The sequence below is a fragment of the Panulirus ornatus genome, chromosome 66 (assembly GCF_036320965.1).
Source record: "Panulirus ornatus isolate Po-2019 chromosome 66, ASM3632096v1, whole genome shotgun sequence".
Taxonomy (NCBI): domain Eukaryota; kingdom Metazoa; phylum Arthropoda; class Malacostraca; order Decapoda; family Palinuridae; genus Panulirus; species Panulirus ornatus.
The window spans coordinates 14,689,481-14,761,569 of record NC_092289.1 but is presented as its reverse complement, the minus strand read 5'-3'; the positions used below and the strand labels follow the sequence as shown (position 1 = coordinate 14,761,569).

The 72,089-nt window shown below is 39.8% G+C and overlaps 1 protein-coding gene across 1 annotated transcript; it reads right to left on the bottom strand.

Annotated features, from left to right (window-relative positions):
* Positions 1–32,485: 32,485 nt before the first annotated feature.
* LOC139746854 (uncharacterized) lies at positions 32,486–69,312 on the bottom strand. The gene is given in 6 exon segments (XM_071658470.1): positions 32,486–36,079; positions 36,082–36,472; positions 45,571–45,870; positions 50,609–50,752; positions 57,420–59,922; positions 69,193–69,312. Coding segments are annotated over 5 exon segments (4,647 nt in total). The 5' UTR covers positions 59,919–59,922; positions 69,193–69,312; the 3' UTR covers positions 32,486–34,766.
* Positions 69,313–72,089: the final 2,777 nt, after the last annotated feature.

Here is a 72,089-nt window from a genome sequence, read left to right as displayed (position 1 = left end):
CCCTACTGTACCTAATAACCTTGCTCTTATTCACATTTACTCTTAACTTTCTTCTTTCACACACTTTACCAAACTCAGTCACCAGCTTCTGCAGTTTCTCACATGAATCAGCCACCAGCGCTGTATCATCAGCGAACAACAACTGACTCACTTCCCAAGCTCTCTCATCCCTAACAGACTTCATACTTGCCCCTCTTTCCAAAACTCTTGCATTCACCTCCCTAACAACCCCATCCATAAACAAATTAAACAACCATGGAGACATCACACACCCCTGCCGCAAACCTACATTCACTGAGAACCAATCACTTTCCTCTCTTCCTACACGTACACATGCCTTACATCCTCGATAAAAACTTTTACTGCTTCTAACAACTTGCCTCCCAACCATATATTCTTAATACCTTCCACAGAGCATCTCTATCAACTCTATCATATGCCTTCTCCAGATCCATAAATGCTACATACAAATCCATTTGCTTTTCCAAGTATTTCTCACATACATTCTTCAAAGCAAACACCTGATCCACACATCCTCTACCACTTCTGAAACCACACTGCTCTTCCCCAATCTGATGCTCTGTACATGCCTTCACCCTCTCAATCAATACCCTCCCATATAATTTACCAGGAATACTCAACAAACTTATACCTCTGTAATTTGAGCACTCACTCTTATCCCCTTTGCCTTTGTACAATGGCACTATGCACGCATTCCGCCAATCCTCAGGCACTTCACCATGAGTCATACATACATTAAATAACCTTACCAACCACTCAATAATACAGTCACCCCCTTTTTTAATAAATTCTACTGCAATACCATCCAAACCTGCTGCCTTGCCGGCTTTCATCTTCCGCAAAGCTTTTACTACCTCTGTTTACCAAATCATTTTCCCTAACCCTCTCACTTTGCACACCACCTCAACCAAAACACCCTATATCTGCCACTCTATCATCAAACACATTCAACAAACCTTCAAAATACTCACTCCATCTCCTTCTCACATCACCACTACTTGTTATCACCTCCCCATATATATATATATATATATATATATATATATATATATATATATATATATATATATATATATATATATATATTCATATGAGTCCACGGGGAAAATGAAACACGATAAGTTCCCAGGTGCACTCTTGTGTAATAATCACATCATCAGGGGAGACACAAGAGATAAATATAACAGTCAGTTGATATGCAATGAAGAGATGTAGCTAGGACACCATTTGGTCATTTTTCCCCATGGACTCAATGGAATATACTTGATCACATGCAAAAAAGAAAAAAAAAATATTGTGATCCTTTCCAATAATATATATCATTCACTTGATAGTAACCTTTTCTGGGAATGTATCAAATGAGGTACGAACTTGGTCTTTAGAACCAAATTTGGAAGCTTTAAAGTGCCTGATGATGTCCTGCAATGTTGCAGCTACCATGAAGTATTCCTGTTTCAAATGAAGTTCTTTTCCCTTAAATAAGTTGTCATTTGGATACAGTACATGGGATATATTCTCTGCAAAGCTGTGACCCAGAACAGCCTGAATGTAGTCACCACCCCACACCACAGGAAACTCTCTACCCCCCTGCTTCAATGAGGTAGCCTCATGAAAACATACAAAAGAGGCCACATTTGTACACAGTCTCTTGCTATCATGTGTAATGCACCTATACCACAGATCCCTATCCCCATCCAGGCCCCTCTGACCTTTCCTTAGTTTACCCAAAACGTTTCACAGCAAGTTGAACCCAGTATACCACATTTCCAATTCATTCTATTCCTTGCATGCCTCTCACCCTTCTGTATGTTCAGGCCATTATTGCTCAAAATCTTTTTCACTCCATCCTTCCACCTCCAATTTAGTCTCCCGCTTCTCCTTGTTCCCTCCATCTCTGACATATATATCCTCTTTGTCAATCTTTCCTCACTCATTCTCTCCATATATTCAAACCATTTCAACACACCCTCTTCTGCTCTCTCAACCACACTCTTTTTATTTCCACACATTTCTCTTACCCTTTCATTACTTACTCAATCAAACCACCTCACATCCCATATTGTCCTCAAGCATTTCATTTCCAACACATCCACCCTCCTCCGCAAAACCCTTTTTATAGCCCATGCCTCACAACCATATAACATTGTCGGAACTACTATTCCTTCAAACATACCCATTTTTGCTCTCTGAGATAATGTTCTCTCCTTCCATACATTCTTCATCGCTCCCAGAACCTTGGTCCCCTCCCCCACCCTCTGGCTCATTTCTGTTTCCATGGTTCCATTCGTTGCTAAGTCTACTCCCAGATATCTGAAACACCTCATTTCCTCCAATTTCTCTCCATTCAGACTTACATCCCACATTCATACTTGCTTGCCTTCATCCATTCCTGGCGCCATCCTGACCCACAGAAGACAGCATCGCCACTCACTGCATAAGCAAAGTAGCACCAGAAAAACACACAAAAAAAAGGCTACACTCATTCACACTCAGTCTCTAGCTGTCACGTGTAATGTACCAAAACTACAATTGCCTATCTACATCCATAATATACAGGGTAAAACCGAACTGGAGGTGGAAGGTTGGGTTGAAAAGCTTTCCGCTAAGTTGCCCCGCACTCTCAGTATATATTAATGCATCATCACTACACTTTATGGCCTATAGATATCTTTTTTTTTTTTTTTTTTTTTTTGCTTTGTTGCTGTCTCCCGCATTTGGGAGTTAGCACAAGAAAACAGACGAAAGAAATGGCCCAACCCACCCCCATACACATGTATATACATACGTCCACACACGCAAATATACATACCTACACAGCTTTCCACGGTTTACCCCAGACGCTTCACATGCCCTGATTCAATCCACTGACAGCCTATAGATATATATTTATAAATTTATTATACTTTGTCGCTGTCTCCCACATCAGCGAGGTAGCGCAAGGAAACAGATGAAAGAATGGCCCAACCCACCCACATACACATGTAAATACATACACGTCCACACACGCACATATACAAACCTATACATTTCAACATATACATATATATACATACTCAGGCATATACATATATACACATGTACATAATTCATACTTGCTGCCTTTATTCAATCCTGTCGCTACCTCGCCACACATTAAATGACAACCCCCTCCTCCCGCATGCGCGCGCAGTAACGCTAGGAAATGACAACAAAGGCCACATTCGTTCACACTCAGTCTCTAGCTGTCATGTATAATGCACCAAAACCACAGCATATATATATATATATATATATATATATATATATATATATATATATATATATATATATATATATATATATTTTTTTTTTTCTTTTTTTTTGCTTTGTCGCTGTCTCTCGCGTTTGCGAGGTAGCGCAAGGAAACAGACGAAAGAAATGGCCCAACACACCCCCATACACATGTATATACATACGTCCACACACGCAAATATACATACCTACACAGCTTTCCATGGTTTACCCCAGACGCTTCACATGCCCTGATTCAATCCACTGACAGCACGTCAACCCCGGTATACCACATCGCTCCAATTCACTCTATTCCTTGCCCTCCTTTCACCCTCCTGCATGTTCAGGCCCTGATCACACAAAATCTTCTTCACTCCATCTTTCCACCTCCAATTTGGTCTCCCTCTTCTCCTCGTTCCCTCCACCTCCGACACATATATCCTCTTTGTCAATCTTTCCTCACTCATTCTCTCTATGTGCCCAAACCATTTCAAAACACCCTCTTCTGCTCTCTCAACCACGCTCTTTTTATTTTCACACCTCTCTCTTACCCTTACGTTACTTACTCGATCAAACCACCTCACACCACACATTGTCCTCAAACATCTCATTTCCAGCACATCCATCCTCCTGCGCACAACTCTATCCATAGCCCACGCCTCGCAACCATACAACATTGTTGGAACCACTATTCCTTCAAACATACCCATTTTTGCTTTCTGAGATAATGTTCTCGACTTCCACACATTCTTCAAGGCTCCCAGAATTTTCGCCCCCTCCCCCACCCTATGATCCACTTCCGCTTCCATGGTTCCATCCGCTGCCAGATCCACTCCCAGATATCTAAAACACTTCACTTCCTCCAGTTTTTCTCCATTCAAACTCACCTCCCAATTGACTTGACCCTCAACCCTACTGTACCTAATAACCTTGCTCTTATTCACATTTACTCTTAACTTTCTTCTTTCACACACTTTACCAAACTCAGTCACCAGCTTCTGCAGTTTCTCACATGAATCAGCCACCAGCGCTGTATCATCAGCGAACAACAACTGACTCACTTCCCAAGCTCTCTCATCCCCAACAGACTTCATACTTGCCCCTCTTTCCAAAACTCTTGCATTCACCTCCCTAACAACCCCATCCATAAACAAATTAAACAACCATGGAGACATCACACACCCCTGCCGCAAACCTACATTCACTGAGAACCAATCACTTACATTTTTCATATGTATATATATATGTATGTGTGTGTGTGTGTATATGTGCATATGTGTGTGTATGTGTGTGTATGTGTATATATATATATATATATATATATATATATATATATATATATATTATCCCTGGGGATAGGGGTGAAAGAATACTTCCCACGCATTCCTTGCGTGTCGTAGAGAGCGACTAGAGGGGACGGGAGCGGGGGGCCAGAAATCCTCCCCTCCTTGTACTTTTTTAACTTTCTAAAATGGGATATATATATATATATATATATATATATATATATTATCCCTGGGGATAGGGAATTAAGAATACTTCCCACGTATTCCCTGCGTGTTGTAGAAGGCGACTAAAAGGGGAGGGAGCTGGGGGCTGGAAATCCTCCCCTCTCGTTTTTTTTTTAATTTTCCAAAAGAAGGAACAGAGGGGGCCAGGTGAGGATATTCCAAAAAAGGCCCAGTCCTCTGTTCCTAATGCTACCTCGCTAACGCGGGAAATGGCGAATAGTTTAAAAGAAAGAAAGAAAGAAAAAAAAAATATATATATATATATATATATATATATATACATATATATTATCCCTGGGGATAGGGGAGAATGAATACTTCCCACGTGTTCCTGCGTGTCGTAGAAGGCGACTAAAAGGGGAGGGAGCGGGGGGCTGGAAATCCTCCCCTCTCATTTTTTTTTCAAAAGAAGGAACAGAGAAGGGGGGGCCAGGTGAGGATATTCCCTCAAAGGCCCAGTCCTCTGTTCTTAACGCTACCTCGCTAACGCGGGAAATGGCGAATAGTTTGAAAGAAAAGAAAGAAAAATATATATATATATATATTTTTTCATACATACTCGCCATTTCCCACGTTAGCGATAGCATTAAGAGCAAAGGACTGAGCCATAGAGGGAATATCCTCATTTGGCCCCCTTCTCTGTTCCTTCTTTTGGAAAAGTAAAAATGATAGGGGAGGATTTCCAGCCCTCTGCTCCATCCCTTTCTACGACATGCAGGGAGTACATGGGAAGTATTCTTTCTCCCCTATCCCCAGGGATATATATATTTGTATACTTGATCGCCATTTCCCGCATCAGCAAGGTAGAGGCAGGAAACAGACGAAGAATGGCCCATACATACACACATACATACACACACACACAATGTATATATATACACATACATGCAAGTGAATGTGTGTGTACCATGAGTCCCCAATTAGCAACAGGGTTATGTTCCTGGAAAGCCTAATGCTAAGCTATCCGTCATCAAATAAGCAGTTGGAAATCCTGATATGTGGGGGTTACATCCTTGAAGAAAAAATTTCATATCTACTTCTTAAGCACATTTTATACATTAAATAATTTACCTTACGAACAGCCTATCACACTTGTGCATAAAAATTTGCCGAAATATGTGATGATGCAGGATTGAAGTGGTGGTGGAGTGGGATAGGTTGGAGCATGGTTTAATTGGAGAGAAAAGGAGCGTCTGTTTTACCCCTGAATTATCTGAAGAAGAAACTGAATCAAATGGAGTGGGAAAAGTTTTACTGGGCCTTGACAAGGATATTCAGTGTTACTGCATGGTACATCTCATTCTCCCTCTATAACCTCTCTGGAGGTACATGAATCATCTGTATTCCTATTTTTCATGACATAACTACTATGTACTACCTTAATTGTTAATATAGTGCCAAACAAAGAGAATGATTTTATCTAACATTTATTTTTCTATGCAGTGGACATGCTTGAGTGAGCAAGACCCATGGACTTGTTTAGAGCCATAAGCTTCTGATCATCATCAAATCACCTAAGCACCTTAATTTCGTATCTAGTGTAACAGTCCTTGGTCCTGTACTTCCCTTAGTGCCTTTTTTCAGTCATGCCAGTCATACTGATATGGTTATATCTACTTTAGCGGCAGACAAACCAATGACAAACTGAAGCGAGAATGAGCAAGATGCAACGTGTTTTTACTTTCAAACCGATCGCCACAGGGAACACGAATCAATTTGTATTTAGCCAGTTATATTGCTCTGATCTTACCACAAAATGCATGATGAGTAAAAAAAACACTTTAAAATATCCTTAAGTATTTTATTATTAAAGGATAAGCATATTTTATACATTAAAAATATGAAGGAGTCTATTCTTTTTTTTAATCTTGTAATTATGAGGCCTTAGATGTTGTTAACTGAGCAAGGACCTTTATTTTCAAATGTTGCAAGAGGAAAACTTCACCATGCGGACCTATCAATAAGTGGGCTTGTAGGTATGTATATCAATTATATCATTAATCCCTACCCTGCTAAAATGAGAAATGGCAAAGAAGTATGAAAAAAATGTGTGTGTATATATTTTGTCCTGCTTGGTAGACATGGCTAGCTCCTGAGCTCTGAAGGAGCTCCATCAAGATAAAAGGACCCTATCCTGGGGCTGGAAGTTATTTATACTTATTTTATTTATCTATTTTGCTTTGTCGCTGTCTCCCGTGTTAGCGAGGTAGTGCAAGGAAACAGACGAAAGAATGGCCCAACCCACCCACATACACATGTATATATATACATGTCCACACACGCAAATATACATACCTATATATCGTAACGTATACATACATATACACACACAGACATATACATACATATATACACATGTACATAATTCATAGTCTGCCTTCATTCATTCCCATCGCCACCCCGCCACACATGAAATAACAACCCCCTCCCCCCTCATGTGCGCGAGGTAGCAGTAGGAAAAGATAACAAAGGCCACTTTCGTTCATATTCAGTCTCTAGCTGTCGTGTAATAATGCACCAAAACCACAGCTCCCTTTCCACATCCAGGCCCCACACAACTTTCCATGGTTTACACCAGATGCTTCACATGCTCTGGTTCAATCCACTGACAGCACATCGACCCCGGTATACCACATCATTCCAATCCACTCTATTCCTTACACGCCTTTCCCCCTCCTCCATGTTAAGGCGCCGATCACTCAAAATCTTTTTCACTCCATCTTTCCACCTCCAATTTGGTCTCCCACTTCTCCTCGTTCCCTCCACCTCTGACACATATATCCTCTTGGTCAATCTTTCCTCACTCATTCTCTCCATGTGACCAAACCATTTCAAAACACCCTCTTCTGCTCTCTCAACCATACTCTTTTTATTACCACACATCCCTCACACCCTATCATTACTTACTTGATCAAACCACCTCACACCACATATTGTCCTCAAACATCTCATTTCCAGCACATCCACCCTCCTCAGCACAGCTCTATCCAGAGCGACTAAAAAGGGGGGGGGGGGGAGAGAGAGAGAGAGAGAGAGAGAGAGAGAGAGAGAGAGAGAGAGAGAGAGAGAGAGAGAGAGAGAGAGAGAGAGAGGGGGGGGGGGATGGATATCCTCCACTACAGTTTTCACTTTTCCAAAAGAGGGACAGAGAAGGGGGCCAAGTGAGAATTTCCCTCAAAGTCTCAGTCCTTTGTTTTTAACACCACCTCGCTAACGTGGGAAATAGCGAATATATATATAATATATATATATATATATATATATATATATATATATATATATATATATATATATATATATATATATATATATATATATATTCCTATGAGTCCACGGGGAAAATGAAACACGAAAAGTTTCCAAGTGCACTTTCGTGTAATAATCACATCATCAGTGGAGACGCAAGAGAGAAATATAACAGTCAGTTGATATACATCGAAGAGACGAAGCTAGGATGCCATTTGGTAAACATGTGATTGTCCAAAGCATGTTTGATGTTTTGGACAATCACATGTTTACCAAATGGCATCCTAGCTTCGTCTCTTTGATGTATATCAACTGACTGTTATATTTCTCTTGTCTCTCCCCTGATGATGTGATTATTACAAGAAAGTGCACTTGGGAACTTTTCGTGTTTCATTTTCCCCGTGGACTCATAGGAATATCTTGATCACGCGCAAAATTGTGATTCTTTCCAATATATATATATATATATATATATATATATATATATATATATATATATATATATATCCCTGGGGATGGAGGAGAAAGAATACTTCCCACCCATTCCTCACGTGTTGTAGAAGGTGACTAAAGGGGACAGGAGCGGGGGTCTGGAAACCCTCCCCTCCTTGTATTTTAACTTTCTAAAAGGGGAAACAGAAGGAGTCAAGCGGGGAGTACTCATCCTCATCGAAATTGGGGTGTCTAAATGTGTGTGGATGTAACCAAGATGAGAAAAAAGGAGAGATAGGTAATATGTTTGAGGAAAGGTACCTGGATGTTTTGGCTCTGAGTGAAACAAAGCTCAAGGGTAAAGGGGAAGGATGGTTTGGGAGTAAAGTCATGGGTTAGAGAGAGGACAAGAACAAGGGAAGGAGTAGCACTATTCCTGAAACAGGAGTTGTGGGAGTATGTGATAGAGTGTAAGAAAGTAAACTCGAGATTGATATGGGTAAAACTGAAAGTGGGCATGAGAAGAAAGACCATGAGAGGCAAATGTTTTGGGAGCAGCTGAGTGAGTGTGTTGGTAGTTTTGATGCACGAGACCGGGTCAAAGTGATGGGTGATTTGAATGCAAAGGTGAGTAATGTGGCAGTTGAGGGAATAATTGGTGTACATGGGGTATTCAGTGTTGTAAATGGAAATGGTGAAGAGCTTGTAGATGTATGTGCTGAAAAAGGACTGGTGATTGGGAATACCTGGTTTAAAAGAGAGATATACATAAGTATACATATGTAATTAGGAGAGATGGCCAGAGAGCGTTATTGGATTACGTGTTGATAGGCACGCGAAAGTGAGACTTTTGGATGCTTTGCGCTGAGGGTGCAACTGGAGGGATGTGGAGGCGAAGGTGAAGATTTGTAGAGGTTTTCAAAAAAGAAGAGAGAATGTTGGGGTGAAGAGAGTGGTGAGAGTGAGCGAGCTTGGGAAGGAGACTTGTGTGAGGAAGTACCAGGAGAGACTGAGAACAGAATGGAAAAAGGTGAGAACAAAGGACGTAAGGGGAGTGGGGGAGGAATAGGATGTATTTAGGGAAGCAGTGATGGCTTGCGCAAAAGATGCTTGTGGCATGAGAAGCGTGGGAGGTGGGCAGATTAGAAAGGGTAGTGAGTGATGGGATGAAGAAGTAAGATTATTAGTGAAAGAGAAGAGAGAGGCATTTGGATGATTATTGCAGGGAAATAATGCAAATGAGTGGGAGATGTATAAAAGAAAGAGGCAGGAGGTCAAGAGAAAGGTGTAAGAGGTGAAAAAGAGGGCAAATGAGAGTTGTGGTGAGAGAGTATCATTAAACCTTAAGGAGAATAAAGGTGGTGTGCAAAGTGAGAGGGTTAGGGAGAATGATTTGGTAAACAGAGAAGAGGTAGTAAAAGATTTGCGAAAGATGAAAGTCAGCAAGTCAGCGGGTTTGGATGGTATTGCAGTGGAATTTATTAAGAAAAGGGGATGACTATATAGCTGACTGGTTGGTAAGGTTATTTAATGTATGTATGACTCATGGTAAGGTTCCTGAAGATTGGCGGAATGCTTGCACAGTGCCATTGTACAAAGGCAAAGGGGATAAAAGCGAGTGCTCAAATTACAGAGGTATAAGTTTGTTGAGTATTCCTGGGAAATTATATGGGAGGGTATTGACTGAGAGGGTGAAGGCATGTACAGAACATCAGATTGGGGAAGACCAGTGTGGTTTCAAAAGTGGTAGAGGACGTGTAGATCAGGTGTTTGCTTTGAAGAATGTATGTGAGAAATACTTAGAAAAGCAAATGGATTTGTATGTAGCATTTATGAATCTGGAGAAGGCATATGATAAAGGTGATAGAGATGCTCTGTGGAAGGTATTAAGAATATATGGTGTGGGAAGCAAGTTGTTAGGAGAAGTGAAAAGTTTTCACTGAGGATGTAGGGCATGTATACGTGTAGGAAGAGAGGAAAGTGATTGGTTCTCAGTGAATGTTGGTTTGCGGCAGGGGTGTGTGATGTTTCCATGGTTGTTTAATTTGTTCATGGATGGGGTTGTTAGGGAGGTAAATGGAAGAGTTTTGGAAAGAAGGGCAAGTATGCAGTCTGTTTTGGATGAGAGAGCTTGGGAAGTGTCAGTTGTTGTTCGCTGATGATACAGCGCTGGTCTGATTCGTGTGAGGAACTGCAGAAGCTGGTGACTGAGTTTGGTAAAGTGTGCGAAAGAAGAAAGTTAAGAGTAAATGTGAATAAGAGCAAGGTTATTAGGTACAGTTGGGTTGAGGGTCAAGTCAATTGGGAGGTAAGTTTGAATGGAGAAAAACTGGAGGAAGTAAAGTGTTATATAGGATATATGTGTCGGAGGTGGAGGGAACGAGGAGAAGTGGGAGACCAAATTGGAGGTGGAAAGATGGAGTGAAAAAGATTTTGAGTGATCGGGGCCTGAACATGCAGGAGGGTGAAAGGAGGGCAAGGAATAGAGTGAATTGGAGCGATGTGGTATACCGGGGTTGACGTGCTGTCAGTGGATTGAATCGGGGCATGTGAAGCGTCTGGGGTAAACCATGGAAAGCTGTGTAGGTATGTATATTTGCGTGTGTGGACGTATGTATATACATGTGTATGGGGGTGGGTTGGGCCATTTCTTTCGTCTGTTTCCTTGCGCTACCTCGCAAACGCGGGAGACAGCGACAAAGCAAAAAAAAAAAAAAAAAAAAAAAAAAATATATATATATATATATATATATATATATATATATATATATATATATATATATATATATATATATTTTTCAAACCATTTGCCATTTCCTGCATCATATAAAGGTCTGTGGGGCCTGGATGTGGATAGGAAGCTGTGCGTGAGCGAATGTAGTCTTTTTGTCTGCTTTCCTGACGCTACCTCACTGAAGCTGGGGGTAACGACACTGTTTCCTGTGGGGCGGGGTAGCACCAGGAATGGATGAAGGCAAGCAAATATGAATATCTACATGTGTATATATGTATATGTCTGTGTATGTACATGTGTATATGTTGACATGTATATTATATATGTATATGTCTGTGTATGTATATGTGTATATGTTGACATGTGTATATGTGTGTATGGGCGTTTATGCATATATGTGTTTATACGAGTGGATGGCCCATTCTTTGTCTGTTTCTTGGAGCTACCTCGGTGACGCAGGAAACAACAATTAAGTATAATAATAATATGCACATATATTTCATTTATTATACTTTGTTGCTGTCTCCCATGTTAGTGAAGTAGCACAAAGAAAACAGATGAAAGAATGGCCCAACACACCCACATACACATGTATATACATAAACACCCACACACGCACATATACATACTTATACATTTCAACGTATACATACATATACAAACATAGACATATCCACATATACACATGTACATATTCATACATGCTGCCTTCATCTGTTCCCACCGCCACCCCACCACAAATGAAAATGGCACCCCACCCTCCCCCCGTGTGCACACGAGGTAGCACTAGGAAAAGACGACAAAGGCCACATTCGTTCACAATATGTGTAACACACTGAAACCACAGCTCCCTTTCCACATCCAGGCCCCACAGATGTTTCCATGGTTTACCCCAGACACTTCACATGCCCTGGTTCAATCCACTGACAGCACGTAGATCCCGGTATACCACATCGTTTCAATTCACTCCATTCCTTGCACACCTTTCACCCTCCTGTATGTTCATGCCCCGATCGCTCAAAATCTTTTTCACTCCATCCTTCCACCTCCAATTTGGTCTCCCACTTCTCGTTCCCTCCACCTCTGATACATGTATCCTCTTTGCCAACCTTTCCTCACTCATTCTTTCCATGTGACCAAACCATTTCAATACACCCTCTTCTGCTCTCTCAACGACACTCTTTTTTATTACCACACATCTCTCTTACCCTTTCATTACTTGATGAAATCACCTCACACCACATATTGTCCTTAAATATCTCATTTCCAACACATCCACCCACCTCCGCACAACTCTATCTATAGCCCATGCCTCACAACCATATAGCATTGTTGGAACCAATATTCCTTCAAACATACCCATTTTTGCTCTCTGAGATAACGTTATTGCCTTCCACACATTCTTCAAAGCTCCCAGAACCTTTGCCCCCTCCCCTACCTTGTGACTCACTTCTGTTTCCATGGTTCCATCCGCTGCCAAATCCACTCCCAGATATCTAAAACACTTCACTTCCTCCAGTTTGTCTCCATTTAAACATACTTACCAATTCATTTGTCCCTCAACCCTACTGAACCTAATAACCTTGCTCTTATTCACATTTTCTCTCAGCTTTCTTCTTTCACATACTTTACCAAACTCAGTCACCAACTTCTGCAGTTTCTCACCCGAATCAGTCACTAGTGCTGTATCATCAGCGAACAACAACTGACTCACTTCCCAAGCCCTCTCATCCACAACAGACTGCATACTTGCCTCTCTCTCTCTCCAAAACTCTTGCATTCACCTCCCTAACAACCCCATCCATAGACAAATTAAAGAACCATGGAGACATCATGCACCCCTGCAGCACACCGACATTCACTGGGATAAAAACTTTTTGCTGCACCTAGCAACTTAGCTCCCACACCATATACTCTTAATTCCTTCCACAGAGCATCTCTTTCAACTCTATCATATGCCTTCTCCAGATCCATAAATGCTACATACAAATCCACCTGTTTTTCTAAGTATTTCTCACACACATTCTTCAAAGCAAACACCTGATCCTCACATCTCTACCACTTCTCAAACCACACTGCTCTTCATCAATCTGATGCTCTACATACCTTGAGCCTCTCAATCAATACCCTCTCATATAATTTCCCAGGACTATTCAACAAACTTATACCTCTGTAATTTGAACACTCACATTTATCCCCTTTGCCTTTGTACAATGGCACTATGCACTTCACCATGAACCATACATACACTGAGTATCCTCACCAACCAGTCAACAACAAAGTCAACTCCTTTCTTAATAAATTCCACAGCAATACTATCCAAACCCGCCGTCTTGCTGTCTTTCATTTTCCGCAAAGCTTTCACTACCTCTTCTCTGTTTACCAAATCATTCTCCCTAAACCACTCACTTCGCATACCACCTCGACCAAAACACCCTATATCTGCCACTCTACCATCAAACACATTCAACAAACTAAAATACTCACTCCATCTCCCTCTCACTTCACCACTATTATTTATACATACATACATCTTTCAAACTATTCGCCATTTCCCGCATTAGTGAGGTAGTGTTAAGAACAGAGAACTGGCCCTTTGAGGGAATATCCTCACCTGGCCCCCTTCTCTGTTTCTTCTTTTGGAAAATTAAAAAAAAATAATGAGAGGGGAGGATTTCCAGCCCCCCGCTCCCTCCCCTTTCAGTCGTCTTCTACGACACCCAGGGTATACGTGGGAAGTATTCTTTCTCCCTTATCCCCAGGATAACATACTTACATATATATATATATATATATATATATATATATATATTTTATTTTGCTTTGTCGCTGTCTCCCGCGTTTGCGAGGTAGCACAAGGAAACAGACGAAAGAAATGGCCCAACCCACCCCCATACACATGTATACACGTCCACACATGCAAATATACATACCTATACATCTCGTGTTCCCGTCACCACCCCGCCACACATGGAATAACAACACCCTCCCCCCTCATGTGTGCGAGGTAGCGCTAGGAAAAGACAACAAAGGCCACATTCATTCACACTCAGTCTCTAGCTGTCATGTAATAATGCACCAAAACCACAGCTCTCTTTCCACATCCAGGCCCCACAGAACTTTCCATGGTTTACCCTAGATGCTTCACATGCCCTAGTTCAATCCACTGACAACATGTCCCCCCGGTATACCACATCATTCCAATTCACTCTATTCCTTGCACACCTTTCACCCTCCTGTATGTTCAGGCCCCGATCACTCAAAATCTTTTTCACTCCATCTTTCCACCTCCAATTTGGTCTCCCACTTCTCCTCGTTCCCTCCACCTCTGACACATATATCCTTTTGGTCAATCTTTCCTCACTCATTCTCTCCATGTGACCAAACCATTTCAAAACACCCTCTTCTGCACTCTCAACCACACTCTTTTTATTACCACACATCTCTCTTACCTTTACATTACTTACTCGATCAAACCACCTCACACCACATATTGTCCTCAAACATCTCATTTCCAGCACATCCACCCTCCTGCGCACAACTCTATTCATAGCCCACACCTCGCAACCATACAACATTGTTGGAACCACTATTCCTTCAAACATACCCATTTTCGCTTTCCGAGATGATGTTCTCAACTTCCACACATTCTTCAAGGATCCCAGAATTTTCGCCCCCTCCCCTACCCTATGATTCACTTACGCTTCCATGGTTCCATCCGCTGCCAAATCCACTCCCAGATATCTAAAACACTTCAGTTTCTCCATTCAAACTTACCTCCCAATTGACTTGGCCCTCAACCCTACTGTACCTAATAACCTTACTCTTATTCACATTTACTCTTAACTTTCTTCTTTCACACATTTTACCAAACTCGGTCACCAGCTTCTGCAGTTTCTCACATGAATCAGCCAACCAGCAAACAACAACTGACTCACTTCCCAAGCTCTCTCATCCACAACAGACTGCATACTTGCCCCTCTTTCCAAAACTCTTGCATTCACCTCCCTAACAACCCCATCCATAAACAAATTAAACAACCATGGAGACATCACACACCCCTGCCGCAAACCTACATTCACTGAAAACCAATCACTTTCCTCTCTTCCTACACGTACACATGCCTTACATCCCCAATGAAAACTTTTCACTGCTTCTAACAACTTGCCTCCCACACCATATATTCTTAATACCTTCCACAGAGCATCTCTATCAACTCTTATCATATGCCTGCTCCAGATCCATAAATGCTACATACAAATCCATTTGCTTTTCCAAGTATTTCTCACATATATTCTTCAAAGCAAACACCTGATCCACACATCTTCTACCACTTCTGAAGCCACACTGCTCTTCCCCAATCTGATGTTCTGTACATGCCTTCACCCTCTCAGTCAATACCCTCCCATATAATTTTCCAGGAATACTTAACAAACTTATACCTCTGTAATTTGAGCACTCACTCTTATCCCCTTTGCCTCTGTACAATGGCACTAAGCAAGCATTCCACCAATCCTCAGGCACCTCACCATGAGTCATACATACATTAAATAACCTTACCAACCAGTCAACAATACAGTCACCCCCTTTTTTTTAATAAATTCCACTGCAATACCATCCAAACCTGCTGCCTTGCAGGCTTTCATCTTCCGCAAAGCTTTTACTACCTCTTCTCTGTTTACCAAATCATTTTCCCTAACTCTCTCACTTTGCACACCACCTCGACCAAAACACCCTATATCTGCCACTCTATCATCAAACACATTCAACAAACCTTCAAAATACTCACTCCATCTCCTTCTCACATCACCACTACTTGTTATCACCTCCCCATTTGCCCCTTTCACTGAAGTTCCCATTTGTTCCCTTGTCTTACGCACTTTATTTACCCCCTTCCAAAACATCTTTTTATTCTCCCTAAAATTTGATGATACTCCCTCACCCCAACTCTCATTTGCCCTCTTTTTCACCTCTTGCACCTTTCTCTTGACCTCCTGCCTCTTTCTTTTATACATCTCCCACTCATTTGCATTATTTCCCTGCAAAAATCGTCCATGAGAAGCGTGGGAGGTGGGTCGATTAGAAAGGGTAGTGAGTGGAGGGATGAAGAAGAGAAGAGAGAGGCATTTGGACAATTTTTGCAGGGAAAAAATGCAAATGAGTGGGAGATGTATAAAAGAAAGAGGCAGGAGGTCAAGAGAAAGGTGCATGAGGTGAAAAAGAGGGCAACTGAGAGTTGGGGTGAGAGAGTATCATTAAATTTTAGGGAGAATAAAAAGATGTTTTGGAAGGAGGTAAATAAAGTGCGTAAGACAAGGGAGCAAATGGGAACTTCAGTGAAGGGGGCTAATGGGGAGGTGATAACAAGTAATGGTGATGTGAGAAGGAGATGGAGTGAGTATTTTGAAGTTTTGTTGAATGTGTTTGATGATAGAGTGGCAGATATAGGGTGTTTTGGTCGAGGTAGTGTGCAAAGTGAGAGGGTTAGGGAAAATGATTTGGTAAACAGAGAAGAGGTAGTAAAAGCTTTGTGGAAGATGAAACCCAGCAAGGCAGCAGGTTTGGATGGTATTGCAGTGGAATTTATTAAAAAAGGGGGTGACTGTATTGTTGACTGGTTGGTAAGGTTATTTAATGTATATATGATTCATGGTGAGGTGCCTGAGGATTGGCGGAATGCTTGCATAGTGCCATTGTACAAAGGCAAAAGGGATAAGAGTGAGTGCTCAAATTACAGAGGTATAAGTTTGTTGAGTATTCCTGGTAAATTATATGGGAGGGTATTGACTGAAAGGGTGAAGGCATGTACAGAGCATCAGATTGGGGAAGAGCAGTGTGGTTTCAGAAGTGGTAGAGGATGTGTGGATCAGGTGTTTGCTTTGAAGAATGTATGTGAGAAATACTTGGAAAAGCAAATGGATTTGTATGTAGCATTTATGGATCTGGAGAAGGCATATGATAGAGTTGATAGAGATGCTCTGTGGAAAGTACTAAGAATATATGGTGTGGGAGGCAAGTTGTTAGAAGCAATGAAAAGTTTTTATCATGGATGTAAGGCATGTGTATGTGTAAGAAGAGAGGAAAGTGATTGGTTCTCAGTGAATGTAGGTTTGCGGCAGGGGTGTGTGATGTCTCCATGGTTGTTTAATTTGTTTATGGATGGGGTTGTTAGGGAGGTGAATGCAAGAGTTTTGGAGAGAGGGGCAAGTATGCAGTCTGTTGTGGATGAGAGATCTTGGGAAGTGAGTCAGTTGTTGTTCGCTGATGATACAGCGCTGGTGGCTGATTCATGTGAGAAACTGCAGAAGCTGGTGACTGAGTTTGGTAAAGTGTGTGAAAGAAGAAAGTTAAGAGTAAATGTGAATAAGAGCAAGGTTATTAGGTACAGTAGGGTTGAGGGTCATGTCAATTGGGAGGTAAGTTTGAATGGAGAAAAACTGGAGGAAGTAAAGTGTTTTTAGATATCTGGGAGTGGATCTGGCAGCGGATGGAACCATGAAAGCAGAAGTGAATCATAGGGTGGAGGAGGAGGCGAAAATCCTGGGAGCCTTGAAGAATGTTTGGAAGTCGAGAACATTGTCTCAGAAAGCAAAAATGGCTATGTTTGAAGGAATAGTGGTTCCAACAAAGTTGTATGGTTGCGAGGTGTGGGCTACAGATAGAGTTGTGCGCAGGAGGGTGGATGTACTGGAAATGAGATGTTTGAGGACAATGTGTGGTGTGAGGTGGCTTGATCGAGTAAGTAATGTAAGGGTAAGAGAGATGTGTGGAAATAAAAAGAGCGTGGTTGAGAGAGCAGAAGAGGGTGTTTTGAAATGGTTTGGTCACATGGAGAGAATGAGTGAGGAAAGATTGACCAAGAGGATATATGTGTCGGAGGTGGAGGGAACGAGGAGAAGTGGGAGACCAAATTGGAGGTGGAAAGATGGAGTGAAAAAGATTTTGAGTGATTGGGGCCTGAACATGCAGGAGGGTGAAAAGCGGGCAAGGAATAGAGTGAAATGGATAGATGTGGTATACCGGGGTCGACGTGCTGTCAATGGATTGAATCAGGGCATGTGAAGCATCTGGGGTAAACCATGGAAAGTTCTGTGGGGCATGGATGTGGAAAGGGAGCTGTGGTTTCGGGCATTATTACATGACAGCTAGAGACTATGGGCCTGGCCCATGGCCTAGCAGTTAGCATTCCCGCCTCTTGCACAGGGGTCCCGGTTTCGATCCTGGCTGTTGGAGGTTTGTATGTTCTATGAAGGTGCGCGTTCCTATGCACTATTTTTGTGTATATATATATATATATATATATATATATATATATAATAATATATATATATATATATATTATTATTATTTTATTATACTTTGTCGCTGTCTCCCGCGTTTGCGAGGTAGCGCAAGGAGACAGACGAAAGAAATGGCCCAACCCCCCCCCCCATACACATGTAAATACATACGTCCACACACGCAAATATACATACCTACATAGCTTTCCATGGTTTACACCAGACGCTTCACATGCCTTGATTCAATCCACTGACAGCACATCAACCCCGGTATACCACATTGCTCCAATTCACTCTATTCCTTGCCCTCCTTTCACCCTCCTGCATGTTCAGGCCCCGATCACACAAAATCTTTTTCACTCCATCTTTCCACCTCCAATTTGGTCTCCCTCTTCTCCTCGTTCCCTCCACCTCCGACACATATATCCTCTTGGTCAATCTTTCCTCACTCATCCTCTCCATGTGCCCAAACCACTTCAAAACACCCTCTTCTGCTCTCTCAACCACGCTCTTTTTATTTCCACACATCTCTCTTACCCTTACGTTACTCACTCGATCAAACCACCTCACACCACACATTGTCCTCAAACATCTCATTTCCAGCACATCCATCCTCCTGCGCACAACTCTATCCATAGCCCACGCCTCGCAACCATACAACATTGTTGGAACCACTATTCCTTCAAACATACCCATTTTTGCTTTCCGAGATAATGTTCTCGACTTCCACACATTCTTCAAGGCCCCCAGAATTTTCGCCCCCTCCCCCACCCTATGATCCACTTCCGCTTCCATGGTTCCATCCGCTGCCAGATCCACTCCCAGATATCTAAAACACTTCACTTCCTCCAGTTTTTCTCCATTCAAACTCACCTCCCAATTGACTTGACCCTCAACCCTACTGTACCTAATAACCTTGCTCTTATTCACATTTACTCTTAACTTTCTTCTTCCACACACTTTACCAAACTCAGTCACCAGCTTCTGCAGTTTCTCACATGAATCAGCCACCAGCGCTGTATCATCAGCGAACAACAACTGACTCACTTCCCATGCTCTCTCATCCCCAACAGACTTCATACTTGCCCCTCTTTCCAAAACTCTTCCATTTACCTCCCTAACAACCCCATCCATAAACAAATTAAACAACCATGGAGACATCACACACCCCTGCCGCAAACCTACATTCACTGAGAACCAATCACTTTCCTCTCTTCCTACACGTACACATGCCTTACATCCTCGATAAAAACTTTTCACTGCTTCTAACAACTTTCCTCCCACACCATATATTCTTAATACCTTCCACAGAGCATCTCTATCAGCTCTATCATATGCCTTCTCCAGATCCATAAATGCTACATACAAATCCATTTGCTTTTCTAAATATTTCTCACATACATTCTTCAAAGCAAACACCTGATCCACACATCCTCTATATTTCTTTTCTTTCTTTTAAACTATTCGCCATTTCCCGTGTTAGCGAGGTTGCGTTAAGAACAGAGGACTGGGCCTTTGAGGGAATATCCTCACCTGGCCCCCTTCTCTGTTCCTTCTTTTGGAAAATTAAAAAAAAACAAGAGGGGAGGATTTCCAGCCCCCCCGCTCCCTTCCCTTTTAGTCGCCTTCTATGACACGCAGGGAATACGTGGGAAGTATTCTTTCTCCCCTATCCCCAGGTATATATATATATTATTATCTATTATCTATTTTGCTTTGTTGCTGTCTCCTGCGTTAGCGAGGTAGCACAAGGAAACAGACGAAAGAATGGCCCAACCCACCCACATACACATGTATATACACACATGCCCATATACATACCTATACATTTCAACATATACATATATATATACATACACAGAACATATACACATATGCATGTTCATACATGCTGCCTTCATCCATTCCCTCCGCCACCCCGCCACACATGAAATGGCACCACCCTCCCCCAGCAGGCGTGCGAGGCAGTGCCAGGAAAAGTCAACAAAGGCCACATTTGCTCACACCCAGTCTCCAGCTGTTGTGTGCAATGCACCAAAACCACAGCTCCCTCTCCACATCCAGGCCCCACAAAACCTTTCACAGCCCACCCCAAATGCCTCACATGCCCCGGCTCAATCCACTGACAGCACGTTGACCCCGGTATACCATATCATTCCAATTCACTCTACTCCTTGCATGCCCCTCACCCTCCCACATGTTCAGGCACTGATCACTCAAAATCTCCCCCACTCCATCCTTCCATCTCCAATTTGGTCTCCCACCTCTCCTTGCTCCCTCCACCTCTGACACGCACATCCTCTCTGTCAACCTTTCCTCACTCATTTTCTCCACGTGACCACACCATTTCAATACACCCTCTTCTGCTCCCTAAACCACACTCTCCCTACTACCACACATCTCTCTTACCCTTTCATCACTTACTCGATCAAACCACCTTACACCACACATTATCCTCAAACATCTCATTTCCAACACATCCACCCTCCTCCACACAACTCCATCTATAGCCCATGCCTCACAACCGTATAACATTGTTGGAACCACCACTCCCTCAAACACACACATTTTTGCTCTCCGAGATATGTTCTCGCCTTCCACACATTCTTCAATGCTCCAAGAACCTTCGCCCCCTCCCCCACCCTGTGACTCACCCCTGCTTCCATGGTTCCATCCACTGCCAAATCCACTCCCAGATATCCAAAACACTCCACCTCCTCCAGTTTTTCTCCATTCAAACTCACCTCCCAATATACTTGTCCCTCAACCCTACTGAACCTAACAACTCTGCTCTTATTCACATCAACTCTCAGCTTTCTATTTTCACACACTTTACCAAACTCAGTCACCAACTCCTGCAGTTTCTCACCCCAATCAGCCACTAGCTCTGTATTATCAGCGAACAGCAAATGACTCACTTCCCAAGTCCTCTCATCCACAACAGACTGCACATCTGCCCTTCTCTCCAAAACTCCTGGATTCACCTCCCTAACAACCCCATCCATAAACAAATCAAACAACCATGGAGACCACGCACCCCTGCCGCAAACCGACATTCACTGGAAACCAATCACTTTCCTCTCTTTCTACTCGTACACATGCCTTACATCCTCGATAAAAACTTTTCACTGCTTCTAGCAACTTACCTCCCACACCATATACTCTTAATACCTTCCACAGAGCATCTCTATCAACTCTATCATATGCCTTGCCTAGATCCACAAATGCCACACACAAATCCATTCACCCCTCTAAGTATTTCCCACACACATTCTTCAAAGCAAACACCTGATCCACACCTCTACCACTTCTGAAACCACACTGCTCTTTCCCAATCTGATGCTCTGTACATGCCTTCACCCTCTTAATCAATACCCTCCCATATAATTTCCCAAGAATACTCAACAAATTTATACCTCTGTAATTTGAACATGTAATTTGAACACTCACCTTTATCCCCCATACCTTTGTACAACGGAACTGTATATATATATATATATATATATATATATATAGGGTAAGAGAGATGTGTGGTAATAAAAAGAGTGTGACTGAGAGCAGAAGAGGGTGTTTTGAAATGGTTTGGTCACATGGAGAGAATGAGTGAGGAAAGACTGATCAAGAGGGTATATGTGTCAGATGTGGAGGGAATGAGGAGAAGTCTCCTGGCTGTTGGAGGTTTGTATGTTCTATGAAGGTGCGCGTTCATATGCACTTTATTCATATTCATATACCTCCGCGTTGTACAGTTAGGTTCGGTAAAACGCTATCAGCTGGCTATGTGCGCCTGTTGGGAAATAACTGGTATAGACCCTGTTGCTCACCATTGTGAGACGAAGGGTATTCGAGTACTTAGTATTCGAATAGTTGTTTCCTATTAACCAGGCCCATAGCCTAGCGGTTAGCATGCCTGCCTCTTGCACAGGGGTCCCGGGTTCGATCCTGGCTGTTGGAGGTTTGTATGTTCTATGAAGGTGTGGGTTCATATGCACTTTATTCGTATTCATATACCTCCGCGTTGTACAGTAAGGTTCGGTAAAACGCTATCAGCTGGCTATGTGCGCCTGTTGGGAAATAACCGGTATAGACCCCGTTGCTCACCACTGTGAGACGAAGGGTACTTGAGTACTTAGTATTTGAATAGTTGTTTCCTATTAGCCAGGCCCGTAGCCTAGCAGTTAGCATGCCTGCCTCTTCCACAGGGGTCCCGGGTTCGATCCTGGCTGTTGGAGGTTTGTATGATATATATATTCCTGGCTAATAGGAAACAACTATTCGAATACTAAGTACTCGAGTACAAGCATACGAGAATAAGAGTGAGTGCTCAAATTACAGAGGTATAAGTTTGTTGAGTATTCCTGGTAAATCATATGGGAGGGTATTGACTGAGAGGGTAAAGGCATGTACAGAGCATCAGATTGGGGAAGAGCAGTGTGGTTTCAGAAGTGGTAGAGGATGTGTGGATCAGGTGTTTGCTTTGAAGAATGTATGTGAGAAATACTTAGAAAAACAAATGGATTTGTATGTAGCATTTATGGATATGGACAGGGCATTTGATAAGAGTTGATAGAGATGCTCTATGGAAGGTTTTAAGAATATATGGTGTGGGAGGCAAGTTGTTCGAAGCAGTGAAAAGTTTTTATCGAGGATGTAAGGCATGTGTACATGTAGGAAGAGAGGAAAGTGATTGGTTCTCAGTGAATGTAGGTTTGCGGCAGGGGTGTGTGATGTCTCCATGGTTGTTTAATTTGTTTATGGATGGGGTTGTTAGGGAGGTGAATGCAAGAGTTTTGGAAAGAGGGGCAAGTATGCAGTCTGTTGTGGATGAGAGAGCTTGGGAAGTGAGTCAGTTGTTGTTCGCTGATGATACAGTGCTGGTGGCTGATTCATGTAAGAAACTGCAGAAGCTGGTGACTGAGTTTGGTAAAGTGTGTGAAAGTAGAAAGCTAAGAGTACATGTGAATAAGAGCAAGGTTATTAGGTACAGTAGGGTTGAGGGTCAAGTCAATTGGGAGGTAAGTTTGAATGGAGAAAAACTGGAGGAAGTAAAGTGTTTTAGATATCTGGGAGTGGATCTGGCAGCGGATGGAACCATGGAAGCGGAAGTGAATCATAGGGTAGGGGAGGGGGCGAAAATTCTTGGAGCCTTGAAGAATGTTTGGAAGTCGAGAACATTATCTCGGAAAGCAAAAATGGGTATGTTTGAAGGAATAGTAGTTCCAACAATGTTGTATGGTTGTGAGGCGTGGGCTATGGATAGAATTGTGCGCAGGAGGGTGGATGTGCTGGAAATGAGATGTTTGAGGACAATATGTGGTGTGAGGTGGTTTGATCGAGTAAGTAATGTACGGGTAAGAGAGAGGTGTGGAAATAAAAAGAGTGTGGTTGAGAGAGCAGAAGAGGGTGTTTTGAAATGGTTTGGTCACATGGAGAGAATGAGTGAGGAAAGATTGACAAAGAGGATATATGTGTCAGAGGTGGAGGGAACGAGGAGAAGTGTGAGACCAAATTGGAGGTGGAAAGATGGAGTGAAAAAGATTTTGAGTGATTGGGGCCTTGAACATGCAGGAGGGTGAAAGGCATGCAAGGAATAGAGTGAATTGGAACGATGTGGTATACCGGGGTCGACGTGCTGTCAATGGATTGAACCAGGGCATGTGAAGCGTCTGGGGTAAACCATGGAAAGTTCTGTGGGGCCTGGATGTGGAAAGGGAGCTGTGGTTTCGGTACATTATTACATGACAGCTAGAGACTGAGTGTGAACGAATGGGGCCTTTGGTGTCTTTTCCTAGCGCTACCTCGCACACATGAGGGGGGAGGGGGTTGTTATTCCATGTGTGGCGAGGTGGTGATGGGAACAAATAAAGGCAGACAGTATGAATTATGTACATGTGTATATATGTATATGTCTGTGTGTGTATATATATGTGTACATTGAGATGTATAGGTATGTATATTTGCGTGTGTGGACGTGTATGTATATACATGTGTATGTGGGCGGGTTGGGCCATTCTTTCGTCTGTTTCCTTGCGCTACCTCGCTAACGCGGGAGACAGCGACAAAGCAAATAAATAAATATATATATATATATATACATATATATATATATATATATATATATATATATATATATATATATATATTATTATACTTAACTACTGTCTCCCGCATTAGCGAGGTAGCGCAAGGAAACAGACAAGGAATGGCCCAACCCACCCATATACACATGTATGCAACTAAACGCCCACACACGCACATATACAAACCTATACATTTCAATGTATATATACCTATACATGCACAGATATATACATATATACACATGCACATATCCATACTTGCTGCCTTCATCCATTACCATTGCCATCCCGACCCACATGAAATAGCATCCCCTCCAGTGAGGCAGCGCCAGGAACAAACAAAAAGGGCCACATTCATTCACGCTCAGTCTCTAGCTGTCATGTGTAATGCACTGAAACCACAGCTCCCTTTCCACATCCTGACACCACAAACCTTTCCATGGTTTACCCCAGACACTTCACAAGCTCTGGTTCAATCCATTGACAGCACGTCGACCCCGGTATACCACATCATCCCAATTCACTCTATTCCTTGCACGCCTTTCGCCATCCTGTATGTTTAGGCCCTGATCACTCAAAATCTTTTTCACTCCATCCTTCCACTTCCAGTATGGTCTCCCATTTCTCCTTGTTCCTTCCACCTCTGACACATATATCCTCTTTGTCAATCTTTCCTCAATCATTCTCTCCATATGTCCAAACCATTTCAAAACACCCTCTTCTGCTCTCTCAACCACACACTTTTTATTTCAACACATCTCTCTTACTCTTTCTTTACTTAATCAAAGCACCTCACACCACATATTGTACTCAAACATTTCATTTCCAACACATCCACCCTCCTCTGTACAACCCTATCTATAGCCTATGCCTTGCAACTATATAATATTGTTGGAACTTTTATTATTCCTTCAATTATACCCACTTCTGCTCTCCGAGATAACATTCTCTCCTTCCACACATTCTTCATCACTCCCAAAAGCTTCGCCCTCTCCCCCATCCTGTGACTCACCTCCACTTCCATGGTTCCATTCGCTGCTAAGTCCACTCCTAGATAAATAAAACACTTCACTTCCTCCACTTCTTCTCCAGCCAAACTTACATCCCAATTAACTTGCCCCTTAACCCTACTGAACCTAATATCAACCTTGCTCTTATTCACATTTACTCTCAACTTTCTCCTTTCACACACTTTTCCATATTTAGTAACCAAGAGTTTTACCCACGAATCAGCCACCAGAGCTGTATCATCAGTGAACAACAAATGACTCACTTCCCAGACCCTCTCATCCCCAACAGACTGCATACTAGCCCCTCTCTCCAAAACTCTTGCATATACCTCCCTAACCACCCAATCCATAATCAAATTAAACAACCATAGGGACATCACACACCCATCACAAACCAACCTTCACTGGGAACCAATCACTCTCCTCTCTTCCTACTCATAACATGCCTTACATCCTTGGTAAAAACTTATAACTGCTTCTAGCAGCTTAACTCCCACACCATATATATTTTTCTTCATGTATATTCACCATTTCCCAAACCAATTCTCTACATATGTCCAAACCATTTCAGCACATCCTCTTCAGCTCTTTCAACTACACCTCTCTCTTACTGTTTCATTACTTACTTAATCAAACCAACTCACACCACACATTGTCCGCAGACTTTTAATTTTGAAGACTTCCACCCTCCTCCACACAGCCTTATCTATAGCTCATGCCCTGCATCCATATATTGCTGGGACTTCTATACCTTCAAACATATCCATTTCTGTCCTTCCAGATAATGGTCTCTCTTTCCATGCATTTTTCAGCTTCCAGAACCTTTGCATCCTCCCCAAGGCAATGAATCAATTCCACTTCCATGGTTCCATTCATTACCATGTTTACTTCCAGGTATATCTAAAACACTTCATTTTCTCAAATTTTTCTCCTTTCAAAGTCACACCCCACCTAACCTATCCCTCAACCCAGTCAAACCTAATAACCGTGCTTTTATTCATATTTACTCTCACTTTCTTCCTTTTACACACTCTTTTAAACTCAGTCACCAACTTTTGCAGTTTCTCACTTGATTCTGCCACTTGTGCTGCATCATCAGCAAACAACAAATGGCTCACTTCCCAGGCCCACTTATCCCCTACAGACTGCATCCTCTCCCCTTTCTCCAAGACTCTCATATTTATCTTCCTTGCCACCTAATCCATAAGCTATCTTCCTTACCACCTAATCCATAAACAAAATAAACAACCATGGTGACATGACACACCCCTGCTGCCAACCAACTGCATTAGCTTACACCATGAGTGAAAAGCAACCTTTGGTAAGGCTGTATCATTTGGAGCAGTCTCATCAAAGAATCTCAGTCCAAAAGATAAATTTTTCCCTGTTACTGGAAGTAGCATAACTTAGTGCTGCTGGAGCTCCTGGAAATGGGGTCATTAAGCAATTACAAATAAACAATAAACCCATCCCTCACTGAATGTGGAGGACATGTTCATTATGCAATCACAAATACACAATACACCCATCTCTTGCTTCATGCGAGGGTTACGTTCACCAAAAACCTTGCACAACGAGAAATCGCATCCTGCGAACCAATAAAGATAATGTAGATGATGTTGCTGGATGTTTGGATGCCATGTTAACAAACACAAACACAGCAGGTTGCAGTAAATGCACAATAGCAGGTATATCCAAACTGCACCAGTAACACACAATGGCAGTAACTGTGAGACTAACCCATTGGCAGGAACTTGGCATGTGCCACCTACAACTCCTGTTTAAGCCAACCGCCAACCCACACTGAAATTTTGGTGTATTTTCTAACCCCCCTCCCATAGTAACAAATTTTGACCACATGAATAGATGGACTTGTAGAAACAGGTTCCGTGCAGAACAGCAAAAGTGTATATAGTCATCCCAAGTAAAGTAAGGGATGGGTACATAAATATTTATAATTTCTTTACAGGAATGTATGAAAAGGGATGATGTTATCTGAGAGGTTAAAAATGTGTATGTTTGAAGGTATAGTAGTCTCAGCTTTTTGTATGGATATAAGACATGGGCTATAGATGAGAATGTGCATAGAAGGGCAGACATGTCAATGAAATGTTTGAAGGCAATATGTGGTACGAGAAGGCTTGATCAAGTAAGTAATAAGAGTAAGAGAGAGGTGTAGTAATAAGAATAATGTGGTTGATAAGAGTTGAGGAGGATTTACTAAAATGGTTTGGTATATGAAGAGAATGAGAGAAGAGAGATTAACAATGATGATATGAGTGTCATAAATAGGGGGGAAAAGGAAAAGGGGGTAGACCAAACTGGAGATGGAAGGATGGAGTGAAAAACATTCCAAGTGGTCGGGGTCTCAGCATACAGGAAGGTGTAGTGTAAGACATGTATGGGATAGAGTGAACTGAAGTGATGTGGCATACTGGGAGGAATGTGCTGTACATGGACTGAACCAGGCTATGTGAAACATCCAGAAGAAACCATTGAAAGGTCTGTTGGGCCTGGTTATGGACAGAGAGCAGTAGTTTTGGTGCACTCCACACGACAGCTTGAAAATGAATGCAAGTGAACGAGGTGTTTTCTTCATCTGTTCCTGGTGCTATCCTAAAAAATCATACTAAATGCGGGAAATGGTGAAGAAGTATGATTTATTTATATACTTTGCCATTTCTTGCATTAGCGAAGTAGCACAAGGGACAGAAAAATAGCCTCATTTGCTGTAATGTGCAATGGATCAAAATAACTCTCCCACTATCCACAACCAGACCCCACAGACCTTTTCAATGGCTTTCTTTGACCACTTCATATGCCCTAGTTCACTCCAATGACAGCATGTCAACCCCAGTATACCAAATCAGTCCAATTCACTCTATCCTATGCACATCTTACACCCTCCTGATTATTTAGGCCTGAGCACTCAAAACCTTTTTCACCCATCCTTCCATCTCCAATTCAGCCTCTCTCTTCTCCTTTTCTCCTCCAATTCTGATACATATATCCACTCTGTCAACCTCTCTTCACTATCTCTCTATATGTCCAAACTATTTCAGCACACATTCTTCACCTCTCAATTATATTCTTATTACCACACCTCTCTCTTACCTTTTCATTACCTACTCCATAATCTCTTCTCATATCACATATTATCCCATCTAAAGCCCATACCTTGGATCAATACATCATTGTTGGGATTATTATACCTTCATAAAAGCCATCTTTGCACTCCCAGATAGTGATCTCTCTTTCCACACATTCTTTAATGCTACCAGAATCTTCATCCCCTCAGCCACCCAATGACTCACATCAGCTTTCTTGGTTCTATCCACAGCCATGTCCTCTCCCAGGTGTTTACAACTCCTCACTTTCTCCAAGTTTTCTTCATTTAAACACATTCGAACTAAAATGTCTCTCTCCAGTGCTAAACCTAATAACCTTGCATTAATTTGCATTAACTCTACATATATTTCTTTCACACACTCTCCTAAACTCAGAAACCAAAGTCTATAGTTTCTCACTTGAACCTGCAACCATGTCATCAGGAAACAATATTGTCTGCTAATATCATTATATCATATACATTCATTATTTATTTTACTTTGTCACTGTCTCCTGCGTTAGCGAGGTAGCGCAAGGAAACTGATGAAAGAATGGCCCAACCCACCCACATACATATGTATATACATACACGTCCACACACACAAATATACGTACCTATACATCTCAACATATACATATATACACATGTACATAATTCATACTCTCTGCCTTTATTCATTCACATCGCCACCCCGCCACACATGAAATAACAACCCCCTCCCCCCGCATGTGCACGAGGTAGCGCTAGGAAAAGACAACAAAGGTCACAATCGTTCACACTCAGTCTCTAGCTGTCATGTATAATGCACCGAAACCACAGCTTCCTTTCCACATCCAGGCCCCACAGAACTTTCCATGGTTTACCCCAGATGCTTCACATGTCTTGGTTCAATTCACTGACAGCACGTCAACCCCGGTATACCACATCGTTCCAATTCACTCTATTCCTTGCATGCCTTTAACCCTCCAGCATGTTCAGGCCCCAATCACTCAAAATCTTTTTCACTCCATCTTTCCACCTCCAATTTGGTCTTCCACTTCTCCTCGTTCCCTCCACCTCTGACACATATATCCTCTTGGTCAATCTTTCCTCACTCATTCTCTCAATGTGATCAAACCATTTCAAAACACCCTCTTCTGCTCTCTCAATCTCACTCTTTTTATCACCACACATCTCTCTTGCCCTATTATTACTTACTCATATTCAATCAAACCACATATTGTCCTCAAACATCTCATTTCCAGCACATCCACCCTCCTCCGCACAACTCTATCTATATCTCATGCCTCACAACCATATAACACTGTTGGAACCACTATTCCTTCAAACATATCCATTTTTGCTTTCCGAGATAATGTTCTCAACTTCCACACATTCTTCAATGCTCCCAGAACTTACGCCCCCTCCCCCACCCTATGATTCACTTCCGCTTCCATATCATATTATACTTAATCGCCATCTTCCCCGTCAGCAAGGTAGCACAAGGAAACAGATGAGGAATGGCCCAACCCACCCACATACACATGTATATACATAAATGCCCACATACAAACACATACATTTCAACGTATACAAACATAGACATATACACATGTACCTATTCATACTTGAGGCCTTCATCCATTCCCGTCGCCACCCCACCAAACATGAAATAGCAACCAACCCCCCCAAGCGAGGTAGCACCAGGACCAGACAAAAAAGGCCACATTCGTTCACACTCAGTCTCTAGCTGTCATGTGTAATGCACCAAAACCACAGCTCCCTTTCCACATCCAGGCTGCACAAAGCTTTCCACAGTTTACCCCAGGTGCTTCACATGCCCTGGTTCAATCCATTGACAGCACGTCCACCCTTGTATACCACATCGTTCCAATTCACTCTATTCCTTACACGCCTTTCACCCTCCTCTATGTTCAGGCCCCGATTGCTCAAAATCTTTTTCACTCCATCCTTCCACCTCCAATTTGGTCTCCTGCTTCTTCTTCCCTCCACTTCTGACACATATATACTCTTTGTCAATCTTTCCTCACTCATTCTCTCCATGCATCCAAACCATTTCAAAACACCCACTTCTGCTCTCTCAATTACACTCTTTTTATTTCCACACATCTCTCTTACCCTTTCATTACTTACTTGATCAAACAATCTCAGACCACATATTGTCCACAAACATTTAATTTCCAACACATCCACCCTCCTCCACACAATCTCATCTATAGCCCATGCCTCTCAACCATATAACATTGTTGGAATCATTATTCCTTCAAATATACCCATTTCTGCTCTCTGAGATAACATTCTCGCCTTCCACACATTCTTCAACGCTCCCAGAACCTTCGACCCCTCCCCCACCCGGTGACTCACTTCCACTTCCATGGTTCCATCTGCTGCCAAATCCACTCTCAGATATCTAAAGCACTTCACTTCCTTCAGTTTTTCTCCATTTAAACTTACCTCCCAATCAACTTGTCCCTCAACCCTACTGAATCTACTAACCTTGCTCTTATTCACATTTACTCTCAACTTTCTTTTTACTATACTTAATCACTGTTTCCCACATCAGTGATCTAGTGCCAGGAAACAAGACAAAGAATGGCCCATCCACTCATATATACACATAAACACTCATACACGCACATATACATAACATATACATGCACATACACAGACATATACATATTCCTGGTGCTACCTCACTGAAGCAGGGGGCTAGCAGCGCTGTTTCCTGTGGGGCAGGGTAGCACCAGGCATGGATGAAGGTAAGCAAGTATGAATATGTACATGTGTATATATGTATATGTTTGTGTGTGTATGTATATGTGCGTATATATATATTTATATATATACAAACCTCCAACAGCCAGGATCGAACCCGGGACCCCTGTGCAACAGGCGGGAATGCTACGTGTGTGTATACGAGTGGATGGGCCATTCTTTGCCTGTTTCCTGGCACTAGCTCAATGATGCAGGAAACAGCGGATTAGTAAATATATATATATATCATATCATTATTATCATTATTATACTTGATCGCCATTTCCCACTTCAGCAAGGTTCTGCCAGGAAACAGAAGAAAGTCCCATCCACTCATATACACAGATATATACATACATGCACATACACGAACATATACATTTCAACATATACATATATACATACATATATACACATGTACAAATTCACACTTACTCGCCTTCATCCATCCCTGGCGCCATCCCGCCCCACAGGAAACAGCATATATATTAAGAATGCTAGAGAACTTTGCCTGCATGTGGCAACACTGCAAGTGGGAAGTCCCATTTGACAGGACTGGATAATCATCAGCAATTGGAAAAGTGTTCAATGTGGTTTAGGACATCCTTATCCCATGGGAGACCATCTTACAATCTTCACGGATTACAGCCTTGAAGCTGTAGGTTCTCCATGAATGGAGTCCTAGGATTACGTAATAATAATAATAATAATAATAATAATAATAATAATAATAATAATAACAACAATAATAATAATAATAATAAAGATAATATTAATCATGATAATAATATATTCAAAGGTTGTTTACAGCAGCAGTATCTAAGCCCTATTAATACTGAAAAATGTTGGATCATATATTTCAGGTTTTTCAAATAATGATCATGTGTTAACTGGGAAAAATCATGCCAGCAACATAATAAATCAAGTTAACTACGTTTGAAAATGGCTTCAAAAAGATATATCAAAACAGAGTCAGCCATTCCCATCACTCGAAAGTCTAAAATATGGACATTATTAAATATCATGTATGTATCAATATCTTGATGAAAATGCACAAAACACTGATAACCTAGTTTATTATGTTCCTTCAAAATTTCAAGTCCAATTTCACTAACAAAAATATAACTGACTAAAGCTGCTGCATCACAGAATTTCATTAATGAATATAAATAAGAGTAAACAACACAATGATCCACATGCAGCATAAGGAGTTGTAATGCTCATACTAATATCTTCAATTATACTTTAAACACAGTTTAATACATTCCACCACTCATACCAGGTCACAGGTACCCAATAACAATACAGATACATTCATATGTGAGGAAAATTCTTGGCGGTGTCCTTGAGAAAGACATATGAAAGTTCAACAAGATTAGCAAGAACCATAACCACCACAAATTCTACAGACTTCTTATTACTGTCAAACCACACAAAAAATTACTAAGAAACATGTACTCTAAGGATTAAGGTAACTAATTCTGTGGCAGTTTTGATAAAGGAACACTAGAGGAATAAAGGCTAAGCTTGAGCCTACTGAGCTGATAACAAAGTTCACACAACCTTAATGTCATAACAGTTATCTTATGAAACACTTTTTCTTAACTCCATCAAAATTTTCTTACAGATCCTTCACAATGCACACATAACCTAAAATTCAAATGTATAGTTTGTTCACAGTCTTCTGAAATCAAACAGTGACCAGATTTTTGAGATAGTGGTGGAAGTGGTGCAGACTCCACTTGAAATTCAGCTGACTGCATTACTTTATGATCCCAGGGATTGTAAGGATCCCAAATGATTTCTTTCTTTCATGCTTCCAATTAGTATTATACCACTTATTCATCATACTGTTTCCTGCATCAGCAACTAAAACTTTTAGGTTATGAAAGTGCCACAAAAGGGCCAAGCAGATGGTATGCATTACTTTCTCAGCTCGTCATGAGTCACTCTACGTCAATAGGAAAATTTTTCAAATGAAGCAGAAGTAAATTCATTGATGCAAATCTGACACTGTGCTCCTATAGGAGAGACTTTACACTCTGTCTTAACTGATATGTTACAGATGGAGATGGCAGAACACTTTAAATGTTTTGCCACATTAAGGAGCTGCTGTTTAAAAATACTACTACTACTGTATTTACAGTTTTACATCTGAATTTCGTATCGGTTAAGTACTGTTATACAAATCATTTTGTATGGTAACAATAAATATTAATTGAATAAGAGAATAATTCAAGAAAATAAGCAATTCAATTTCCAATTACATAATGCTTATGGATTACTCTCATGAGCAGCAGCCCGTCTTGAATTCTAGATTTCTCAGAATACACTGTTTTTTGCCAGAAGACTATGAACAAACTATATCTATTGCACTGACAAGTTCCATAATATTACATAATTTCTAAAAATCACGCAAAGCATTTACCTTTTACAAAAGTTTCATGTAAAATAAAAAAACTAGCAGATCTCTAGGTACTCTAAATCTTAACAAAATTCCTTCATGAAGTAGAAAATTTTCCACAAAAATCTATGAAAGAATTCATAATGTCACCAAGTCCTTTAATTAAAAATCAATTACATAAATCATAAAATCATGCAACCCTTGCAATGTTTAAAGTAGAACCACGTTAGTCTTTCTTCGTAATACATAGTATAAAATCATTAAAAATTGTTACCCTTTGAAAAAACGAGTTTCCATAACAGTATATCATTACAGTGTAGTCTAAACCTACACATTCAAAAAATTAAAAAATTTCATCTCATTAAAATCAGTTTACGCATAGCATTCAATCTTGCTTCTAAAAACAACTCTTACCTCTAATCTGAATAAGAATATCATTATCTTTCTGTCCTTCACATAATAACAAACCTCAACAAACAATCAAAATGCTCTGAATTGGCTCTGTAATAACAGCCTAATGAAATCTACCAGCTGTTCATCTGTGTAGATAGTGCAGCACAATATACATACAAAAATAAATACAATGAATAAATAAAACATTTTCCAAGTCCTATCTAAACTCATATTCCTATTCAAAATCATATATCCTTAAAACTTTTTATACCTCACTAAAGAGCCATTAAAAGTCATCCCAGGATTACACTGGCTGATGACAGCACTAAAACAGATTATCGAGGTTCTACTCCATTTTTACCACTGTTTATCTATGAAAAAAGTGTGGACTCTCAATCATGTAATCTATACTTTTTTACAAAAATAACATTTCTGTAAATCTGGCATTAAACGACACATTCTCTAATTCCCCATTTGATTAATACTTTGCCCACAGAAACTAGACATTTGTACATACAACTTCTTTTCTGTCAAAAATTTTTCTTATAGCTCCTCATGAACAGCATGTCTCTCAACATGGAATGCCTTCATATGTACATTATAGTTGCTTTTTTGAGTAAAATCTTTGCGGCAAATGGTGCACTCATAAGGCGTTTCTCCAGTGTGAATCCTGACGTGGTTGTCGAGATTATACTTTCTAAAAAAAGCCTTACCACAAAAAACACACTTGTGTTGTTTATCACCAGAATGCTCACGTACATGTAATTGCAAGTTGTTTTTATAAATGAAGGATTTTCCACATTCATTGCATGTGAAGGGACGAATGTTTTTATGACTACGTACATGAGCCTCTAAATCTTTTTTCCGATGAAAACTACGTTCACATAGCTTACATTTATGTGGCCGATCTCGCACACCCATGTGAACCCACTTATGAGCATCTAAATTACACTTCACTGCAAAACTTCTATTACATATATTGCACTTGAAAGGTTTTACTCCAGTATGCGTCCGTAAATGTAACGCTAGTGAGGATTTCTTAAATACTTTACAACATACGTGACAAATGGCATTATTTTCAGACTTTCCATCTGAGGTCTGATGGTGTGGATCGTGCTTTTGTCGAATATGTTTTGTTAAGCTGGACTGATGAATGAAACACTCACCACACTGCTGACATTTCTTGGGCCACCTTTCATGAGTCTCTTGATGCCAAGCTAATTTCTTTTCAGAGGGAAAGACTTCATTGCATGTCTTACACATAAAGTCTCTTCGTACCTTTGCCTTACCTTTACCTTTTGAATGTGCCTTTAGCTTGTGCTTATTTAGACATACAATATTTTTATAGGTTTTATGACATATATCACAATCTACCTCTTGGCCATCCATATGAGTAACCAAATGCCGCTTGAGAGCTTGTCGTGTAGTAAAAGCACCACTGCATGATGCACACTGAAAGGGTCGTTCACCAGTATGGGTCCGGGCATGTACCTCTAATTCTGAATTCCTTTGGAATCTCTTACCACATTCCTTGCATTCATACAGTACTAAGCCCATGTGATACAGCTGATGCTGAGACCAGGAATAACGGTTTGGATAAGTGCGATTACAAATGAGACATCGCAGGTCTGCAACAGTGTGTGTCTTCATGTGCTTAATCTTTGAAAGCCTCTTCTTGAAGACCACATGACATATTTGACATGTAACTCGGGACTTAAAAACCATCTTTCGGTGTTCGAAAAGAGTCTCAGCTGATGGAAAGCTTAATCCACATTCAGGGCATTTATATTCGCCATTTGATGCAAAAGATTCCAACATGGTACGTGTTTCATCTCGAATCACACCCACTTCTTCTTAGGCTGCAGAGGTGTTGTACCTGTATCTTCGTCAGTGTCTTTCTTAATCCCAGAATGAACAGACTTTACTTGAGTAGCACTTCGAATTGCACCTGATTTTTCCATTGCCTCTGCACAAGGTGAGTGTTGACCAGCATGAAGTAACTTTTCTTTGAGACTTTTAAACATTTTATTACATACAAGACACTTCCAGTGGTCTAGATCAAGAGGACCACGATTTATCACACCAGAATCAGAATCACTGTCGCCATAACAATCAGACTCATACTCAAATTCATATTCCTCATCTTCTTTGGTGGTTTTTAGAAGGGTGCCACCTTGTAGACCAGAGGTTGATGGAACTGGAGACAGCTGGCGGTTCAAGTTATTGCAGCTGCTTTCCAACGCCAGCATCTGTTTTGAGAAAACGTTCAATTAAAATCTCCTTTTTGATTCTAATTAATCTTAGAGTATTTAATGTAATCATACTTATATCACTATACTTCACCATAAAGATGAAATACTTCCATGTCAAATGTGCAACAAATGCAAATCAAAATCTTCAAAAATCTGAAAAATATTCACAATTCTAACTTGCTTACTCTTTGGCTAATCTTACCTTTTAGAGATCTGAATGGTTCTTATCATCAAATATACTGAAGACTAAGAAAACCCAAATGAGAGAAGTTTTTTGGTCTAATCCTGCTCCATTCAGCAACAGCCTAACAGAAAACATTTTCCTCATTTTTAGCTACAATCTGTATCAATCAATAAGTGAGCATATATATTTTTTCCATTATACTTGCTTGTCATTTCCCACATCAGCCCATCCACTCATATAAACATATATCCCTATGAGTCCATGAGGAAAATGAAACACACTAAGTTCCCAAGTGCACTTTCATGTAATAATCACATCATCAGGGGAGACACAAGAGAGAAATATAACAGTCAGTTGATATACATCGAAGAGACGAAGCTAGGATGCCATTCGGTAAACATGCGATTGTCCAAGACAGACAATCGCATCTGCACTTGGGAACTTATTGTGTTTCATTTTCCCCGTGGACTCATAGGAATATCTTGATCACGCGCAAAATTGTGATCCTTTCCAACATAAACATATATATACATGAACACCCATACATGCACATATACATACATACACATATCAAGATATACACATATACATACATAGACATATACATATATACACTTGTACATATTCAGATTTGCTTGCTTTCATCCATTCCTGTCGCTACCAGGTCCCACAGGGAACAGCATGCCTACCCCCTGCTCCAGCGAGGTATCACCAGGAAAACAGACAGAAAAGGCCACATTCATTCACACTCAGTCTCTAGCTGTTGTGTAATGCACCGAAACCACAGCTCCCTATCCACATCCAGGCCCCACAAACCTTTCCATGGTTTACCCCACACATTTCACATGCCCTGTTCAGTCCATTGACAGCATGTTGACCCCGGTATACCACATTGTTCCAATTCACTCTATTCCTTGCAAGCCTCTCACCCACCTGTATGTTCAGGCCCCTATAGCTCACTCAAAATTATTTTCACTCCTCCCTTCCACTTCCAATTGGGTCTCCCACTCCTCCTTGTTCCCTCCACCTTTGACACATATATTCTCTTTGTCAATCTTTCCTCACTCATACTCTCCATATGCCCAAACCATTTCAACACAACCTCTTCTGTTCTTTCAACCACTCTTTTTATTTCCACACATCTCTCTTACCCTTTCATTACTTAATCGATCAAATCACCTCACACCACATATTGTCCTCAAAAATTCATTTCCAACACATCCACCCTCCTCTGTATAGCCCAAGCCTCGCAACCATATAATATTGCTGGAACTATTTTTCCTTCAAACATACCCACTTTTGCTCTCCAAGATAACATTCTCTCCTTCCACACATTCTTCAATGCTCCTAAAACTTTTCCCCCTCCCCCACTCTGTGATTCACTTCCACTTCCATGACTACATTTGCTACTTCGTCCACTCCCAGATATCTAAAACACTTCACTTCCTCCAATTTTTCTCTACTCAAACTTACATCCCAATTAATTTGCCCCAACCCTACTGAACTTAATAACCTTACTCATATTCACATATACTTTCAACTTTCTCGTTTCACACACTTTTCTATACTTAGTCACCAACTTCTGCAGTTCCTCCCTCAAATCAGCCACCAAAACTGTATCATCGGCAAACAACAACTGACTCCCTTCCCAAGCCCTCTCATCCCAAACAGACTGCATACTCACCCACCCCTCTCCAAAACTCTTGCATTTACCTCCCTAACCACCCCATCCATAAACAAATTAAACAACCATGGGGACATCACATAACCCTGCCGCAGACCAACCTTCACCGGGAACCAATCACTCTCCTCTCTTCCTACTCGCACACATACCTTACATCCTTGGTAAAAACTTTTCACTGCTTCTAGCAGCTTACCACCCACACCATATACTCTTAAGACCTTCCACAAAGCATCTCTATCAACCCTGATCATATGCCTTCTCCAGATCCATAAATGCTACATACAAATCCATCTGTTTTTCTAAATATTTCTCACACACAATCTTCAAGGCAAACACCTGATCCACACATCCTCTACCACTTCTGAAACCACACTGCTCTTCCCCAATCTGATGCTCCATACATGCCTTCACCCTCTCAATCAATACCCTCCCATATAATTTCTCAGGAATACTCAACACTTATGCCTCTGTAGTATGAAACTCACCCTCATCCCCTTTATCTTTGTACAATGGCACTATGCATGCATTCCGCCCATCCTCAAGCACTTCACCATGATCCATAAATACAATGAATATCCTTACCAACCAATCAACGACAAAGTCACCTTGTTTCTTAATAAATTCAACTGCAATACCACCCAAACCCACTGCCTTGCTGGATTTCATCTTCCACAAAGCTTTCACTACCTCTTCTCTCTTAACCAAACTATTCTCCCTTACCCCCTCACTTCGCACACCACCCCAACCAAAAAACCCTACATCTGCCACTTTATCTATCATCAAACACATTCAACAAACCTTCAAAATACTCATTCCATCTCCATCTCACTTCAACACCTGTTATTTCTTCCCCTTGCCCCCTTCACCAATGTTCCCATTTGTTCTCTTGTCTTATGCACATTATTCACCTCCTTCCAAAACATTTTTTTCATTCTCCCTAATGTTAATATTACTCTCTCCCCCCAGCTCTCATTTGCTCTCTTTTTCAACCCTTGCACCTTCCTATTGACCTCCTGCCACTTTCTTTAACACATCTCCCAGTCATTTGCACCTCCTTCCTTGTAAGTATCGTCTAAATGCCTCTCTTTTCTCTTTTACTAACAACTTTACTTCACCCCACCACTCACTACCCTATCTAATGTGCCCATCTCCCACCTTTCTCATGCCATATGCATCTTCTGCACATGCCATCACTCCTTCCCTAAATACATCCCATTCCTCACCCACTTCCCTCACATCATTTGCACTCACCTTTTGCCATTCTACACTCAATCTCTCCAGGTAATTCCTCACACAGTGTCCAAAGCTAACTTAGTCTTGCCACTCTCTTTTCCCAAACATTTCCTCATCTTTTTTGGAAACCTCAACAAATCTTCACCTCTGCCTTCACAAGATAGAGATCAGACATCCCTTTAGCCGCCCCTCAGCACATTAACATCCAAAAGTCTCTCTTTTACATGCCTATCAATTAACACATAATCCAATAAGGCCCTTTGTCCATCTCTCCCACTCAAATACATATACTTTTGTACATATCTCTTTTTAAACCAGGTATTCCCAATCACCAGTCTTTTTTCAGCCTACAAATCCAAAAGCTCCTCACCATTTCCATTCACAACACTGAATACCCCATGTACACCAATTATACCTTCAACTGCCACATTACTCACCTTCGCATTTAAATCACCCATCACTAATTCCCAGTCTCGTGCACCAAAGCTGCTGACACACACATTCAGCTGTTCCCAAAACAGTTGCCTCTAATGATCTTTCTTCTCATGACCAGGTGCATAAGCACCAATAATCACCCATCTCCATTCACTTTCAGTTTTATCCACATCAATCTAGAATTTACTTTCCTACACACTACCACATACTCCCACAACTCCTGCTTCAGGAGCAGTGCTACTCCTTCCTTAGCTATTGTCCTCTCACATCTTTTTCTACATATATCTGCACAACTCCAAAAATTCAGTCTTACAGTATACCACACAAATGATACTCAAATATTTTTTAAACTCTTAGTTTCTGTAAAACCACAGGGGATGGACACAATTAACAGTCACCTACTGAGAAAGATCCATATAATATGCTCCACAAAACCCATTTCCTGTTATAATTTCTCACATTAACATATCCCTGCCACACTTGTTCTTTCAATAATAACCTACTCCCTAACTCTCTGATGTTTTGCTTTTTCATGTGAACATCTAACTTATTCTCATGAAGTCTCTCAGTAAATTTCTCCTAGTATGAGGGAGGAAAAGAATGAGAGTACCTACCCAAGAGAAACTACAACAAGATTTGGCCGCAATGGTAGGGCAAATGCAAAGCACTCACTGCACGTCTTGTGTGATCTTCTCAGACGCCAACTGCATTTCATAATTACATATTGTTCATTCATCTGGGACTGATTTCAGACACATCATGAGACTTTTATTAAATATTTCAGTGATTACTCCTTACATTTTTTTTTTTTATATATTTCTTATATTACAATGAATAACTGTTCTAGCTTCTTGGTTGTGTCATCATATATTTTTGTCTGATTTATTATCAGAACGTTCCAAGGTATTATTAAAGATTCAACAACTCTGTATCTCCCATGTTGAAATGCTTTAAGAATTAACACATTATATCTTCATTTTGTTGTCTTGCACAAATTTTCAAACTACTAGCCTATACAGTTGCAATTTTTTCATACTTTCATGGTAATTCATATGTTACATTACCTTGCTTTTGCTCATGAAGTAGTTCTTTACCTTAATATGTTTAATTCTATTTGTTTTGCTGGTACCCATAAATTACAGCAGTATTCAATTTTCCTTCTAAGATGTTTATGCATTAAACATTTGTTACGAACCTGTGTGTTCGTTGTGTCTATGTTGTAGAAAGTTGTATGTTGTAGGTGAACCACAGTAACCTGGGGGTCTCAACAGATTCCTTGGCCACTCCCACACTACCTGGGATTTCAAACCCCCACACCAAATGGTCATTAAGGCTGTGCCTGTCACATCAGCCCACTAATTATTTCTCAGGTAGCATTGTCTAGTGACCCAGGGTCAGCCACAAGGTCATGTCTGGGAAAGGTCACCCCCTCCTCCTCGTTATGTCACCAGAGATGCAGGGCTGGGCCTTAAGCAGTACGAGGGCTGGACCCTAGGCCTGCAGCCAATCACAGTCGGGATGAGGGCGTGACAATCAGGCTTTTGACCAATGAAGAGCAACTGTATGTCATTCCTTCCTAACACAGCCGAAAGTGACAGATCAGGGTGGGGCTGGCTGCTCCTGGCTGGCTGCCCCTTCAAATAAAAGCCCCTGGCAACAGCTTGGCCTTGATTCCTTCAGCCATCACGTGCCCGGCAGGTAATGTAGGTTTTCCTTGCCTCAAACACCATAGCCACTGCTGCCCACTGTGGCCATTATGTATTGTAACTTGTAATAGAATTGCCCAATGAATAAGTGTATCTTGTACCATGTTTCTATAGTCAAATTTTCAGAAAGAAAAGAGATCTGGTTTGAAATCTTACTTGGAATGTGGAATTTTAAGTGTTAATGTATATATTTATGCCCAATTAATGTGCTTTTGTTACCTTGTATCATATGCAGTTTTAATGCTGGTATTTAATTTAATCCCATAACTGTAAGTTAGCGTTATCCAGTGTGCATGAGAATCTCTTTTGATAAAAGGACACAATCTGTGACATCTGCCACCTGAATGCAGTATCAATTATCCCCAACTGATGGTAATACCTACTGGAAGGACAATAAGCAGCATTCTGAAAAAGTGTCATACATAAAAGCCAATAACACTGGGGATGGTAAACTGATTGTCTCATATATGTAATGGAAATATTGAACATATTAAGGTAACAGGTCTAGAAAAACTGGTTTTCAAGAACATTTGGACAGCTTCATTAGAAAAAATGGGGTACAGAAGAATACTGACTGAATGAACTCCAACTGGTGCATAGTAAAGAAACACCCCATCTTCTACATTCTTGCCTTGTTTGCAAAAAGTGAAAAACGGATTTTCTGCAGATAAAAAACAAAACTTTGAGGGCAAGATTCATGGTGCTTGGGGAAGCGCCAGAGTTAAGAAATTTCTGTATGGAGAATTTCTTCAAGCTTTCCCAAATGATCAGTAAAAATGAAGGGACTTCAAAGTGAAAACTAGATATTTACTTCCAATCCCTATCGAACCAGTTAACACTGAATCTGGTCAAAGTAATCTAAATCCCTCTACTCTTTATGAAGGGCTGATCTGAAGAAAGTCCACAACATATTGAGCACCCCTTCCAGACAAACACTCCAAAATAAGAAGCAAGGAAAGTTTATGAGTCTTCTTTTGATGCAACTACCATAGATAGGAATAGAATTAAGGTTTAAGAAGGAGGCTTCATGTAATTTTTGTAATCACTTACATGCATGGTAGGCTTAATAAGCCTTCATAAAAGACTGTTGGCTGATGTATCGCTCGCTGTTTAATGATGGGATGTGGGATGCTGCTCTAAAGCATTCTGAAAATTTCTTAATATCATGCTCCTTCCAGAAATTTATAAGCAGCAGATTCTTTCACTGGTTTTCCAACACAGTAGCTTATACAGAACACACGGCTCAGGTCTCTTCAAAACCCTCATGTCAGCTACTTATGGTGGTGCTGGTATCCCTGGTATACTCTAAACTTTATCATACAATCAAAATCATATCCTTACTAAGAATCCTTGCCCATCATGGGGGTTATGTTCCTCAAAAACGACACATTAGGCAAAATGTACTGCCCAAACTTAATACCTTATGGGTTAAATGGGAATGGGGAAAGTGGCCACAGAAAATGACATACAGAAAAATATCTATATGCTTTCCTCAACAAATATCTGAAGGAATACCTGTAATTATATATGATCTGAATAAATAATACAAAAAAAAAGATCAATACAAAAAGTATGTAGATACTAGATTTGCATGTATACTGAAATAAAATAATAATAATTTGTGTTTTACTGCACTTAACAATGAATGATGATGTGCTAATGGTGAAAAGAAGATACAGTGTGGATGGAGTAGGGTTATCTGCATCGGGCACCTAAGCAATCCTTGCGCTTGCATGGATCTTATCCTAAAGAAGACAAATCATTTAAATGTTCATGTGATACTCAAAGCTTAAAAACACTCATAACACCTACTAACTTATCGAAAATCAGGATTTTCTCAGATTACATCAAAACATCATGAGATCTCACTTCCTAATCACTTGGAAAGCCCTTATATTTTGGTGCCACACTGTAGTTAATGGTACATGGAAGAATGGCATTAGAAACAAAATAAAATCTCTTTGACAAGGACAAGCTCACTGGACCATGGCATGAAGCCCACTGAGGGCAGTAGAACGGGGTAGGAGATGCCGCCACTCCCACATCAGTGCATATGGTGTGCCAAGTTCAAACCTACATATAATCAAGTTTTATCTATGTTTAAGAAATATGTGTTACAGTTTTTTCATCTTGGATAAAAAATCCACAATGTGAAAACACCCATTGCACTTCTCATTCATACTTATGTGAATGTAAAGGAATGAATCTATCACAGCTGGCCTTTGGCAAAAGGTTGTCCAAGAATGGTTGTTACTTTGTTTGGGGAGGTGTGACTTCCAATTTCATGCTTTAGCTGCCCTGACACCAAGTGAATGCCAGGCATGTACTTCTCAAGCTCTGTTACGTGTAAAAATACATAAACTTGCAAGTTTAACATAGCTTTCTACACCACAAGCTGATGATACAAGGGCATGACAAACAGGAACAGACAATAAGTGCACATATCTGAAATGCATCTTTTGAAATTCTTATATGAAATTTTGAGACTGGATAAAGTAAACACTGAAGATATAAATGACATGCTAAGCAAAGTAGCTATTGATGATGAAATAAAAGGTTCAGTCCTCATTTGATGTAGGTTTGTGGAAAATAATGGTTTGGGCCGTAATGTCTAATAATTTGTACAAACGGGATAAGAGAAAAATCGATACCCGAGGGTGACGAGAAAAAAATATACCGTATAATAAGAAACATAACTGACTCATACAGTCACTCTGGCCTTGATTTTTGCCTTTTTTATACCAAAACCAATAGCAGCCACCTACTAGTATTTAAGGGTTTAACTCAATATGTCTTATGATCATATATCATTCCCATATAAAAACTTCTCCACACAATACAAAAGCATGAATAAATGGACACAAACAACTGGACTGATAGAAAATGCAATTCAGCATACTCTAACTTGTTCTTTAGGGCCTTTTCTTATTCCATTTACATGATCAAGCCACCTCAACCATCTTCTATTCAACCAATCACACACTGAGAAGGAGACCGGGTTACTTACTTTTTCACATAACTATACCTCACCAACTTCCTTTAACTCCTGTAGTCTAAAATCCAAATAAATCCTAATCATATTATTTTTCCTACATCCTATATGCCATTATATTCTTTACCATTATCCTCTCTTAAGAAACATACATTTCAATTGCTTGTACACTAGGTCATTCTCATTTTATCAGCTTTGCATATCCACGCTTGCAATGCATTTTTCTTTCTTGACATTTCCATCATTCATTTTAATTCCTGACTAACATCCTACTCAATATGTGGTTCCTTAAACCTTCCAATTATTGATGTTATACTCCCCAAAATCAAAGCTTTCAACTTCTCCACTGGCAATTCATTTTCTAATATTGCATTTGATTGTCCTATCCCTAGGAACACCCTTCTTAATATCTGATTCTTCAGACCTTCACCTTTTGATTATATACTATTCAAAATCAAATACTTTGAACCTCTCCACTTCCTTTTATCTTCCCTTATTGCTCCTGATCATCCTTTTCCAGTGTGTTTACTACTATAACAACCAAAAGCTAAAGTCTGAACTCTTTCAGCAGCATTCAATAAGGTATCCAACTTCCATACTATTTTAGGAATCTTCCCTTTAATTTTCATCCCCAGATTTTAAGAGAAAGTCTGTTCCAACATGCTAAATATCAAACACCTGATGCTACCCATAACAACCTTGTTTCACCCATACTTCAATTGCAAGTTAAATCACTCAGAATCTTGCTAGTTCTGATATTATCCACACTTCATCAAATATTTGGCTACCTTAATTTGAAATTTCAAAACAACTTACAATGAAGATTTTATATGCTTCTATAGCCTTACTGTAAAAGCTTACCTTTGAAGTTAGTTTTGAATCTTCTATAAGATCCCCAAACGTAACCTGTGACGGTGCTGATGAAACAATATTATTGACGTGAGACACAGATGAAGACGTCCCAGTTGAGGGAGTCACTGTGGTATCATGACTGCCTGATGGGAACAACTGGGTAATGTTGATTCCTTCTGGTGGTAAAACACTACAACACTCATCAGTGGAGAGATGCATAGTGGTTTCTGAAGAGGGCAGTTCTACAACACTACTCTCTGTATGTCCTCCACTTAGGCCTGATATGGTTCCAGGCTGTCCTGATTCGATCTGTTGGGGATAATGAAAGCTTTGTTTACTAGAGAAGCATATCCAACTCTCATGGAATGGATGGTTTCAGAATCATCATAACTTTAGAAAACTTGACAGAACAAGAGCTTCCTAAATTTTGAGACCCTTCTGTGCAAAAGTTACATGGCAGCAATTTCATCAAAACTCAAATATGGTTTATCATACTTCCAGCAAAGTGGGCAACATTGTATCAATATCCTATTAAACTGTATTAATATCCTTTTATGAAATTTCCGATTCACTAGTGATTTTTTCTGACAAAAAAAAGTTTTCTCACTTTAGGCATAATCTTGACACTGCTCCGTTTTCTTTAGCTACAACCACAATGAAACCCAACTTGGTGGTCTGTTATTTACTTCTAAACTCCACTATAATCTTCCAAATTATTCTTCTTTATTTACATATTACTTCAGGTCAGTGTATGCCTCTTCACTCTACCTCACCACATGGTTATCTGACCTGCATAGGGCATCCATCCTTTCACAAACACCACACACATAGTTTAAGAGTGGTGGATGAATGGAGCAAAATGACTGGGGACATGGTTAATACAAACAGCATGTAAACAATGTTCAAGAAATGCAGGCCCCCATGAGTATAAAATCCTGTCCCTATACAGTGCACAAAAGAAATCGTACATACAACTAAAGTTAGAGAGGTTAATAAATCAAGATATTGAAAGACATAAATATCTAATGGTTTTAAACTGAATGAAGATCACACAACACTAAAATGGAAAAGGGAAAGAAAGGAGAAATGCTCATCAGCACATTACAGGAGGCTTTGAAACTGCCAGATGCAATTTCTGTGATAAAAGAATCATTAAGAATACAAAAATACACATCCAAGTATGGTTTTGCTCTTTTGGATTCAAGCCCAGAGGAATAAAGAAAGACAAAACTAAAAAAAAAACAAGGTGGAATTTAGTGGGGTATTTATCAAACATGAGGGAGAAAAGCAAATAATACAGTCAGATAACAAAAACAGGTAGAAACAAAGAGGGCAAAAGGACAGACAGAGACAGACATAAACACACACCAGCAATGCAGAGGCCAGGCATATCAGGTAATGTCAGACTGTTTCAAAGGAACTTATGCAAATGCTGTTGGACTTGTAGTAAATGGTAGCACTAAAATTTGAGAATCTTATAATGGAAAATGCACCTGATACTGTTAGCCATCGGACTGAAGCTTACTGGAGAAATAAAATCTCACTTTTCTGTCCAAAAGGGTATATGACAGTAGGGAGAAAATGACAGGAGAAAGGAGGACTGGCCCTCCTAAAAAGGAATAAACTGAAGTTTCTGGATAAAGTAACTGATGGCCCATTCAAACTATACACAACGAGACAAGTAAACATGGGAAAGAGGAGCATAATAAAGAATTTTAATGATCCAGAGCACATGTACACTGATGACAATGAAGAAATAATCATGAAGGTACATGAAGCAGTAAAATAATGCCCTTCTCAAAGAAGGTACAATACTGTTAATGAGGATTTCAATTATAAATAGATAGATTGAGGGAATTTGGATTTTCATGGTGACAGGAAATTAAGGAGAATCAAATTTTTAGAGAGTGTACAAGAATATTTACCATAGAAAACTAGGATGAGAAGGATTGATACATTATCATTACTATATCTTACATTGTCACATACTAGCATGGATGTTTAGAATATTGTGTACAATACACCAACTGAAAAAAAGTCATTATGTAATGCTTAAGTTATTTATGTGGTAAATGAGGATGATAAAAGAGCAGAGATGATACAATACTTAAAGAGGAGATTTATTTGTCGCAACTACACAGAACTTAACAATTTCTATGGTAACATAAACTGGAAAATAAAGTTAAGTGGCCAGGAACCTAAGTACTGAGGTGAAAGATTCTGTGAAATATACAATGAAGGAGGAACCTGGGTCCCTCTAGCCTCAAGTATAGAGGGATGGTTAAGAAAGAGGTGAGAAAGGTTCAATAAAAGATGTAAAAATGCAACGAAGCTTCAAGATGTGGTGATGAAGATATAGGTGACACTCCAGTCAGCCAGTATTTGTAAGGTATAAGATAGCAAAGGACAAGCAAAGCAGTACAACAAAGAAATTCTGAAAGGAATATCATGAACAAGTTAGGAGAATATCCAAAACTTTTCCATAAATTCATCGGGAGTAAACTGTCATTAAAGAACAGTTAATCAGTTTTAAAGATTCATAGGGAAGAATTGTAGAGGATGATGAAAGGATATGAGAAGAGCTAAATAAAAAGTTCAGAAATGTTTCCATGGTGGAAAACACCAGCTGCAACACCAATGAGATGTAATGGGGGGGGGGGGGGGGGGGGGGGTCTTAGAAAACACTGAGGTATCTAGAAAAAACATCAACATAATGCTAAAGGGTCTTAAGCATAAAGGCTCATGGTCCTACAAAATTTCACCATATCTGCTAAAGATATGTAAAGATTCATTTGACAAACCTCTTGAAATACTGTTCAAGATGTAGTGGGAGAAACTTAAATTACCAAAGGAGTGGTAAAGGGCAAACATATACCCATCTATAAAAAGAGAACTGGGAAGAGTAGCTGAAGACCAGTCTCCCTGATGAATGTGGTTTATATGGTAAAGGCAATGAAAACAAATGATTGACTTTCTTCAGAGGAAATATTATCTTAAGAGAGGCAACAAGGTTTCAGAGAAAGAAACCCAGCATAAAGCACAACACAAGTTTTTACGAAAGAGTGGACTCAGTATTGGACAAAAGAGAAGGCTGGTTGGATGGCATGCATCTGGACTGCTAGAAAGTATTTGACACTGCACCTCATAGGAGGCTGATCAGGAAGCTGAATCACATGAAAGGAATAATGGGGAGACTATTGTAACAGACAGAGAAGATTATCTTATTGGATGGGAACAATGGATGCATGTCAGAGCAGCCTTCTCAAAATGAGTTAAAGTCACCAGCTGAGTGCTACAGGTTTCTGTTCTTGGACCATTACCCTTCTTGATCTTGGCAGATCATGCAAAGGTCAAGAGAGAAATGAAAAGCATGAAACACTACATCAACTTGCAAGAGGACCTTACACTCCAAAGTTGGTCTGATAACTGGTTGGTAAAGTTCAATCTGAGTAGATGTAAAGTGAAAGGCTTCAATATGAATATCATTTAGCAAAAAATAAGCTGCAGCAATCTGTATGTGAGAGAGACTAGGGAATAGACAATATTACTAACCTACAGCCAATGTTTCACCTTAGGAGAATGGTTAAAAAGACCACTGTCTGCAAGCTAACATTAGCACTTCATTCAAATTCATGGATTAGGATATATTCAGCAGAATATCTACATCATATACATGGCTAAACTAGAATATGCTTCTTAAGTTTGGTCACCACATCCAAAAAAGCACAAAGAGCTAATACAGGAAATCCAAATGATAGCAACACTCCCAATACCATAATAACAAAAGCCCAATATGAAAGAAAGAGTGATGGGTGACCTGATCACAACTTTTAAGTTTTTAAGATAGACTGATGACACAGGCAAAGAACAGTTCTTTGAAAGATGAAGGGATAGAACAATCAGAGGACACAACATATATTAAGCACGAAACTTGTTAAAAAAAATATGAGAGGTAGCAGTTTTGTATTATAAAAGAGATGGAAGAATAGAATAAAATTAATGAAGACATGGTTAAAGCAAAAAGTGTACAGAAATTTAAAAAGTTCTATTACAGTGAATAATGTTCAAGACACGTAATCCTACAAATGTATAACTCCTTCTCTATGCAATATAGAAGGTTAATGGCCTGACATTTCCTCAACATGGAAAAGACAAAGTGAGGGGTGATGTGATCACAACCTTCACATTTTTAATACAGATCACTAACATAGACAGTTAACAGTTCTTCAAGAGATGTAAGGATAAAGTAACCAGAGAACAAAACATGAATCTGAGCAAGAAACTTGTTAAAAGATGATGTAAAGAAGTATTTTTATAGCACAAGAGTAGATGAATGGAAAATAATCATTTCTCATTCTTACACTATAAAACTACTTCTTACATCTTTTTTTTGGATAACTGAATCGATGCGGTATACCGGGGTTGACGTGCTGTCAGTGGATTGAATCAGGGCATGTGAAGCGTCTGGGGTAAACCATGGAAAGCTGTGTAGGTATGTATATTTGCATGTGTGGACGTGTATGTATATCCGTGTGTACGGGGGTGGGTTGGGCCATTTCTTTCGTATGTTTCCTTGCGCTACCTCGCAAATGCGGGAGACAGCGACAAAAAAAAAAAAAAAAAAAAAAAAAAAAAAAAAAATCTTTTCTAAGATCAAAACACTGTACAACAGTAGAGAATGTTCAAGAGATGGGGTCTTATGAGTACAAAACACCCTCCCCATGCAGAGCACATAAGTAATTACACACAAAAACTGGAGGGAAGGATTTCCAATCCCCCACTCCCTTCCCTTTTGGTCGTGTTATACGACACACTGGGAATACATGGAAAATATTCTTTCTCCCCTATCCCCAGGTGTATATCAAACCTTTTTTTCTGAGTTTTAATTTTCATAAACAAATGTAGACTTCACTATCCTAATTTCTGTTTAGCTCAGTGATAAAAGTACATAGACATGAAAACTAACAGGGAATACGTGAAATTTAAAGCACAACACCAAATGTTATTACAAAAGTCAAAAATGAAATGTACCAATAAATAGGCCTACCTGCACTGAATGTTCCAGAGGTGTAATAAGAGCTGGTGTTAAAGCATGGAAGGCTGTCGAGTCTATTGACGGGTATGTTCTTGGGGAGAGGTTTGCAGGGCCTGGTTCACCAGCAAACATGCAACTTCTATCATAGAACATGAGCTACAAAGAAAGTAATCATTTATACACATGTCAAAACATAGAAGAATGTCAGCAATAAACTTAATACTGATATGGATCTAATATGTTCATAAGCAAATCCACAAGAGATTATTATATACAGAATCATATCTAAACAATACTTTATAAATCATATTATTTATTTTATTATACTTTGTTGGTCTCCAGCGTTAGCGAGGTAGCGCAAGGAAAAAGATGAAAGAATGGCCCAACCCACCTACATACACATGTATATACACAAATGCCCACATGCACATATACATACCTATATATTTCAACATATACACACACAGACATATACATATACACACATGCACATATTCATACATGCTGCCTTCATCCATTCCCGCCACCACCCTGCCACACATGAAATGGCACCTCCCTCCCCCCACGCGCATGAGGTAGCAGAGCAAACAAAGGCCACTTTCGTTCACACTCAGTCTCTTGCTGTCACATAATGCACCAAAACCACAGCTCCCTTTCCACATCCAGGCCCAACAAAACCTTCCATGGTTTGCCTGAGACACTCCACATGCCCTGGTTCAATCCATTGACAGCACATCCACCAAAGTATACCACATCGTTCCAATTCACTCTATTCCTTGCATGCCTTTCACCCTCCTGTATGTTCAGGCTCCGATCACTCAAAATCTTTTTCAACCCATCCCTCCACCTCCAATTTGGTCTCCTGCTTCTTCTTCCCTCCACTTCTGACACATATATCCTATTTTGTCAATCTTTCCTCACTCATTCTCTCCATGTGACCAAACCATTTAAATACACCCTCTTCTGCTCTCTCAGCCACATTCTTTTTATTGCCACATATCTCTCTTACCCTTTCATTACTTACTCGATCAAACCACCTCACACCACATATTGTCCTCAAACATCCCATTTCCAGCCATCCACCCTCCTCCACACAACTCTATCAATAGCCCATGCCTCGCAACCATATATATCATTGTTAGAATCACTATTCCTTCAAACATACCCATTTTTGTTCTCCAACATAATGTTCACGCCTTCCACACATTCTTCCACGCTCCCAGAACCTTTGCCCCCTCCCACACCCTCTGACTCACTTCCACTTCCATGGTTCCATCCACTGCCAAATCCACTTCCAGATATCTAAAACACTTCACTTCCTCCAGTTTTTCTCCATTCAAACTTACCTCCCAATTGACTTGTCCCTCAATCCTACCGAACCTAATAACCTTGCTCTTATTTACATTTACTCTCAGCTTTCTTCTTTCACACACTTTACCAAACTCAGTCACCAACTTCTGCAGTTTCTCACCCAAATCAACCATCTGAGCTGTATCATCAGCAAACAACAACTGACTCACTTCCCAAGCCCTCTCATCTACATCAGACTGCATACTTGCCCCTCTCTCCAAAACCTTTGCATTCACCTCCCTAACAACTCCATCTATAAACAAATTAAACAACCATGGAGGCATCACACACCCCTGCTGCAAACCCAAATTCACTGGGAACCAATCACTTTCCTCTCTTCCTACTCATACACATGCCTTACATCCTCAATAAAAACTTTTCACTGCTTCTAGCAATTTACCTCTCACACCATATGCTCTTAATACCTTCCACAAAGCATCTCTATCAACTCTATCATATGCCTTCTCCAGATCCATAAATGCTACATACAAATCCATTTGTTTTCGTAAGTATTTCTCATATGCATTCTTCAAAGCAAACACCTGATCCACAGCCTCTACCACTTCTGAAACCACACTGCTCTTCCCCAATCTGATGCTCTCTACATGTCTTGACCCTCTCAATCAATACTCTCCCATATAATTTCCCAGGAATACTTATACCTCTGTAATCTGAACACTCATCTTTATCCCCCTTGCCTTTGTACAATGGCACTATGCATGCATTCCACCAATCCTCAGGCACTTAACCATGAATCATACATACAATATATATCCTCACTAACCAGTCAACAATACAGTCATCTTTTTTAATAAATTCCACTGCAATACCATCCAAACCCGCTGCCTTGAGGGCTTTCATCTTCCGCAAAGCTTTCACTACCTCTTCTCTGTTTACCAAATCATTCTCCCTGACCCTCTCACTTTGAACACCACCTCGACCAAAACACCCTATATCTGCCATTCTATCATCAAAAACATTCAACAAACCTTCAAAATACTCACTCCATCTTCCTCTCACTTCACTACTACTTGTTATTACCTCCCCATTTGCCCCCTTCACCGATGTTCCCATTTGTTCTCTTGTCCTACGCCCTTTATCTACCTTTATAAATATAAATTACAATTACAATATCTTTAAGAACATTATCAAGTTATCTGTACTGCATCTATTGTGCCTCTATTGATCCACTCATTCATCTTCACTCGTATTCCCTATTCTAGTACTCAAAAATCCATTAATCTTCACATAAAGCCATACTACAGGCTGTATCTCTTTAATCCAGCAACCTTGGGACCTGGCCATTATTGGACCACAGAAATTGACCCCCTTAGAGACCCTCAGGTGAACACTCTTACTAGCTGCCATCAGCTTGGTTTTATGTGTTCCTGTAGCATTGCTGCAGCCAAGAATTGTTACCCTATCTTTGGAATTCTTAACCCCAGGTGGAGACTCAATATGGTGGAGACTCAATATCTTAGGCTAGGGTTTTCCATGGCATATGACACCAATACAGGGCAATCTAGATTCATCAGCATCATACACTTGTTTTGGGGCTATAAGAAATTAACTGGGCTGTTAATTAGCTTGGCTGCAGTGTAAACAGTTTTGGGCATTTTAGCACTCCTAACAATGTCACCCTAGTGGCAGATCCACAAACTAATGAAGGCAGATTCAAAACGAGCCAGACCATGAGAATTTCCGGACCACAGTGCTCCAGATTAGAGAGGAACAACCTGTACTGAACATCAACTTCACAATTCTAAATCTTACGAACTTCATATATCAATCCACCTCCCAAGACCAGCATTTCCTCTCCATAATTCATTTTAAACCATGTGACATCTTTTCAGCAGTCCTCATTTTCCATGTTCATGCCTCATAATAACAAGCAGCTTTCCTAACAGCTAATGTAACCAAACTAAGGAATTTCTATTTCATTTATTACTGTTATCAACACTTATGTAATTTCCTGATCTAACACTAACAAACATATTTCAACATTCTTTCTACCATCCTCTACTACCGTAACACTTATCTAACAATTTCTCTCCATCTGCAGTCCATCCAGTCATATTCGACACAAGGAATCCTTTTTCTTCTACATATCTACCATGCTTCTTGGTTTTGCATCACATTATAACCTGCTTTCTTCTAAATCCATCATAACTCCTTTCAGTATATAATCCTTATTCCTTGAAATAAAGTAATGTAAAGTACTAAACAAAAGGGGCTTTCATATAATACATGTCAGTTGAAGTCCCATAAGATGAGTATATTTGGGACTGGGTTCCTGAAAAGATCAAGATATGGTTCTATGTTCCTTATTCGTTGTGGTTTTCAACCGAGACAATGATTGCTTTTAAAAGATCATCTAGTTGTTATGAGAGTGTTTATTACATACAATCCAACTCCTCCACATGATTTTCTAGTCCTGTAGCATTTGTAAAGGTTTTATTTTGGGATCTAGTCCCCACTATTCATATAGTCTTTTTTCTGTGTTTCAGCGAAGGCTGCAAATACTGCACATGACTCATCTAGCAACCCACTTTGAAAGGGGATTTTATTTGTAAAGGGTGATTTGAGTCCCAATATGTTGGCAAACATATAGGATGTTACACAATTTGTTTCTGTTTTGTTATGGGGGTTAATAAGCTCAGCTCTGTTCTGAGCCTGGAAAGAGAGTTTTCAGTTAATTTTTCATTTTCATTGTCATTTTCCCTTCTGGATCTTCTTCCCTGCCTCTGTTTGGCTCTCTGTCCGAGTCTAAAATAAGGGCATGTAACAGATACAAGGGATATGTCTAATTGTCCCTGATATGTGGTGGGCCTTATAATACTATGACAGCACTTAAACTAACAATGATCTGCACAATTCTGGGTGGTGAAATCTGCAATATTCCCCATTGGCATTCACCTTTCTTAAGCCAGTCCAGATATCTTATGGGGTGTTTAAATCTACATTTTTCCTAATATGATATGCCAATCTTCCCATACAAGTAAATTCCCTTCACACTATCTACAAACCCTGCATACCCTTTGAGTTACTTTTTTTTTTCCATTGCATCACATCTTACTCTCTTTGTCCATTATCAGGCATAACTGAGTTTCCTGGCCTCCACTTTTTCCATTACTTGAGCCAATGTCTCCATCTCTTTCTTCACTCATGCCTGTGCTTGAAGTTTCCTGGCCTCCATATCTTCCCTCTCCCTCCCCCTCCACAACTGGTTCTGTGTCTCTCTCCCTCCTTGCACTAACAGAGATTCAAGGCCTCCACTTTCAACATCAGTTTTCCTCTCTTTCCATACTTCAGTTAGTATCCATAATATTTCTAATTCTACTCTATAACTGTGTCACAACCCATGGAACCTACTGGATTACTCTCCATTACAGCATTAACCATTTCTGAGTTATCTGTGTCTAAAGTAGGAGTGATGTCCAGTGAATTTTGGTTAAAACTCCTAAGCTTCTCATAGCTTTCTTCACACATTATGTGTGTGTAGCATTTTCCATACACCATCTCTATCAACTTTCATTTGTTTTCTCCAGATCTTAAGTGCCTTATACAAACCGTTCTGTTTTACTTACTCTTTCTCACACTCATTCTTCAGAGCACACACTTAATCAAGACATCCTTTACCATTCCTAAAACCACATTTTTCCTTTCCAACATGATGCTCTATACAAACTGCCACCCTCCCAATCACCTCTCTCCCATACAACTTAACAAGTACTATGAACAAACTTATACCTATGCAATTTGAACACTCACCTTTGCCCCCTTTGTCTTTATACAACAGCACTATAAATGCATTCTGCCATTCCTAGGGCACCTCACCTAGATCCATATACACACTGAAAATCCTAACTAACCAATTAACCACAGGGTTACCCGCTTTCTTAAAAATTTTAACTGCAATAGCATCCAATCCAGCTGCCTTGCCAAATATCTATATGAATTGTGGCAAGGTTTTCACTACCTCTTATCTTTTCATCATACCACTTGCTATGACTCAGTATACCTCACTGATCCAAATGCCCAACATCTACCATCCAATTGTCAAACACATTCAACAATCCTTCCAAGTACTCACACCATCTCTCTTCACCTCATCTTGGTCTGTTACCTCTTCTGCATTTGCCCTCTTCACCAATGGTCACATTTGTTCTCTTGATTTTCTCACATCCTTAACCTCCTTCCAAAACATTTTCTTTTCTTTTCTTTCAAACTATTCGCCATTTCCCGCATTAGCAAGGTAGCATTAAGAGCAGAGGACTGGGACTCTGAGGGAATAACCTCACCTGGCCCCCTTCTCTGTTCCTTCTTTTGGAAAATTAAAATAAAAAGTTTACTGATACTGGCTCACCCCAACTCCTATTTACCTCTTTTCCAGTCCGTTTAAGTCATTTAAATGTTCCTGGATTCTGCCTGTTAGATGCAACATTACAAGTGGTAAGTCACCTTTCGCAAGGCTGTATCATCATCAGTTGACGAGATTACAGTCTCATCAAAGAACTTCTGTCCTTGCCTAGAGTGTAGCACTATGCTGGAGCTGCAAATGCATCAGGAAAAAGGGTCCTAAATAACACTAGGACTTTATCAGAAGACAGAAAGGACTCCTGGGGCAGGAATTAATAACCGAGGTAGGAAATAATTAACCACATTAAAATTTCATTAATTTTCACAACTAAAAGCAGCTCTGAAGGAACCCAAAGCAATCATCTTACTTTCTCTGAGGGTTATCTGTAATTTCATTTTATCCCCTAACCCTTTCTTTTATACATTTTCACAGTTTCTTGTCTCTGTGAGAAAGATCCAGGAACAGATGGTAGAGCCTCATAATAAAAATGTTCTCTTGGCTCCTTCCCATTCCTTCTTCTAGAAAGTAATGATACAAGAGCAAATGATTTCCAGCCCCTGCCCTTAGACACCTTCTACAACAAAAAGGAGATATGTAGGTAGTATTCTTTCTCTCTTATCCCCAGCTATCAATAACCTCAGTTTGTAAGTTCGTTTTAACTTGGTCAATTCAGCGCAAAACTCCTGAGCCTGGATGCCTAAAAGCAATGAAATACCACTGAAAAAAGTAACCTATATATCATATGATTGAAAACCAGCATAACTTTTATGAATCTAAATCAAATATGACTGATGTTTTATCCTGCTGAATGATGGCTGTGATACTTGGAGTCTGTTGGCAAATCTGCATAGCATGGGTCACTCCTGTCCAAACTATTTTGAACTAAGAACAATCATTCAGGAAACTGCCTGACTGCTGTCTTCCTCTTTTGTACACACTAACAAAAAACTGCAGCCTATATGATCAGCAACAAACCAGTGTATGACTGAAATGTACTGGAATGTATTCGAGAAAATCATAATTCTGTTGAAACCCTGTAATATTTCCAAATAACCATATGATCAAGAACTTCAAGTCAATAAAAATCTACAAAGAGAAGATATCTATACTTACATCCTGCAGTTCTTCGTGGGGTGTTGCCCGCTCACTGTCACTGTCAGCCAAAGTTTCTGATGCTTTAAGAGACATAACTTCTTCTGTTTGCTGACTGCTTAACTCCCGTTCAAACATCTGGTCATCTTGAAAAATACTCTCATTTCCAAAGTCCTCAACTAAACTTGGGTCATCAACTAACTCTTCCTCTTGTTCTTGTGTTGCAGCTTCCACTTTTCCTCCCATGTGGCCAGTAGACCTCAGCAGTGACTGGTTTTGAGACACATGATTTATCTGATAAGAAGCTGCTCTGTTTGTTGTAGAAGAAGTTGGTTGTGAAGTACTACCATGAGGTTCAATCTTACATTTAACATCTTGTTTCTTCTCTTTCAGACTCTCTTCAACTGCTGATGGTATGCACTGCTGTTCCTCATACACATTCACGTATGAATTGTTTACCTTTCTTGGAAGTGATTTTTGATTAGAGGGTTTATTAATACCAGATGAGCTTGTACTAGGAAGATCTGAAGAATTTTCACCGGCAAAGACCTCTTCTACTGCTCCAAGAACCTGTTCTTCCACATACACCATCTGTAGAGTTGGATCACCAAAGAGAGTATTTAGCGTGCGATCTGACGTTAAAAAACTTAGGGGCTGGTCATCTTCACAACATAACACATTTTCATCCTGATCTTCACCTCTGCTTGTTTGCCTATTTTGGTTTACACTACTGGGTGTTTGACCAACAGGATTCAAGTCACCAGTTATTCTTGATGAATTACAGACATCAACATTGGAGTCATTATTTTCACTCTTTCTCCCTGGACCTCTCTTTAATTTAACATCATCATTCATGTCACCACAGCCAGCTGAAACTTCAAAAGTAATCTTACTGCTATCTCTGTCATAAGGTGCCTTATCATTTCGGACATTTACACCAGAATTATTACCATAAGTGGCACCACCACTAGTAGAAGTACGACTACCATGGCCCCTATCATCAAATATAGTTTCCATTGGTTCATCAACCAGTATGCTATAAGGAGTGATTGTTTCATGATGGCTAAAATTTTCCAGTCCATTTTCAATGGTTATATTGTGGGCAGGTGAGGGAACATTTGGATCAATGTGAATGTTTGATGAATCTTGAAATTCAGAGTTATTTCTGCATCTGGTTGACATGGGTGCTACCAGGGTTGCCAAGGGATCAACTTCTTGTTTACTTTCACCATACTGCTGTTGCTCATCTTCAAGATCATATGCGTTATCATTTTCACCTAAATCTGAATCTATCCTTAGAGGATTTTCTTCTATACAAGTTTCCGATGCATCCTGCCTTACATCATTTGATGAAGAGGCACTAGAATCATTCTTCACTTCACAGCATATTGGCTCACTTTTGGCAGGGACTAAGTATGACTTCCTTTTTCCAGTGCTAGTTGATGGTTGATTTTCGTTATTTTCATTTTGTTCTTGACTATCATTCATCAATAATGCTCTTACCAGTTCCTGGTTTATTATCTCTTTTAGCCGGTCTTTCTGCCATACCAAGTCTTTGGGCAGTGAAATGCTTATATTTTTCCCTATATTTATGGTTGCTTTCTGGGGACCTGATGAGGTTTCACTTCTAGGCTTAAAATAATTTCTATCATTATTCGAAATACTCTGATTTGTATTTGTGTCCAATCTAAATGAGTTTTCTACAGAAGAAACAAGAACCTCCTCCTGTGTCTGCTGAGGACTTGGTTCCTCAATGTAACAGATAGGAGGTTCTGGTAAGAGTGTCCTTGAAGGTCGCCGAGGAATATTATAAACTCCCCCCATCACAGTATCTGGGCCAGCAACAGAAACAGGAGTAGGTGGCTGCTGCTTAACAGGCATGGCTTGTGCTGTAGTGGTAGGAGTCTGAACAAAAAGAGTTTGGTTGGCTGATGGGGCAGCAGCCAACATAAGCCCGCCTGAACTAGGGATAAGATAACCCAACCCATTGTTTCCCAGCTGTAAATTATTTGGTATTACACTCCCAGCAGGAAACATGTTGTTACCAATAAGAAGGTAATTGCCACCTGCAGCACCATGCTGCAAAGGAGTTGCTGCAATGGGCATGCCATTTCGAGGAGGTATCAGGGGCCCAAGGGACCCTAACCTAACAGGCTGCGTTGGGGTCGGGTGAGTTGTTGAAGAAGCTTGAGGTATGGATCCAATGGGAGCCCCTAGTGTCTGGTCATGAGATGGATTACCAGCGAGCAGCAATGGTGTATGACTGGTGGTTGGTCTTGGAGAGATGGAAGCCGCATTAGCAGCAGATGGAAGTGGGTAGGAGGGCCTACGTGATCGTCCAGGTGGCCGCCGGTTTACTAATTCAGGTAATGGGTGACCATTAGTGACTGCACGGATAATTTCCTCCTTGCTATGACGAGACAAATGTTGGGTTAGGTTTGGTTGATTGCAGCCACATACTGGACACACACCAGCACTACCCAATCCACCACCACCACTCACACCTTCGCCACCCGCCATTTTTCTGAAAAACAGTAGAAAAATAACATAACTCATTTCAGTTCAATAATCATTAGGAGTAATACATATCTGAAGTTATAATACAAAGTTCCTAACAGTGAACACCTAACAGATAAAGCTAATTAGAGGACATTTAAAATTTGAGGCAAATTCATAAAATAAAAGAAAACAAGTCTACAGGGGATGTTCAACCCAATGTACAGAAGGCAAAATCACATTAAAGGATATGTGCTTTTCCATACATCCAACAAAATACAGCAATTCCTTGTATCTAAAGAGGAGGTGCCTACAGAAATACAAGACCCACCCACATGATAATATATCTCTGTTCAATCTTTCATGTAATCTCTCTCTCTCTCTCTCTCTCTCTCTCTCTCTCTCTCTCTCTCTCTCTCTCTCTCTCTCTCTCTTAAAACAGTAATTGAATACACCCACAATGTCAGAAAGTACAAGATGTCATGCCAACTAGTGGGGAAATCTAAAATATGAAGTTAAAGACCCTCCTTGCTTAATTTTTAACTTTTTGAAAAGCTCCATGTCTAAAAGTCTACTGTGTATCATAGTAAAAAAAAAAAAAAAAAAAAAAAGGCACATATGATGCATATGGTCTCACTATGAATCAAATATTAGGCAAAACATAAAATGCTAATGAGCATATCAATTTGCAAAAATTCTATGCTTTGAAATTTATCACAGCTTAATACATATATATTGCAAATCTGAACTTCCAACCATTCAGCACTCCTGAGTTACAGCACTTGCAAAAATTCATTTTTCCTAACCTTCATATTTATATAATTGTGGGCCCCTAAATCTAACCACTTTATCACCTAAGTGGGTACCCAAGTTGTAAGGCCAAAATTTCTAAAATGTACTGTTCCTGAATTACTGTGTTAATGTGTTCATTGAGAAACAGAAAGACATAAGAGTTATGATATAATGTCCCATTGACACTTTATATAACAAAGGAAATATTGATCTATTTGTCATTCATTCATAGATTACCATATGAAAATCTAACAGCTACATGCAAATGGTTATTTAATCCATGGGATTCAGAGAAGTTACTTTTTAAAGATGCTTTCTGGTATATGCTGTGCATCAAATACAACTACACAATGAAAGCAGGAGATTCAGTATCACTTGTCCACGGTACTCTATGTGAATTTTGCCTTTGTGTGTTCAGTCAGACATGGGCTCATTCTTATGCAACACCTATCAAAAAGATTAGTAGAAAACAATGAAAAATCACTTAGTATTTAAAGACAAGACAGAAAGCAATATGGAAGGATGGGAGGGAAATGTAAGGGAAGAGGAAGTACAATAATGTGAGAGGGATGGTAAATGCTGAAGAAGCACACAGTATCTGAAGACAGCATGCTGGGGATTTTTCTGCCATGGCCACCAACTCTAGGGGAGTTATCTAAGAGACTAATATGTTACAAATACATATAAATCTATCTTTACTGAAAAACCTGGTGTCCTTTCTTCATTATATGTTTTCACTACCTGTATCATCTCCTATTTTGGCAAAAGGCAGTATTAAGAACACTGGTCTCATTTACACAAATCCACTCTCTAACAGTCATGTATAATGTGCACAAGTTAAAGCCAACAATTCAAACCCCAGCCCCACATGATATTTCATAGTTTAATCAGACTACTTCATATTCCCTAGTTCTACCACCCAAAGACAGCAAGATGCCTCCTACATACCACATCCAACCAGTTCATTCTTTCCTATTTAAGTCTCACCCTCCCAAATGTTCTGACCCTGATACTCAAAAGTCACCTTCCTCAATCCCCCTCGATTCTTTCCAGTCTCTGCCCCTCCTCTGTCACCTACAATATCACCACATGTCAATAGCACCTCAAAAGATTAACCAGCAAAAATATATCAAATAATAAAGAACACCATGCAGGAAACAAAGCAACTCACCATAAAGTTGCAATGATATTCCTGAAAGCAGAAAACGAGTGCATGCAGTGACTCAATGAGTAACTACATGAAAAATAAAGATAGGCCAGTGCATAACAAGTCTACAGACAGTGTGAGACTGCTAATGATTCAATTATGTTTGCTAAAATAGCAAATACTCTTGTGAAAATACTACTGGGAATTATCATATTCAGAAAGTAAGTTATTACAACCCAAAAAAATCAGAATTAACAGAAAAATAATCACACAATTCAATAGCCAAAAACTGTCACTGCCAATTCAAATGACACCAAGTAATCAGATGCTGTAAACAAACAAACCCGGGGGGAATCAGGTGACAATTCAATTTTTCATAGGGTTTACTATAAAAAAGGGGAATATAGGAATTTCTTTTTTCACATTATTATGCTCCTTCCCATTTTAGCACAGCAGCATGAAGAACAGAAAATAATGACCTAATGTACTGACATCTACCCTCTAGCTCTTATGTATAATGCACTGAAATCAGAGCCAAACATCCTTAGCCAAGCCCCTAAGACTAATTCCATGGTTTCCTTTTACCATTTAATATGCCCTAGTTCAGCCTAGTCATAATACATCATCCCCGATATACTATAACATTCCACATTTCTGTATCCCAAATATCCATCAAATCCACTCCCTTCTATTCTTTCATAATCAAGGCCCAATATCTGCATCAATACAACACCACTGGGCCAATTATACATTTAAACATAACCATATGTCTTTTCAAAACTTTAACTCTCCTTTCACATGGTCCTCAATGCACCCTCTATCATCCTGTGACTAACTGCAGCTCCCATTGTTCCATCAGCTGCCATGTCCTCTTACAGACATCTAAAGCACTCCACTTCTTTCAGGTTCTCCCCTTTAAACTGACACTCACCCAATCCTGCTGTGTAGGGGCCCCCTGCAACACTTCATTATCTAACTTTTATTCATTTTACCCTAACATCATCATCCTACACACTCTCCCAAACTGTCACCAAATTTTGGAGTTTCTCTCGAGTCTGCTACAAGTGCTGTGTCATCTACAAACAGCAAGTGATTCATCTCCCCCTCCCACCCCAATCCCCAAAGCAGCCCCTTTCTCCAAGACCCTTGCATCACATCCTTTACCATCTCATCCAATAATAGATTAAACAGCCATGGTGACAAGAAACATCCCTGCTGCAGACCCACCTTCAATTGGAACCACTCATCCTCTATCTTCCTATTCATAGACATGCCTTACTGTCTTGATGAAAACTCCCCAATGCTTCTAGAAGCTTTCCTCCCACACCATATATAGCATCTGTAACAACTACAAAGTATCTCTATTATCCCTATCATACATTTTCTCCAGATTGAACTATGCCACATACAAATCCCTGTTTCTTTAAATACTTTTTCATACAAACTGTTTAAAGCAAACACCTGATCCACACATCCCATACCTTTTCTTAAGACACATATGAAGTCCTGAACATGCTACCACCCATTCAATTACCATTCTCCCATACAACAATATATTCAACAAATTCTTATCTCTTTAATTTGAACATTCATTTTTGTTCCCCTTACTTTCATTTAATAACACTATAAAAGCATTCTGCCACTCCTCAGGCACATCACCTTGAGCCATACATAAAATGAAAATCTGAACTATAAACTATATGCAAGGAATTCACAACCTCTTCTCTTTTCTTGCTTTGTTCTCCACATCAAAAACACCCATCTGCTACCCTTTACATTTTCACTTCATTCCCTCTTCACCTTTTCCCAATCTGCTCACTTTAGAGCTGCTTTTATTCATTTTCTCCTTTTCTCACAATATCAAGCTCTTTCCAATACATTCTTTACCTTTCCCTTAAGTATGCAGGTTACTCCTCCTCCCAGCTCCCATTTGCCTTCTCTTTCAGCTCCAGCATCTTCCTTCTGTAGATCTTCCAGTCACTCACACTCCTCTGCAGGCAATGCCCATAAAACTCTCCTTTCTCTTTCACTAAAAAATTACCTTCCTCATCCCACCACTCATTATCCTTTCAGATATGCCCACATCCCACCCACAAACCACACTTCTTTCACACATGTAAACACTGAATACCAACCATTCCTTACTAACTCCATATGTTTCATTTGCTTTCAACTTTTGCCATTTTTCACCCAATGAATACTGGTATTTCCTTACACAAGCCTCTCTTCCAAGCTCATTCACTTTCACCACCGTCTTAAAACCTATATAACTTTTTTCTTTTCCTAAATTCTCAACAAACTTTCAACCTCACCTCCCAGCTGCCCCTTTCAGCACATTTACATCCAAAAGTATCTTCTTAGCAAGCATATCAATTAGGACAATTTAGTAATGGCCACTTACAATTTAGTAATGGCCACTCACCATCAACCCCACTCATTTATGTATACTTACATATGTCCCTCTTTCTAAAACGAGAATTCTCTATTACCAGCCCCTCAACTGCCACATCACCCACTTTTGCATTTAAATCACCCATCACTATTATTCAATCTCTCTCATCAAAATTGCAGATCCATTCACTCAGCTCCTCCTTAAACATTCAATCTCTCTTCACTTCTCTCACTACTTTTACTTTTCAGCCCAATGAACCCTTCCTATGAAGCTCTTATAGCAAATGAGAAACTGGTCGTATTCACTGGGTGGGACCATAGGTCAAGGAGTCTGGTGATGTGTTCGTCTGTGTGAAGTGTCTTCAGCATGAAAGCAACATTGTACGTATTATGGGGTCCTTTACCATGATGCGCCTGTTTTTGTAATGTTGTGGCTTTTAGCTATACTTGGGGATTTGTGGTTAATTATGTCTAGTGCAGTTATAGAGGCTTTTAGCTAGCCTTGAAAGTTTATGGTTAATCGTATCTAGTACAGTTATAAAGCATTGTGTGCCAGATATACTGAGATGACTGTCACATTCACCTAACACTCAGCGCTTTGTAACTGCGCTACACTCTTCTCTTCCATGCCACTCAATAATTAATGAAAAAAAAAGTACAGATAAAAAAGTTTCTCCTGCCTGACCCTTCAACAGTCTATACTCACAGATTCCCCAATCCCTAACAAACGCAACACTAACAAAGCAGCAACACCCTGTGTTCTGTTCTGCCTGGCTTGCAAGTTTGCTATATTTGCTTTTGACAAAGTGGATGACCAGGCAGGGGCAGTGTAACTTAAGGTGAAGCATATTAACTGTTTGTAGAGAATACTAAAAAATTTTTTGTCTTGTCCAAATCTGGTACCAATGTTCTGAGGTCATTCAGTATGTTTGTTGCCTCTGTGTTGATGTTTATGGTAAAGGGAGCAAATGTTATGTGTGTGCTGCATATGCAGGAGAGAATACTGTAGTTGGATTATTTTTTGAGAAAGAGAACTACAGTCCATTCAGTGTCATGGGAGGGCGCTGCTTGGATTCATGTCTATCTGGGATTAAAAAGTAGACTGAAGACTTCTGTGGTAATGCATTCTGTTCTGATTAAGCCAGTGTTCTAACTGTGTGATGTGATGTTACATGCTTGCTGCTGCTTGATATTTCATTTTAAGATTGACACTGTAATCTCCAAGAGGAGATGGAAAAACATGTAGGAATATACTGAAGAGGGTTGGAGAGAGAACAGCCCCTAGAAGAACTCTGTCGTGGAGCTTAATGATTTTAATGGTGAAGCCTTTGTGAGTGACTCTTCCTTGGAAGCCAACAATGATGCTAGCCAACCAGTTTTTGTCACTGTTCTGGAGTGTGGTGTCAATAAGTATTTTTGTAAGGATGTATCTGGTAGTGTTAAATGTTTTGTTCAGGTACTAATGTCACGACACTGTGTGGAAAAAGAGGGGCTCATTTAAGCAATCCAGGATTTGTTCTCTGGGGTCTGTGTCATGTGGCAGTGGAGTAATTGGGCCTAGAGTCATGATGTGGAAGCAAAAATGGGATAGTATGCTTATGTTGTGAATCTGTCGCTCACAGAGTTTGGATACCAATGATGGCAGTGATATGTGGCATTAAGATGAGGGGAAGCAGGGTAGTTTGGAGTGTTTTAGGATTGGGGCAGTACTACTCTGGCAAGTTTCCAGATGTAAGGGATTTGGTTGCATAACCAGTAGTTAGAGATACCTGGAACTGCATGGACGGCAACTGGGCCAAAGTACTTTACATAAAAGTTTGATATGCTGCTTTGGCATGTTTCAAAAAGGGAATTTTTTAGGTTTCAATCACACTGTATGTGTCTGTTAGTAAGGGGCTGGTGAGCAGCTGTTTCATGATGGGTTTTGTTTAAGTTTTTCAAGACTTTTGTTTTGGGGTGTGGTTCATTTGTGGCTGATTTCTGAGTAGCATCTCATAAGAATGCTTGAGTGTTCTTTGGGAGATGTTGTTGGATAGGGTCTGAAGCACTTCAAGTCTATTAGCTGGGTTTGATGCAGGAAGTGTGGATCTTTTTTTATGTGTGCCAGAGTTGGCTGCTGTGGGTTTTGTGGTTCTTAAGTGTTATGGAAGGAGTGTCAGTTTCTTGTTAACCTTTCAGTGATTAGGTCAGTGATAGTGTTGTTTACAATTTGTATTCATACTGTTAATTCTATTGTAGTGAATGGTTTTATATGAGCAGATTTCTTTGTTTATGAGGTCTGCAACTTGCTGTGAGAAGTCTGGGTTACATTTCTTTCATGTTCTTGTGGTATGTGCTTGCAGACATGTTTGATGATGATAATGTAGTGTGATATAGCATGACATATGGATGGGAAAACACCTATAGTAAAGTTTTGGAATTTGGATTCCACATACTGTACAAATGTGAAGCAGTCTACTTCTCTACTGTATGTTTTTCAAGTGGCTCTGTGGATTGGGAGATTAAGTGAAGATTAAGTGAAGAATAAGTAAGTGGTCTGAGAAGAGTTTTTGTAGTTTTTCAGGTGTTCATTTAAGTTATCCAGGATTTGTTCTCTGGGGTCTGTGTCATGTGGCAGTGGAGTAACTGGGCCTAGTCAAGATGTGTAGGCAAAAATGTGATAGTAAGCTTATGCTGTGAATCTGTTGCTCACAGAGTTTGGATACTAATGATGGCAGTGATATATGGCATTAAGATGAGGGGGAGCAGGGTAGTTTGGAGTGTTTTAGGATTGGGGCAGTACTAATTTAGCAAGTTTCCAGATGTAAGGGATTTGGTTGCATAACCAATAGTTAGAGATACCTGGAACTTCATGGACTGCAACTGGGCCAAAGTGCTTTACATAAAAGTTTGATATGCTGCTTTGGCCTTTTTCAAAGGGAATTCTTTTGGGTTTCAGTTGCACTGTATGTGTCTGTTAGTAAGGGGCTGGTGAGCAGCTGTTTCATGATGGGTTTTGTGTAGATTTTTAAAGACTTGTTTTGGGGCATGGTTCATTTGTGGCTGATTTCTGAGTAGCATCTCATAAGAATGCTTAAGTGTTCTTTGAGAGATGTTGTTGGATAGGGTCTGAAGCACTTCATGTCTATGAGCTGGGTTTGATGCGGGAAGTGTGGATCTTCTTTAATGTGTGCCAGAGTTGGCTGCTGTGGGTTTTGTGGTTCTTAAGTGTTATGGAAGGAATGTCAGTTTCTTGTTAACCTCTCAGTGATTAGGTCAGTGATAGTGTTGTTTACAATTTGTATTCATACTGTTAATTCTATTGTAGTGAATGGTTTTATATGAGCAGATTTCTTTGTTTATGAGGTCTGCAACTTGCTGTGAGAAGTCTGGGTTATATTCCTTTCATGTTCTTGTGGTATGTGCTTCCTGACATGTTTGATGATGATAATGTAGTGTGATATAGCATGACATATGGATGGGAAAACACCTATAGTAAAGTTTTGGAATATGGATTCCACATACTGTACAAATGTGAAGCAGTCTACTTCTCTACTGTATGTTTTTCAAGTGGCTCTGTGGATTGGGAGATTAAAAGAAGAATAAGTAAGTGGTCTGAAAGAGTTTTTGTAGTTTTTCAGGTGTTCAGTCCTGGTTTGCAGAACCTAATATATGACGATGGTGGCTCATGAAAATGCTGGGGAGGAAGTTTGGTTGACTACTGGTGTAGGCTGAAGATAATGAGGAGATGCACTTGCTTTACGATTAATTCATTTTGGTTACCTTAGGTGTGTGTGTTGAGTCATGCAAGGTCGAGGACAATATCTCCACACCAACAGGAGTTGAGCATATTGGCAAGGTTCTGAAGTTAGGTAGAGTGTCTGGTAGGGAAAGTGGATGAGGGAAGACCGTAGATGCTGAATACATAAATAATGTTGTGTATTTATCATCTCACGGACTGTGTTGCAAGAATATTGATGTCAGTGTCTACAACCTGTTTTGTATTCTGAAGTGTCTGTGAATGAAATAATGCGGTGTATAAGCATTGTGAATCTTAATCCTTATCACTGCTGTCTGTGTCAGTATGGGGTTTTGTAGTTACAAAGACGAAGGAGGTGGATCTGAATGTTTGTCTGGCTTCTTGGATAAAGGTTAGGTGGATGAAATGTTCTTGAAAGCTGGTAATATATAATATATATATATATATATATATATATATATATATATATATATATATATATATATATTTATATATATTACCAGAAGAAAAGAGAAAAACCTATAGATACTAAGCAAATGGATGAATTTGTGCAAGGGGCTTTCCTTCAATACTGTGTGAATGATAATGAATGACCAAAGCTTAAGATAAGCTGTGTTAAACAGATCCTTTTCATACACAAAGCTTGAATCAAGTAATGTATACAAATAAGTCAGTTAAAGATCATAATCTCAACAAAGGAGTAGTGCATTCATCATAAACAACTATTTTATTAAATACTATGTATTTCCATTGTTTGTGTGTCACACAATGAAGCTTTGTCTACAGTGGAACGATCTTAAGAATCGTTAAAGTAAATAAAGCACTTGGAATATCCAAATAAGGAGCATCTGGCTTTCACCCCTGGTTTACCATATTATCATCAACTCATAAAAAGATAAAATAACTAAATCCTTTCGATGTATTCAAGCCAGTCAGTTGCCAGATACCACTACACCGTTCGCCGTAATCAATATGATGCACGCCTCTTCAAACATTCTTATATATATCATAGGCATTATAAAGCACCTGTAAAAATAATGTACCATGAAAACCTCATTAAACACGAGGAAAACTTTAGGTTTACCCATGGGAAGTTCAACATCTAAGCAGCAAGACCGAAACTATATCAACTAGGCTGCACTGCACCTGAACTATTTCTATTAATTCATTAGGTTATTTCAGGAGAAACTGCTATCATTCCATAATAAAACTAATAATCAATAACTTACCTAGCGGGCAGCAGTCAATTTTCTATGCTTTTTGGGGGTTAGAGAAGCGTCATAGTGATAAAATTCAGGAATTCTACCCGACCCCTTTGTCACTTCCCATGTAATGGCGGGCGCTTAAACTGCAATGTCAAAATGTTTTCATTTTACCTAATGTCTCACGAAACTTCCCTTTTATTTACATAATGCAAAACAAAACTTCAATATACATTTTGAAAAATAAATGCTCTTGTTACATTATGACAAGAGTTGGAAATATCTTATACTATGAAATTAATCATACTGCAGGGAAGGGACTGAATCACAGGTCAATTAACTTGTGTAGGTTGCTATGCTTTCAGTAACTTTAATTATCCATTGTTAATATTTGTATTATTGCGTCTGTAAGAGAAAATCAGCGAACAGTATGAATTTGACATTTACTGTTAATTTTTTTGCTGCGATAAATTTAATACTGACGGAAGTGTATGATTCTCTTGTCTCGGCAGAGTACGAATGAAAAAGTCAAGTTAAGATTCAAAATAATTTATGCTGAAAATCAAATATATCACAAACAATAATACCAGAAATTAGTAAACAAAGTTTTATCTGACATAAAAAAATCAAATTAAATCAAACGTATTCTAGCAATTTTATAATCTTTCAAGACTAAAAGAAAATGATAGAAATTCACGAATATTAAAAGACCTTCACTGACAACATAAACAAAAGGTTGAGGAATCAGCTGAGAAGCGAAAAGTTGTTTACTACTGCCTTTCATGTATTTTATTTAGGGAAGTTGAGGGAAATTATACGCGCTTCCGGATGAGAACTTTTACTGTGGAATGTGTGGTAGAATACAGAATCTTCTTTTGGTTGATTGTGATCCAAGGAAAGCTTGTAAACATAAATAACTTAAGCGATAGCTCGTGTAAACATCATACGTTTTACCGTCAATGGATTCCACACAGTATGGTGGTGTACCTAAAGATCCACTCCCAAATGCGAACCCTTCTAATGCCTAACTCTTAAGCGTAATTTCCTTAATCACTGAAACCAAGTGTGTCATGATACCTGATTATAAATCAAAATGAATAACCCCTCTAACTGAAGTTCCCGTTATGATAATCATTTGCTATCCAACATTATTGTTCTTGATATCAGGATATTGTGTGCCATGTATTAAGCTCATTATTTCGGTTGAAGACATCTTGAATAAATTATACTTCCCTCCCAAACACGGAACACCCGTATTGAGCTAGTTATTTTTTATACAGCTATATATTTTGGCAACAGGTCCGTAGGTTAATGACCGGCTTGCAGTGTGTGAGATCCACACAAAAATAACTAGAGGTATAAAGTCCAAAATTATACTTCTTTACGGAAAATGTTTAATAGCGAACAGGTTCTAACTATAAAAAGTGCACCTGGAAAATGTGCATACTCCTTATTAGTAAGGAATGCAATTAATCTTCCTTGCAGAAACGGAGCTTGCGAATTTTTCAGTGCATGAGCTTTTTATTTATTTCTTAACCAATAAATTGTACGACCAATCTTAAAAATCATAATACTCTCACAAATCTCAAATATAGAGCGCATTATTTTAAATGATCAGTTTATTTACGTTACAATTAATTTACGTTACGTTGCATTTATCACTTTGTACTGTAATTTTCTTGTTGGAATATATAATTATTTACCTACAGTCCAGTAATGGTGTGGGGGCGCTCTGCATTTGGAAGGTCCCTATCTCGTGAACTTTCTCCAGTTAATAATTTTTTTTTACGCTTAGCTTGCTCCATGATCGAATCTAATATTAAAAAAGAAATTATTTACATCTTAGCATCTGTTTGTTCTTTGTGCTTCTTTATGCGCGGTGATCAAACTTGCGACCCCCGATCTACAGGACCTTAACCCGATGGTGGGGTTTGTGTGGAGCAGTGATGGCTTGAGCTATGGCAGCGTGGATTTTCCTTTCCCTGATAGGTTTAAGCATGATGCAAATGTCAAACCTGAGTTCTCAGACGAACACTTGTAAGCTATTCCTCTCACCTATACTTTTCGTTCTTCCCTTCTTGTTCTATCGAAACTGAAACTGGTCATTTGTTTGAGTTACAATGAATTTTAAAGGCATTATTCTAAACTGTATTAAGAGAGTTGAATAGCCTTACATGCTCCAGCGCTTGGCATATATAAGCCTAAATTTTATAATACAGACACAAACTGTGGATAGTCAAATTTTACCGTTTCCTAATCCATATGCTGAAATACGATTCTCACTTTCACCAGCCAGCAGACATTTCGTCAAATTTACGCTTTTCCCACGGGAGAGTTCTGCCGACAGGTTTCTTACAATCTCAAACCTCCAAATTCCTAGAACGAACAATTTCTGCAGCCTATTTTTCGCTAGATACTATTCGTAATGAATCTTTCTTTCACTCTGCACCATCCTCATTATTTTACATTTACTCTAGTCGAATTTCATCAATCATGTGTTGACCAGTTCTAGAGTTTACGTATGTCCTCAAGTAAGTTCATGTATTCACCACTCTACTTCATGACCTTGGCATCATCTGCAAACATATTCTAATATGAGTCCAGACCTTCTGGCAAGTCATTTACATTAATTAATCAAGAAGAGCAATGCTACCAGGACTGAGCCTTGGGCACACCACTGGTGTCCCCCCCAACCCGTTTCGATAAGGCTTCCCTGGGATGCGTCCGTTGTTCCCTTCCATTAGTCTAATTTTCCTTTCATTGATTGATCCTTATGCTTCCCCATGCCTCAAAGATTTGGCTTCTTTCCCAACCTGGTAACCAGTACAAACGTACTCCAGTAGTCTAAGAGCACAGAACCCGTCTTATTTTTTCCCCTTCAGACGAGGGGTACCTTCTGTCTATGAGTTTGTTCCACGAATTCC